This window comes from Dama dama, chromosome X, assembly GCF_033118175.1.
Source record: "Dama dama isolate Ldn47 chromosome X, ASM3311817v1, whole genome shotgun sequence".
NCBI classification, from domain to species: Eukaryota; Metazoa; Chordata; class Mammalia; order Artiodactyla; family Cervidae; genus Dama; species Dama dama.
This window is the reverse complement of record NC_083714.1, coordinates 60,127,883-60,199,971: the sequence shown is the minus strand read 5'-3', so window position 1 is coordinate 60,199,971 and position 72,089 is coordinate 60,127,883. Positions and strand designations below refer to the sequence as shown.

The following is a 72,089-nucleotide window of genomic DNA, read 5'->3' as shown; positions in this document are numbered from 1 at the left end:
TTTATTATTTATTTCCTTTCTTCTACTTGTTTTGGGTTTGCATTCTCTTTTTGAAATTTCCCTAGGTAGGAAATACGGTTATTAATTTGATACACTTTTTTCTTTTTTAGTGATTTTTTTTTTATTGGAGGATAATTGCTTTATAATATTGTGTCAGTTTCTGCAATACATCAGCATTTTATTGCTATAAATTTGCATTTCATCTCTGCTTTAGCTGTGGCTGACATATTTTATATGCTGCATTTTAATTTTTTTTAAAAATTTTTTATTATTATTATTATTTTTTTTTTCCAGTGGGTTTTGTCATACATTGATATGAATCAGCCATGGATTTACATGTATTCCCAATCCCGATCCCCCCTCCCACCTCCCTCTCCACCCGATTCCTCTGGGTCTTCCCAGTGCACCAGGCCGGAGCACTTGTCTCGTGCATCCCTCCTGGGCTGGTGATCTGTTTCACCATAGATAGTATACATGCTGTTCTTTTGAAATATCCCACCCTCACATTCTCCCACAAAGTTCAAAAGTCTGTTCTGTATTTCTGTGTCTCTTTTTCTGTTCGCTGCATTTTAATTTTTATTTAGTTATGCTTTTATTTCCTTTTGAACTTCTTACTTGATCCATAGACTATATAGATGTATTTTTGCTTACACTTAAAGGTTCAGGAGTTTTCCCAATGTCTTTCTGTTGTTGATTTCTGCTTTGATTCTATTATGGTCAGAGAACATACTGTGTAGAGCTAAAATTCTTTTAAAAATTTTAGGATTTGTTTTATAGTCAAGGATATGATCTGTCATGGCAAATGTTCCACTGACACTTGAAAAATAATGTTTTCTGTTGTTATTAGGTGGAGCGTTGTTTAAATGTCAATTATATCCTATCAATGTTGTACTCTTTTGTTCTTGTATATCTTTGCTTATTTTCTGTGCAATATTTCTACTAGTTTCTGAGAGCAGAGTATTGAAGTATCAAAGTGTAATTGTGTATTCATTTATTTGTACTTTCAGCTATATCAGTTTTTGCTTCATGTATTGTAACAGTCTGCTGTTTGGTGTATATCTATTAAAGATTGGCATATATTCCAAGTGGATTCATCCTTTTATCATAATGTAGTATCCCTCTTTGGCTCTACTAATTTTCTTTGCTCCAAAGTCTACTACAGCTAATATTAATATAATCATTCTTGGTTTTGTCAGTTAGCGATTGTATGGTATATTATTTCCATCTCATTACATTCAACATATCTATGTAATTGTAGTTGAAGTGAGTTTCTTGTTGACAGCATTTTATTGGCTCATGAGGTTTTGCTTATTTGTTTTTGTTTGTTTAAATATTAAAATCCCCTTTATTTTGATACTTCCATTTACAAAACAAGCATATATTGGAATGTGTATATTGGAAGTCTATGTCAAGTTATAGAAAATTCAACTCAGCCAATTTTTTCCCAGTTTTATTGAGATATAATTGACATACAACACTGTATAAGTTTAAGGTACAGACCATCATGAGTTACATACATCATGAAATGATTACCACAATAAGTTTAGTTAACATCCATCATCTCACATAAATAAAAAAAATGTTTTTCTTGTGATGAGAACTCTATGATATTTATTATTTTCTTATATAACATACAGCACTGTTAATTATGGGCTTCCCTAGTAGCTCAGAGGTTAAAGCGTCTGCCTGCAATGCCGGAGACCTGGGTTCAATCCCTGGGTCGGGAAGGTCCCCTGGAGAAGGAAATGGCAACCTACTCCAGTATACTTGCCTGGAGAAGCCCATGGATGGAGGATCCTGGTGGGCTACAGTCCACGGTGTCACAAAGAGTCGGACACGACTGAGCGACTTTACTTCACTCACTGTTAATTATAGTAATCATCTTGTATATTACATTCCCAGGACTTATTTGTTTTATAACTGCAAGTTATTTTATAACTTTTGACCATTTTCAACCAAATCCCCTATACCCACCTACTCCCTTATCTGTTAACCACAATTATGGTCTCTTTTTTCTGTGAGCTTGATTTTTTTTTTTTAATTTCATATATCAGGGAAATAATACAGTAAATGTCTTTCTGTATCTGACTTGACATAATGGCCTCAAGATCTGATCATATTGTTGGAAATGGTAGGATTTCCTTCTTTTTTAAATATGGCTAAGTAATACACCATTATATAAATATCACAACTTCTTTATTCATTCATCCATTGATGGATTTTTATGCTATTTCCATGTCTTGGCTGTTGTAAATACTGCTGCTATGAACTTGGGGGTGCAGAAATGTTTTTGTTTCCTTCAGATATATCCCAGAAGTGGAATTGCTTGATCATATCGTAGTTCTATTTTTAATTTTTTAGAAGCCTCCATATTCTGCTCTTTTTCATAGTGTTTATACCATTTACAATCCCACCAGCAGTGCACTAGGGCTCCCTTTTCTCTACATCAGCTGCCTGCTAGCCCCTCCATCACCTGGCTGAAGAATCACAGTGCTGCCTGCTTCTTCCAAGTGGGGCATGGATTAGCCTCCTGGCCAGCCCCACTGAAACTACCGGGTAGGGAAATTAGAGTGCAGATGATTCCATGGAGTGCGTGTATAGGATGGATAATCTACTTTCTGCTCACCCCCATTGAAACTGGGAAAGAAGGGTGGTTTTATTGTTGATGTTTCACTGGAGTAGGGTTGAGTATTATCAAAAAGTTTTTCTGTTTTTAAGCCACTCATCCAGAATCTGGCCAAGGGGAATAGACTTTCATTGGAACTTTTATTTATTTACTTTGTCTATGCTTATTGGTGTTTACAAGTTGGAGGATTCTGCAATGCACTGTCTGGGTCATATGGAAAGCAATAAGGAAACCAAAGTACTTTACTTGCTGTGTTCTTTAAATCCCAACTCCCTACCCAATCTATCTTCTTGTTTCCAGTTTTCAGAGTTTTCTTTGCTTGTTTGCTATGTTATTTCTTAGGTTTTTTTTAGTTGTAGGTATAGAGGGGAATGATCATCCTCACTAAATCTCTAAAAATGCATGTGCAAAAATGATATAAAATCAATATGTGCTTATCACTTTTGCTAACTTTAAAAGTAATCTTAATACCCTGATTTAAAGTATGCAAGAAAAAGGTACACTGTTTGCAGTATTATACACTGCTACAATGATTTTGGAATAAGAATCTTTAAAAATTTAAAAGCACCTCTCACAGCTATCGCTATTATAATAATTTTAATTTCATTACAATTGAAGTATTTATATATTCTTTTTGATTCTACTCTTTAAACTTGTTTAAAGAGAAAAAATTAAGATATGTATATCTAATGGTTGATTCATTTCCATACATGAAATGTACTGAATTCTATGTATGGAACAGACTTTTGGACTCTGTGGGAGAAGGCGAGGGTGGGATGTTTTGAGAGAACAGCATCGAAACATGTATATTATTTAGGGTGAAACAGATCACCAGCCCAAGTTGGATGCATGAGACAAGTGCTGGGGCCTGGTGCACTGGGAAGACCCAGAGGGATCGGGTAGAGAGGAAGGTGGGAGGGGGGATCGGGATGGGGAATACATGTAAATCCATGGCTGATTCATGTCAATGTATAACAAAAACCACTACAATATTGTAAAGTAATTAGCCTCCAACTAATAAAGATAAATAAAAAAAAAGAAATGTACTGAATTTAAAATCAGCAGTTTTATTTTTCTGACTTTTTTCCCCATTGTTTTTCATTTTTTGCAGTTGAGGCATACTTTTCACAAATTAAAATAACAAATATTAATTTTGCAACTCAATGTCATTTTATAAATATAAACACTCCTATAATCATGACACAGTTCAAAATACAGAATACTCTTCCCATTGTAGAAAGGTCTCTTGTGCCTTTTCTTTTCTTCCCCAAACGTTAAACTTTTTATTTTATATTGGGGTATAGCCTATTAACAATGTTTTGTTAGTTTCGGGTGAACAGTGAAGGGACTCAGCCATACACATACATGTATCCATTCTTTCCTAAACTCCTCTCCCATCCAGGCTGCCACGTAATATTGATCTTGTGCCCTTTTCTAAGCAGTAACCAGACTTCTTAAGCCAATAGTTTTTCTGACCTGTATCAATGTGGATTAGTTTTATTCTGATCTTGAGTTTCATATAAATGAATCATATAGCATGTGTCATTTTGTGTATGATCTTTTTCAATAAACACATATGTTAGATTCATCTATATTGAATTTATTGATAATTCCTTCTTTTTTATTATTGCATGGTATCTCATTGTGTAAATTTCACATATACCTGAAGAGAATTCAGGGAGTGACTTCATCAAGACAGCAACATAGGTCATTCCCAACTCAGTCCCCCTTACAAGAGGATCATTAAGAAACTATCCATAGATAAGACTGCTTTAGTGACTAGGCCAAAGCCTTTGACTGTGTGGATCACAACAAACTGGAAAATTCTTAAAGAGATGAGAATACCAGACCATCTTACCTGCCTCCTGAGAAATCTGTATGCAGTTCAAGAAGAAACAGTTAGAACTGGATATAGAATAACAGACTGGTTCCAAATTGGAAAAGGAATACATTGAGGCTCTATATTGCCACCCTGCTTATTTAACTTATATGCAGAGTACATAGTGTAAATTGCCCAGCTGGATGAATCACAAGCAGGAGTCAAGAATGCGGGGAGAAATATCAATAACCTCAGATATGCAGATGGCACTATCCATATGGCAGAAAGCAAAGAGGAACTAAAGAGCCTCTTGAAAGTGGAAGAGGAGAGTGAAAAAGCTGGCCTAAAACTCAACATTCATAAAACGAAGATCATGGCATTCAGTCCCACCACTTCATGGCAAATAGACAGAGAACAATGGAAACAGTGAAAGACTTTATTTTCTTGGGCTCCAAAGTCACTGTGGGCCAGTGATTGCAGCCATGAAATTAAAAGATGCTTGGAAGAAAAGCTATGACCAATCTAAACAGCATATTAAAAATCAGAGACATTACTTTGCTAACAAAGGTCTTTATAGTCAAATCTATGGTTTTTCAGTAGTCATGTTCAGATGTGAGAGCTGGACAATAAAAAAGGTTGAGCGCCGAAGAATTGACACCTTTGAAATGTGGTGCTGGAGAAGACTCCTGAGAGTCCTTTGGACTGCAAGGAAATCAAACCAGTCAATCCTAAAGGGAATCAACCCTGAATATTCATTGGAAGGACTGATGCTGAAGCTGAAGCTTCAATACTTTGGCCACCTGATGAGAAGAGCTGACTCATTGGAAAGGACCCTGGTGCTGGGAAAGATTGAAGGTGGAAGGAGAAGGGGACAACAGAAGATGAGATGGTTGGATGGCATCACCGACTCAATGGACCTGAGTTTGAGCAAATTCTGGGAGATAGTGAGGGACAGGGTAGCCTGTCCTGTAGCCTGGTGTGCTACAGTCCATGGGGTTGCAAAGAGTCATACATGACTGAGCAACTGAACAACAGCAAAAAACGGAAGTAAAATAAGAAGTAAACAGCAGCACAGTTGATAGTTGGGATCTTTGGTATCTCACTCTCAAAAACAGGTAGAGAATCAGTGAGGAAACAGTGAATTTGAACATGATAAATCAAATGAATCTAACAGATATACAGAACGTTCCATTCAATAGTAACAGAATATACATTCTTTTCAATCACACATGGAACATTGTTCTAGGATAGGCATACACTAGGTGAAAAACAAGCCTGACCATATTTAAGAAGTTAGAAACCATGTCAAGTGCCTTTCCTGACTAAAACTGGAAAATAACAATAAGAAGAAAGTTGAAAATTTACAAATAACTGACAAAATTCAACATCTATTCAGGAGAAATCTTTTAATCAAAATTGATATAGAGGTTACATACTTTCAACAGAATAAAGGCCATTTATGACAAACCCACAGCTAGCATCACACTCAATGGTGAAAATCTGAAAGCTTTTCCTCTAAAATTAAAAACAAGGATGCCCACTCTCACCACTGCTATTTAACACAGTATAGGAAACCCTAACTACAGAAATCAGACAGGAAAAAAAAGACATCCAAATTTGAGGGAAGGGAATTCCCAAAGAAAGAAAACAAAAGGGTAAGATCAAAATTGGACTATATGTTTTCCCATAAGGCATTTTTTGATTTTGAAAGTAGCAGCTGATGTTTTAGAACTGAGCAGGTCTTTCAACAACATCTTGGGTTTTGAGGAACAAAAACTGGATTTTTCTCTGATACTGAGAAAAAGTCCTTTGCATGCTGGAGGATTTCAGTTAGGAATTAAAAAGAGCTAAGAATAAAAGTAAACTGGAAATTGATCAGCTCTCCCAAACACTGAATCTCAGCACTGAGTCACCTGTCTGAATTAAGGTCCTCTGCCTTAACAGACATAAGTGCCTTGATGCAAAGGACTAAGGGATGTGTATTGCAATCTCAGAATGAGAGTGGATACAGAATTAATGAAAGAAATATTGTAAATAATATAGCTAGGAATTTTTAAAATATTGAAAGTCATCAAAATATACATTCAAGAAATGCCACAAACATCAGAGGGAATGCAAATAGCATCACAATTAACCATATTATGGTGAAAGTACCGAAAATCAAATGCAAAGGAAAAATAACACACATCAGTCATTTAAATAGGTTAAGTGATTAATATTTTAAAAAAACTGGAATATTGAAAGGATAAAAATGGGAAGGAAACATTGAGATAACATAGAGGAAGTAACAGTGAGAAGAAATTACCATCATTTGATACAGGTTGAAAATTGGGGAAGAGGTTGGGACTATTCAGATATGTTTGAGAACCTCTGTTTCTAGAACTCAAAAGTCACAGGACCCTCTAGTCACAGGTGTCTGTCATCTTAAATGACAGAACAAGAGGTCTATAGGGCACAGTTGGAATGTCAGTCTCTTTTGGCAGAAGCAACCAGCTTCTCCCACACAAGAGGATATATCAGATGGCACTTATCTCGAATTACATTCTCCCCCTCAAAAAATACAAAAGCTCATATTAATGGCAAACAATCAATAGGCCTGTTGCTGATGGAAGTATTCTTCCATCTAGAGTAAATATGCTTCTAAATATTTTTTCTTACAGGATATATGGGCATAACCCTGGTGTCATAGAAAGCAGTATGCCATTATAAAGTTCTGATTATTGCTAGGTTTCTATGGAAACTGGAAAATACAAATTTCTGACCAGAGGTACCCCCTTAGACTAGACATCAGCCATTTATCCTCATCTTAATCCAACTAATGAATTAGTACATAAAATATTAAAGGTAATATAAACAACCCTCAAAAAAGGCATTGAGGGAAAACATCTTTTCAGATAGTGAGTTATAGAAGACAAAAAGGAAGAGGTTTATCTTTTCCAGCAAACAAAGACATAGGTTACAGTTACTTTTAAGGGCTGCCATAACTGATACATAAAGTGGAACAGATCTCAAAGACCACAAAGCCCCAAATTCAATCCCAACATTCAGTTGCTGTTGATTGATCCCGAGACTCAAATGGAGAGATGGAGAGAATGGAGGCATGCCTGAGATATATCTGATGACCTTCCCTAAAGACCTTGGGTTTGAGTCACTTGCCAAGGGGCCATAGGCCCTTAATCTCAATCCCTAGGCAAACATACACATTAAAATCTGCAAAGATTTGATCATTAAGGATTCCAGATATATCCTGGTAAGGCTTCCCTACTGGCTCAGATGGTAAAGAATCTGCCTGCAATGCAGGAGACCTAGGTTTGATCCCTGGGTCGAGAAGATCCCCTGGAGAAAGGAATGGCTACCAACTTCAGTATTCATGCCTGGAGAATTTCATGGACAGAGGAGCCTGGTGGGCTACAGTCCATGGGGTTGCAAAGAGTCAGACACGACTGAGCGACTACACTTTCACTTTCATACAGCATATAATTTCAGTGCATAACTGTACTTAATAACTGGACCTTCAGGCATAAATTACTTCATCCAAAGCAACATAAAAACTAAAATATGATGGGTCACAACATTAATGTATACATGGGTCACAGTTCAGTTCAGTCGCTCAGTCGTGTCCGACTCTTTGAGACCCCGTGAACTGCAGCACGCCAGGCCTCCCTGTCCATCACCAACTCCCGGGGTCCACCCAAACCCATGTCCATTGAGTCGGTGATGTCATCCAACCATCTCATCCTCTGCCGTTCCCTTCTCCCCCTGCCCTCAATCTTTCATCAGGGTCTTTTCAAATGAGTCAGCTCTTCGCATCAGGTGACCAAAGTATTGGAGTTTCAGCTTGACATGGGTCACAAGATTAACATATAATTTCTGCAGTGCATTCACAAACAGTGGCTTAAAATACTTTTCAATGATCACACATTCCCCCCAAAGCTAGAAATGAATGGATGGATGAAGCAAAAGTGAAAAAGTTAGAACCTCAGATGGAGAAGACTCAGGTTAGAAACGAGACCCTAAATAATATATCTAAGTTTCTTAATAGAGATCCATATAAAGAGTGAAAATTGGGAGCCTGGTGGGCTACAGTCCATGGGGTCATAAAAGAGTTGGACATGACTTAGGCACTAAATAACAACAACAAAATGTATAAGGATGGTTGGAGTTAAGGAACTTTTTATAATCCTATGATGAAACAAGCAGACAAAAAAGTAAGCAGCTTGGCAGAGACTTCACAACATCATCATCAAAGTATACAAGGAAAGACAGTCATACAAATTCATGTTATTCCAGTTAGAGAGACAGAATTGTAATATGGTCTTGATTGATCTGGGGAGATTAATAATAAAATTGCTTTTAACTTTTATTAATATATTAATAATAAAAAGCCCTGTCTGTTTAGGCCTCAATAGTCTAAACAAGATGAAGCTATCTCATACCTCTGGGACTCAAAAAAGAGGAACCATTTAGGACAAGATTATACATGTAGCCAAACCAGATTGTTTTCATTTCTCTCAGAGAGAAAAGGTAAATAAAGAGAGCCATCTTCAGAAATAAAATACTGAGAAAATAAATAGAAATGTGATTCCACATTTTAAACCTGTTTTGTGTGGCCTACTAGACCATTAGCAGTATGTGAGGAAATGGTCACTCTCAGGCATGTGCCCAGAGTCACACAGATGGGAAGCAGAGGAGCCTTTATTGCACTCAGGTCTGTGTCCTCCATGGCAGAAAATTTTACTCTCACCACCACTCTTGCTCACATCCTATTGAGGAATCAGGCTTTGTTTTAGCAACCAGGGTGATGCTCATACACAGAATGATGAAACTGGTGTTTATAATACCAGCATGTTTTATTTAATTCTATGCCCTTAGTGGAAGGTTTTGGAAAATTCTGGCTGTTTTCAGTAGACTTTATCCTTATTTTTTCACCCTCCTTCACACTCTCATACTTTCATACTGTCATTGTCATACTCACATATTCAATCCTAGACTTTTATTTCCAAACTTTCACATTCTTAAACTTTCACATTTCACTCACAGACATTTACATACTATTTATCTACCTATCCACTATCTAGTTATTTATTTTGTCTTAATATCACTCACCTATTTCTGTCATCCTCTCATTCCCTTGCACTCTGGTGATCACTTGTTTGTCCTCGGTATCTATTACTCTCTGTTTTATTAGGTTTATTCATTTATTTGGTGTTTTTGATTCCACATATAGGTGAAGTCATACAGTATTTGCCTTTCTCTGTTGAACTTATTTCACTTAGCATAGTAACCTCTGTGTCCATCATGTTTCAAATGGAAGATTTCATTTCCTATGGCTGTATAATACTCCATTGAATATGCACGCCACAACTTCTTTATCCATTCATCCTGATGCTGGGAAAGATTGAGGGCAGGAGGAGAAGGGGACAACAGAGGATGAGATGGTTGGATGGCGTCACCGACTCAATGGACATGGGTTTGGGTGGACTGTGGGAGTTGGTGATGGACAGGGAGGCCTGGCATGCTGCGGTTCATGGGGTCACAAAGAGTCAGACAGGACTGAGCTACTGAACTGAACTAAACTGAACTGAATGGTGGGCATCTAGGTTTCTTTCATATCGTGATTATTGTAAATAATGCTGTGATGAACATAGGGGTACATATCTTTTCTAATTAGTGTTTTTGTTCTCTTTGGATAAATACCCTGCAGTAGTATGTAATGGCTTCCCCACTGGGGAAGTGGTATGCAATGGCTTCTGCTCAGCGGGTAAATAATTTGCCTGCAATGCAGGAGATACAGGTTCAATCCCTGAGTCAGGAAGATACCCTGGAGAAGGGAATGGCTATCCACTCCAGTATTCTTGCTTGGAGAATTCCATGGACAGAGAAGCCAGGTGGGCTGCAGTCCATGGGGTCACAGAGCTGGACACAACTAAGCGACTAAACACACACATACACACAGTGTTATGTAATATCCTTTTTTGTCTCTTTTGTGATAGTTTTTGCTTTAAATTCTACTTTGTTTAATATGTGTTATTATCCTGGCTTTCTTTTTTATTCCATTTATATGGAACACCTTTTTCTATTTCTTCACTTTAAGTTTGTGTGTGTGTCTAAATCTGCCATGATGCTTGATGTTGTCTCAGAGGTCTCTTAAATGACCCTCGTTTTTTAAAAATTCTTTTTTTTTCTGTTCAGCTTGAATGATTTCCACTACTCTTTCAGTTCACCAATTTATTCCTCTGTATCACCTAATATATTGTTAACTCCTTCTATTGATAGTATATTTTAAATTTCAGTTACTTGATTTTTAAGCTCTATTTGGTTCTTTTTTATATATTCTAACTCTTTGTTAAACTTCTCACTGTGTTCATTCAGTCTTCTCCAAGGTTTATTGAGCATTTTAATGATTATTACCTTAAACTCTTTTGGGCAGATTGCTTATCTCCACTTTGTATAGCTCTTCTTCTGGGGTTTTATCTTGTTTTGTTGCTTCAAAAATGTTCCTTTGTCACTTCATTTTGCCTGATTCTTTGTTTTCATTTCTATGTATGTATGTATGAGGTAGGTCAGGCATGCTTCCTGATATTGGAGAAAGGAACTACAGTAGATGTTCTATGGGTTCCAAAAGCACACTTCCCTCTGTTCACCAGCGCTATATGCTCTAGAGGTACTTCCTATCTCCCTATGTGCACTACATGGACCCTTATTCTGTAGTGAGACCAACTACTGTGGGTGTTCTGCTAAGTGTGGCTAGTCCCCAGCCTCATTGGTTGTCAAGTCCTGCCTGATGTGGAAGCTGCTAGCCACTGGTGGGCAGGGCTGGGTCTTGAGGTAGCTAGCCTCAGAGCCCTGGGGAATCCCAGGGGAGTGCCAGCCCACGGATGGGTGGATTAAGGTTCTGGGGTGGATGGATGTGAAGCCCGGGGGTCCCTAAGATGATATCAGCCTGTGGGTAGGTGGGGCTGGGTCTGAACCCAGCTGGCGGCAGGGACCCTGGGATCTTGAGGTGGCTGGAGTGTTAGGGAGAAACTGCAGCTGCTGCTGCCTTCTGATGGGTGGAACTATGTCCTCGCATGGCTAACATCTTGGCCTGATGAGTCCCAGAATTGGGGTTGACTGGCTGGCAGGCATGGCTGGAACCAGGTGCCAATAAGCTAGAGGGAGGATTACAAAATGTCTTCATAGTAGAATAGTTGAAGTGAAAGTTTTAGTCACTCAGTTGTGTCCAACTCTTTGCAACCCCATGGACTGTTGCCAGCCAGGCTCCTCTGATTCTTTACCGTCTGAGCCACTAGGAAGCCCTCACAGTAGAATAAGCTTCCCCAAATAGCTGCTACCAGTGTCTGTGTCTACAGGTGAGTCCCAGTTGCCTTCTGACTCTGTAGAAGGCTCTCCAAGATCAGCAAGTTGCTTCGATCTAGGCTCCTTTCACATTACTACATCTTCCCTTGGTCTTAGGGTGTGTTAGTTAGGTTTTGTGTGCACCCTTTAAGAGCTGAGTCTCTGTTTCCTACAGTCCTCTGTGCTTAGTTGCTCAGTCATGTCTGACTCTTTGCAACCCCATGGACTGTAGCCAGCCAGGCTTCTCTGTCCATGGGGATTCTCCATACTGGAGTGGGTTGCCATGACCTCCTCCAGGGTATCTTCCCAACCCAGGGATCGAACCCAGGTCTCCTGCATTGCAGGTGGATTCTTTACTGTCTGAGCCACCAGGGAAGCCCTCTGGACCCAATGAAAGCAAGCCACACTGACTTTCGAAGCCAAACATTCTGGGAGATCATCTTCCTGGTATAGGACACCGAGCTGGGGAGCCCGATTTGGCACTCAGACCTCTCCTTGGGGAGAACCTCTGCAGTTGTGATTATCTTGCTGTTTGCCAGACCTTTACCCAGGGGTGTGGGTATTAGCTACACTGCGACTCTAACGCTCCTACTTATCTCACGGTTCCTACTTTGTATCTTCGGATGTGAAAGATTTTTTTTTTCCAAAGTAATATGTGACTTCATCTTCCATCTCACATGCTGTTTGAGAATATTGCTATATCCCGTTGAGAACTAGGGTCTATGTCCCTAGACTTTTTAACTGGGCAGGTTTGGAGGGAATGTTTCATTTAATAGATTTGTTGAAGGTGATACTATTTGACTTCCAAGGACAGATCATGAAATTCAATGCAACTTTCATATGGTATTCTGTAACACTTGTCTTTGAATTTTTGAGCTGCCATATGTCTAACTATCCTAAGGCCACTATGCTCTAAGGAAGCCAATACATCTAGGGAGTTCATATGCATGCATATGTTCTAACTGGCAATCCTAGTTTTTGTGTCCTTTCAAACCAGGCATCTTATGTATGAGTGAATGTACCTTCATATTACTGCATTCCCCAGCTAATGAAAGACTCCTCGATTTCAGGTTTATCCAGCTGAGGCCCACGGTATAATGGAGCAGAGAAAAATCTTTTCTGATATGCCATTTAAGAATTCTTGATCTATAAAACATGATGACTAAACAAAATTTTTGTACCATACCACTATTTTAGAGATAATTTGTTATGCATAATAGCCAGAACAGATATCAGATGTAGTTTCAGAGAAACTGCTTTAAGGATGGGTCGCCTGAATTAGTTCTCTGATCTGATTATATTTCAAGACATTAATAACTTTTTCCATTGGCAAAGGGCACAGTGACAGTTTACGGTATACAGCAGCAGTACAGTTTCCTATGTCATCACCTGTAGACACCTTTGGCCACCTTATGTGAAGAACTGACTCATTTGAAAAGACCATGATGCTGGGAAAGATTGAAGGCAGGAGAAGAAGGGGACGACAGAGGATGACACGTTTGGATGGCATCACCAACTCAATGGACATGAGTTTGAGTAAACTTCGGGAGTTGGTGATGGAGAGGGAGGCCTGGCGTGCTGCAGTCCATGGGGTCGCAAAGAGTCAGACACAACTGAACAACTGAACTGAGACACCTTGAAGCAAATGCATATACATGGCAAGAGTTTGAGTGACTGAAAAACACTTGCAGCCATAAAACACTTTATTGAAAATAAGGATTATAATGATGTTGACTGTTTCCTTTTACATGTTTCAGGGAACTTAAGAAAGAAAATGATGAGTTCAGGGTTTTAAATTCCCAGATCAAGTTCCCGGTAGGGAAGCAAATCACATCTCTGACTGCTCTAAACAATATTCGTTATCTCATGTAGTCATAAGACTGAGATTTCTGAAAAGCAAAACTAAAGTATAATCTTGTGAGGGACTGAAGTACAGTGAAAATTTATTTTCCAGCCTCATGAATTCTTTTATGTTAAAGTAAGAACGTTGATGCAAAAGTAAATGAACAATGAAAATTTAGATAGGGACATTCAGAAAGAACATGATGAAACTGAAATCCTTGAAACCATAAATTCTGCCAATCTACCTTTACTATTAGTAGCAGCCTTTACACGTGTGTGAAAACATCAATCTTTCCTAGTATTAAAAACCTATAATGGCCTAACCTGAGGAAACTGACCTGCAAGAGACTATAGATTCTCATCAAGATCTACCCACACCATGTATCATTGTTTTTATTTTTATTTTCCTGTCTTTATGAAGATACAATTGCCATATAATATTATGTAAGTTTAAGGTATACAATGTGTCATGACAAAATGATCCCTACCACAGTGTTAGCTAGCACCTCCGTCATATTACATAATTACCATTGCTTTTGGATCTATAACCAGACTTGTATTTTTTTGTTTGTTTTTATTGTTTTTTGGCTGTACCGGGTCTTAGTTGCAGCATGTGGGATCTTTAGTTGTGGCATGTGGCATGAGGACTCTAGGCTTCCCTTGTGGCTCAGCTGGTAAAGAATCTGCCTGCAATGTGGGAGACCTTTCAACCCCTGGGTTGGGAAGATCCCCTGGAGAAGGGAAAGGCTACTCACTCCAGTATTCTTGCCTAGAGAATTCCAAGGACTGTATAGTCCATGGAGTCGCAAAGAGTCGGACACGACTGAGTGACTTGACTAATACTAATAATGACTAAAAAAATTATATGAGGACTCTAGTTTCCTGACCAGAAACTGAACCTGGCCCCCCTGCATTGGGAGTGCATAGTCTTAAGCACTGGACCACCAAGTATTCTTGCGTGGAGAATCCCAGGGATGGAGGAGCTTGGTGAGCTGCCGTCTATGGGGTCACACAGAATCGGACACAACTGAAGCGACTTAGCAGCAACAACAGCAGCACCACGGAAGTCCCCTAGACCCATATACTAATGTATATGTATGCAATTTAGTGGAGAAGGCAGTGGCAACCCACTCCAGTACTCTTGCCTGGAAAATCCCATGGATGGAGGAGCCTGGTGGGCTGCAGTCCATGGCGTCGTGAAGAGTCAGACACGACTGAGTGACTCCACTTTCACTTTTCACTTTCATGCATTGGAGGAGGAAATGGCAACCCACTCCAATGTTCTTGCCTGGAGAATCCCAGGGACGGGGGAGCCTGGTGGGTTGCCGTCTATGGGGTCACACAGAGTTGGACACGACCAAAGCAAATTAGCAGCAGCAGCATGGAATCTAGAAAAATGGTACTGATGAACCTATTTGCAGGGCAGGAATGGAGACGAGAACATGGAGAGCAGACTCATGGATGTGGTGGGGGAAGGAGAGGGTGGGATGAATTGGGGAAATGGTATTGACATGTATGCACTGCCACATTTAGAATAAATAGCTGGTTAGAAGCTGCTGTGTAGTCCAAGGAGCCCAGCCTGGCACTCTGTGGCAGCTTGGAGGGGTGGGGTGGGGGGTGAGGAGGGGATCAAGAGGGAGGGGATATACACATGCTATGACTGATTTGCATTGTTGTATGGCATGAAGCCAATGCAACGTTGAGGGGCAATTGTCCTCCAATTAAAATAAAATTTAAAAACCTTAAGGCTGCCAACTTGAAAATATTTCCTCTCCTATGTTAGCCAAAAGCACATTTGGTTTTAACTGAAGTAAAGATTGTGGAGACAGGAGAAATAATAATCTGTGCTATAAAAATAAAGTTTATTCTCTATTAAAAGAGAAAAAAAAAACTATAACCAGACTCAAGCCCTAGAAGCCTTCCCTGGTGGCTCAGACAGTAAAAAATCTGCCTGAAGTGCAGGGGACCTGGGTTTGATCCCTAGGTCAGGAAGATCCCCTAGAGAATGAAATAGCTACCCGCTCCAGTATTCTTGCCTGTGGAAGTCCATGGACAGAGGACCCTGGTGGGCTACAGTCCATGGGGTCACAAAGAGTCAGACAGGACTGAGTGACTAACACTTTCATTTTCAAATCCTAGCAGCTTTCAGAGCATGAGAAAAAAGTATAGCCTTCAAGGAGGTGTTATACACATCAGAAGAGTTGTATGGTTTTGTCCACTTACATTAATGAAATTTGGGGTAAAAGTGTGAAAATAGATTCTGAAGTTTTTGGATCAGGATGTTAAAAGATATGTTAGATTGGCCTAAATTTATTGATATAGTCTCACTAGGTAGAGATTCCATATTTAATACAACAGTTTGAATGGAGAGAGTGACTATAACAATTTGCTGTTGGTTGGAATGAATATGGACCCAAAGGTACTCTACAGGAAGTGAAGTCAAAATGCCAGCACTTCCTTAGAACACTGGAGATGAAGGTATCTAAATGTTTAGAGAGTTTGAAAGGATAGAGCAAATTTATCACTTAAAACCTACTCTCAACACCGCACTGTGACATCCAGAAAAGTCCAGGAGACTCTGTCTTTAACGAAGCTGTCAGAAACATTCATGAGGGGAGCCCCAGCATCACTGAAGACTCTGTGATATATAACCTTTGTAGGCCATAAATGATTGGGAACTGCTGCCTTCAAATTAAACTTCCTGCATTGAAGGGGGACATTGTATTCCTGGTTTGGAAGGAGCCAAGTGGTGACATGTATTTGCCAGAGACAAGATGGGTATGGTTACTATAATAGGTTAAGTAGAAATAAGAATTTTCTCACTCAAAATGAGCTTTAGTGTTGACAAGTTGATTGATTGTGGTGTCTCTAGAACTAAATTAGATTAGCAGCTTACTAAGTTGTACTTCATCTGTATAAATTAGACAGCTCTATATCTAATGAATAGAATTCTGACTTCAATGACTATGGTAAAAATTCACAGGTCCTCTTGAACTCAACTCCCATACTTGAGCCACTTCAAAAATTCAATGCCCTGTGAACAAAGAGGAGGCCAGATCTTCTTTAAAAGGGACTCTGCTACCCAGTCAAATGAAATATTGTAAATCTACATTTGAAAAAAGTGAAAGTGAGAGTTGCTCAGTTGTGTCAGACTCTGCGAGTCCCTGGACTGTAGCCCACCAAGCTCCTCTGTCCATGGAATTCTCCAGGCAAGAATATTAGACTGGGTGGCCACTTCCTTCTCCAGGATATCTTCCCAACCCAGGGATAGAACCCGGGTCTCTCACATTGTAGGCAGATTCCTCAACATCTGAGCCACCAGGCAAGCCCATAATCACTGGACCATCAGGGAAGTCTTCCCTAAAGGGACTTGTCTCCATTTATCAGGGTAACTGCATTGAATAAAGAGGTAAATAATCATATTTTTTTTCAAAGATTACTAGACACTGACTCTAAAGTAATCCTAATTCCCAGAGACTCAAAAATGCCACTGTGGAGTTTTGACTCAAGTGAGTAACACATCTCCTGCTATGCTGTTGTTATCCCCAGTACAGAATGTATAAGTGAAATTGACATACTCAGAAACTGAAAGAATCCCCATGCTGGTTTCCTGATCCATAGAATATGGACTATTACTGCAGGGAAGGCCAAGTGAAAGGCACTAAAACTGTCTCTACCTACCAATATAGAAAACCAAAAGCAATGTTGTATTCCTGAGGGAAACTTGAGATTAGCTCCACCATCTAGGAGTTTAAATATTCATGGAGTGAAGATTCTCATCACATGCCCATTCAACATTCTTATTTGGCCTGTACAGGAGAAAGATGGATTTTCAAGAATAACTGGATTATTATAAAAGCAGTCAAATGATGAACTCAATTGTAGATACTATTTAAGATGTCATTTCTTTGCTGCAGAAAAGCAACATATCCCCTGGCATCTGGTGTGAAGTATTTTCTCCTCTGTATTTGGAAATAAAGACCATATGCAGCAGTTTGATTATAGCTGTCAGGGCCAGCAAGTTACCTTCACCAGGCTGTATCAATTCTCTAGACTTGTGTCAAAAATTAATCCTTGGGGATCTTGATCATCTCTCCATACTATGGGAAATTACACCATCCCATTACATGGATGTGTGTGTTCAGTAGTGTCCAAATCTTTGCGGCCCCAAGGCCTGTAGGCCACCAATCTCCTCTGTCCATAGAATTTTCCAGGCAAGAATACTGGAGTAGGGTGCCATTTCTGACTTCAGGGGAATCTTTCTGACTCAGGAATGGAACCTGGATCTTCTGCATTGCAGGCAGATTCTTTACCACTGAGCCACCTGGGAAGCCCATGCTAATTGAACTGGATGAGCAGGTTATAACAGCAATCCTAGACACCTGGTTGAGATGAATGTATTCCAGAGAATGGGAAATGAACCCCATAAGAATTCAGGGACTGGCTTCCTTGGTGAATTTTCTAGGGGGTTAGTGGTCTACAGAACACTGAAATATTCTATCAAGAGGAAGGACACGTTGATGCATCTCGCCCCTACTAATGAGCTTATTTTGGTTTTGAAGGTATCGTATATCTTACTTGGGAGCACTATTAATAATTCTACCCATTTACTGAGTACACTAAAAGGCTATCATGTTTGAGTAGGGTCCAGAATGAGGAAAAGCTTTGCAGTATACCCAGGCTGCCATGCAAGGTGCTCTTCCACTTGGTCAGTACAGTCAAGCAGATCTAGTGGAATTTGCTGTGACTTCGGCATGTCAGGATGCTGTGTGGAGCACTTTTCATTCTTTTATAAGTGATGAAAGTGAAAGTCTCCCAGTCATGTCTGACTTTGCAACTGTATAGTCCATGGAATTCTCCAGGCCAGAATATTAGAGTGGGTAGACTTTCTCTTCTCCAGGGGATCTTCCCAACTCAGGGATTGAACCCAGGTCTTCCACATTGCAGGCAGACTCTTTACCAACTGAGCCACAAGGGAAGCCCAAGAATACTGGAGTGGGTAGCCTATCCCTTCTCCAGCGGATCTTCCTGACCCAGGAATCGAACCCGGGTCTCCTGCATTGCAGGCAGATTCTTTACCAACTGCACTATCAGGGAAGCCCAAACTGGCAGTTTGCTTATATTTCCTTCAAATGTCCATAACAAATAGTTTATGTGGGTTGATACCCTTCCCCAAGATAATTGTAACATGCTAGCTGCTATTCCTCTTACCCCTTTGTTTTTTTTCTCAGAGGGGACCAAGATAAAGTTATTCTCACTCTGACAATTCCTGCATTAATATTTTATTTTCCAAAATGAATAGTATAACTTTTGCAGAAAGAAGAGGTTAAGAATTTCGAAATTCACGGAGGCACATTTTGACAAGTTTCCAGGCTCTTTGTAGCTTTCTTGGTATTTTGCTCTGTGAAAAACTACACTACAAAAATAGAAAATATTCAGGGAGTGAACACTCTCAACTATCTTGTAGCTCATTGCAATCTATCAGTAACAGAGAGAAATCAAATAGGATATTGACAGGTCAGAATGGAAGGTTGTCAGAGAAGCAAAATATTCTTAAGAAGGATTGTTCTGTATGACCCTAAATGGACTTCATATAGGTATGTATGAACAAGCTGATGACTGTAGCCTCAAGGTGACTATTTGGTTCTGACTAAGAGGATTTGTGCATGGAATATGTTTGAAGAAAGTGAGATATGAATGGGAGAGATGGTGTATGTGGTTGGGTGTGGGAATGGGGGTGGGCAAGATGGTTGGTGGTTATACTTTAGCCTTGCCCAGGGACCAGATCCATAGATCCATCCAGCACTGTGAATGATGGACTATCCAGCTGCAGAGGCTATTTCCAAAGCAAGGTCAACACTGTTACTGTGCCTAGGTAACAAAGCCTGACAGGGAGTGAGGATGGCAAATGGGTAACAGATCAAATATTTAAACTGGACCACCTGCAACATATGAAATATGTTAGGCTTAGGTCAAGAGTTTAGTTGGGGGGGGTCTATATTCTATGGGGGCTTCCAAGGTGGCATAGTGGTAAAGAATCTGCCTACCTTGCAGGAGATGTGGGTTCAATCCCTGGGTCAGAAAGATCCCCTGGAGAAGGAAGTGGCAACCCACTCCAGTATTCTTGTCTGGGATATCCCAAGAACAGAGGAGCCTGGCGGGCTACAGTTCATGGGGCCACAAAGAGCCAGACATGACTAAGCAACTGAGTACACATACACACACACACACACAAACACACACACATACATATGCCACATGTGAAAGGCATGTAAAATATGTAAAAGGTTTAAATCAACTAATAGAGTGTTAAATAAAATATCTTCACATTAACCTGAATGGTTACATTTGCATTTGAATAGTTGGTCTATTTTGATGTTTTTCCTTATATAATTGATTGAAGAAATTTAAAAACAAACTTGTCAGAAATAGAGGTGTAGACATAGAAAACAATCAGGAAGGTTACCAGGAAGTGGGGGAGGGATAAATGGGAGATTGAGATTGACATATACACACAACTCCACTAGTTATAAAATATAATTAATAAGAACCTACTGTACAGCATAGGGTACTCTACTCAATATTCTGTAATGACCTATACAAGAAAAGAATCTAAAAAAATGTGGATACATGTATATGCATATCTGATTCACTTTGCTGAACAGCAGAGACTAACACTACATTGTGAATCAACTATACTCCAACTAAAAATTAAAAAAAACCACAAATCTGTCAGTAACAGGCATATATCAGGAATGGTTTGGTGATACTCAAGATCACACATCTAGATACCTGTCTCCAGGGCTGCCCTGTGCTAAATCCAGTGTATTAACTTTCTATTGTTACATAACAAATTGCCACACAAAAGATCTCTCATCTATAGTCATGTATATCTTCACCTTTCTATATTCCATTGGTTAGAAGGAAGTCATTAGTCCTGTCAAAGTCCAGGACAAGGGATTACACAAGAGTGTGAACACCAGAAGGTGGGGATTATTGGGGGCCAGCTTTTAGTCTGTCCACCATACTTGGACTCCTCTAAGTTCTTTGCCAGTGATGTGGGAAGAATGAATCCACCACCCTAGACCCATGATCCTCTTCCCAGGCCCCAGTCTCTCCTCTACCCCTTCTCTACACTCACTGAGTGCCCTTCCTCACCTCAAGAGGCTTCACTTGCATATTTGTAGATAATGTAACTAACTTGTCCTCTGTTCCCTGCCTATAGCCCTTATTTCTAAGCTACCTCTCAGTCCTGGGGGTATATATTTTGGCCGTGATCTGAAGTCTCAGAAGCACAGGCCCTCTGAAGAGGACTATGTAGGCCTCTTGGGGCTTAGGACTTAGGTCTACATGAGGAGCAAATTCAGGGCCCCTGATACACGGAGCATGGTTTGAGGTTGAGAGGCAAATTTCCTGAGTATGCACATACGCTTAACCACACACATGGGATTCTTGGCTGTTTGCAGAGTTGAAGCCCACCATGTTGCCCTCCCCAATTAAACTTTATTCACTCTCCACTAGATGTAGCCACTATCCTAAATAAGTTGTTTATAATTCTCATGACTTATTGTCTGCTACATATGTGTGCATAATTCTTATGCATTCTTTGATTACATGTATGTTTGTGTATGTGTGTGAGTCGCTCAGTTGTGTCTGACTCTTTGAGACCTCATGGACTGTAGCTCCTCTGTCCATGGGCTCCTCTGTCCATGGGATTCTCCAGGCAAGAATACTGGAGTTGGTGGCCATTCCCTTTTCCAGGTGATCTTGCCCACCCAGGGATCGAACTTGGATCTCTCCTGCATTGCAGGCAGATTCTTTACCACCTCAGCCACAAGGGAAGCCCATATGTGTATTCACCCGTGATCAATTTATGGTGATTGTTTTGAATGTCTCTAGATCTTGTATACAAGGCATCTTAACATTTGTATACTTCTGAGACTGGAATTTTCCCTTATCCATTTTTTTCACTGCTACTACCCAGTCTTTGAACCTGATCTTTCCTTGTGTCTGCAGCCCTGAGAATTCTAGTCTCTTTCCCAGTTCATCCTTTATCGTCCTATTCAATTTACTTGAAACAGTCTCAAGTCAGTGAAGTAAGACTGGTCATAACATAGATAAAGCCTAAACCAGTGTTTTTCGAACTTTAGTGTGCTTCAGAATCACCTAAAGGGCTTGTAAAACTCTGGTTGCTGGACTACCTTCAAATTTCCAATTCAATATGTCTGGAATGGGGCCAAAGAATTTGTATTTCTAACAAGTTCCCAAATGATGCTGATGCTACTATACTACATCAGCCCACTAACAGCCCAGTACTATCTGGTCTTAAAATAAGCTAAGTCATTTATCAGGTTCTTTCAATAAAATACAGTAGGGCCTGGACCTGTATCCCTCTTTACATAAGTTGCTTTTAACTTGATGTTTCAATTGGCCATGTGTGTGTGTGTGTGTGTGAGCTCAGTCATGCTCAACTCTTTGCTTCTCCATGGACTGTAGCCCGCCAGTCTCCTCTGTGGAATTTTCCAGGCAAGAATACTGGAGTGGGTTGCCATTTCCTTCTCCATGAATGTTCCTGACTCAGAAATTGAACCCGTGTCTCTCCTGTCTCCTGCATTGGTAGGCGGGTTCTTTACCACTAGTGCCATCTAGAAAGCCCATTTCTTAGAGGACACAATAAAAGAACTTAAAACACGGTTGCCAGAATAGAAAGATACAAAGATAGATTTGAATCAGGGTTATTTATATAAAAAATCTTGAAGCTTATTCATTTTTAAAAAGCCTTTTACTTTCAACTTGAACAAATTCTGTCAGACATATCAGAGAAAACAGAAAAATTAGATATCAGCGATGTTACTCTTTGGGTGAAGAATTTTGGAACAAATCAGCCTTGATAAATTTCCCATGGACTACTAAAAATCAGAAAATCTCAAATCTGTGATGAATAAATCCACTGTTTCTCTTTCATCCAAGTCTTTCTATGCCTTCAAACTGTAGGAAGAAATAAAAGAACAACTGAACACAATTAAAATGCACCAGTGACTTTATAAATCTAATAATAGTCAATCCTGTATATATTTGTTGTCTCAACAAGAGAAAACACAACTTTCCTCTTGTAAACCAGACCCTTGGGTATCAGGGTGTTTGTCCATCAACTGAACATGTGTTCATTCAACTGATCACACCAATCTCACCTTTGACTTGTCAAATGCTAAAAAAATTTTTTTTGGCTGGTGAGGTGGGGGAAAGGAGGACATCAGTCACAGATATAAATATGTCATTCCACCTTAAAATAGTGTGCTCTTTCCATAAACCATAATCTTTTAATCTCCCAGACCCTCATAGTCCATATCTATAAAAGGAGAAAGAAAAAAAAGAAGGAAGAAAAATGATAGAAGAGATGTAAGTTAAATTAATAATTCAATGATAAGCAAAATCTTAATATAACTAATTTTCTTTTGCCTGACACATGAAATACAAACGTTTAAATAAACACTTAGGTATAAGTCATTAAATGAGATCTTACTTGAAATTCTTATCTTTTTGCAATTTTTAGGTACTCACATTATCAAAGGCATTGTGTCCTTGTTAGTATAAGAGAAAGTACTTAGTGGCCACCAAATGACAAAGTCCCATCTCTAATGCATATTCCGGTCACTTTTGCTACTTAGTTCTGGCAACTGTGTTCTAAAAAATACGGTCTCAGTTACCAGGTCTAATAAATTCCTCAGCTATGTTAAGTCTTATCATTACAGCTCAAAGAATGTGTACCTATGAAAGATGTATAATTCAAAATATGCTGCATTCTATACTACCTAGTGAATATTCAAATTATTAACCCTAAAACTGATTTATAAAAATAATTTTTAAACAATTTATTATTGTTTCTTGATAAGAAAATTTAAGAATATAACATGTGTATGGCAGAAATGGTTGGATCACACTCAACCTGGACTCTCCCAGGCTGCACTCTATTGGATTTGGATCCTTTCCAGGTTCTTTTTCTGGTTCTTCATTTTCATCTTTTTTCCCTCCCTGCCTTCAAGTTCTTGGACCTCTTCATTAGAGTTTTCATATTGATAATTACTAGCTTCTTTCATGAAGAATAATATGGACTTTGGGACCAGATTTCATGGAAAAAATAACCCAATTTACAATCAGTAGTGATACAATCACATCAAGCATTCTACTCTCAGGAGGAGAGAAGTAGGTGAAGAAAAACTAACTAGGCACCTTCCTAGTGGTTGGTGTGACACCTCCAGGGCCCTCACATTTCTGCAGCTTCAGGGTTTTCATGGTGAGGTCTTTACCATCTTTCCAGTAGATCTCACACCCTGTGCTGCTGATTATTTCTGGCCCTTTGGAGAAGAAGGGATCAGAATCATCTGGGTCTGACCGCATTTGGTATGTGTTCATCAGAACTTTGTTGAAAAAGTATTCGTTTGACTTAAAGAGGAATTCTTAGGGTGAAGCTCATTGGTTTCCAGACCCCTGAGAACTTTACTTTTACATCTTTCAGGTGTTCTGGTACAAGTTCATCATTTCCCTGGGTCATGCTGCGGAAAATCTTTAACGGCCATCAACCAAAAGCAAGGGATGGCTTTTGTTTGCCCCTTCCTTTCAGGCTCTCTTTCCATCTCCTCCCAAGCTCCTTCTGGAACAGGTACTTGCCACTGACATTCACCTTCTGTGGGCTCATGAATTGCATTGATGATGTCAGCTCTCTTATCAAACAGAGGTTGGTAGAAGACTTTTGGTCGAAACCATAAAGGTCTTCATATAATTGGGATTCCACTTGTGCAAATTGTGCCAGGAGGTTTTTGAGAGCTTTGACCCTCTGCTTAACTGCTAGAGGCCAGTGCTGAGTGTGGCCTGCCTTTGAGCCCGATGCCCCAACAGGGGCCACAAGGGCCTCAGGAATGGACTGCCTCCTGCGGGTTTCAGTCTCCTCGGTTCATAGGCCCCTCCAGTGCACACAGTACATCTGCATCAGTCAGGGAATTGCCCTCCTGGGCCTTGGGCTTCTCGGGTTCCTCTACCTTCTAGCATGCTGTCCCATCTGCAAGTTCCTCGGGCATTTAGGGGGCAGTTCCCTCTATCAGGTACTTACTTACCCCTCCCACCCTAGTTCTCTGCTCCCTCTGCTGGACCCTTGCCCTACTGAGGTATGGGTCCCTCTCCCGGATCCTCAAGCTCTTGAGAGCCACACTTGACCATTATGCGGTCTGAATGAGAGTGAACCAAGACGTGGTTATTATAATGATACTGCATAGAAGGGAATGGACCAGATCCTGGAACAGGGATCAAAACCCTGCCATGGGTAACTCATGGGCCCCTACGATGCTTTCTGTGCCCTCCTCCTGTACCTCATCATCATGGTCTTTCTCCTCGTATTCATCTTTCTCCATGCCGTCATAGTCCAGCTCCTCTTTCTCCTCCTCCTCTTCACCCTCCTCCAGGTCCTCCTCTTGCTCTGCTGAGGGGATGTGCCTGTTCTCCTGGATTGCGGGCTGAGTGGCCTGCTGCCTAGCACCCTCCTCCAGAACAGCTCTGGCGACTGCCTGTGAAGCCAGAAAGGCAGCAGTCTCTGCGACCCCATCTGACTCTTCGGCAAGGGGAATCACAGGGATGCCAGTGAGTCCAGGATCACGGTCCTCTCCACCATCAACTACATTCTGGCTACTATGAGCTGGGTCTTGCTCCTGCGTGGTTGACATGGCGGGAAGAACCCACTTGTCCCTGCTTGGACCCAAATTGTGATCAAGTGCAGAAAGGACTGTGGTGAAGATGGCGGCCACCAACGTGACTGCCACTGACTGGACGCCGTTGGCAGCAGGGGCTACAGGGAGGTGGTGAGGTGACAGAGAAGTCGGTTGAGCAGGTAACAGAAGTATAAAAAGGTGCCTGAGGGGGCTCCACGACAGGTAGAGCTCACAGAGACTGGGGCCAAGGTGGCGGCGGACAAGTTATGAAAGAATCAGAGGGGCGGGTGATGGGAGCTGAACCTTGAAGGGTCAACAAAGGAGTGCTTTCGTCATCAGCGAGCCCTAAGCTCATTTGCTGAGAAGTGAGGATTGACATACCTGGTGTCCAGTGAGTGATCAAGGTCCCTAGGTTCTGGGTTACTCGGAATCTCCTTTGTCTTTGAGACGTTAAAGCCCTTGTTTGGCCTTTAGGCCCACACAAGTCCACAAGTCCTGTTAATTTCATAATTGTCAGCAAAACTGTAGTATTCCAATATGACTGCACTCTGTAGCACAAGAACTGTAATCCCCTCTCCCCATTTCATCAAAGGCCAGCTCATGTCAGTAGGGACAGAGTCATTAAAAACTGTATAGCTCAGATCTCAGCAGTGGCAATAACTTCCAAGAAGAGAGAGAGAAAAGATTTTAGACTTCCTAACATTATTAAAATTCCTTAATAATAAAGAACATATAAAGTTAAAATGGCATCAATCAGGACAAAGGATTGCAGAAATGTTAGAAACAGGAGCTGGAAGTTTAATAACTGCTGCCAAAAACACACCAAGCCTCTAAAGAATGAATACAGAAAAGAAAATGCTTATTTAAGGCAACCATAAAAGACTTTAAAAGGGCAACCTTCCTAGGATGATCTGAGTAAACTAAGGCTTTCTGCTGCATTCAGACCCACTAAACCAAGAAACCATGTGTAAAAAGCAAATTTTTAAAAAGATAGGTCACTTTTTTGTATTTATTCTGAAAATTAAAGCATTTTGTGACTGAAAAATAGAGAGCCATAGGAAATGAATATGAAATATCACATACCAGAAAAATAATACTGATAAATCCCTTTCATTATTTCAACCAAATTTCAATGAATTAAAAAAAATCTAATGTATTTTTTGTTGAAGTAATATTAGTTCATAACATATATATAAGTTTAAAGTGTATGACATGGAATTTCCACTTCTGAATACACAGTAACATGCTCAGCACCAAAAATTTACCTTCCATTTATCACCATATTGAAACAGAGCAGGAGCCTATCAGGCCTTCCTAGGCCAGAACTCCCCACACTCCCCACCGCCCCCTCACCATACACACGTGCGCACACACACACCCATGTCCTCTGCCTGCTTTTTGTCTATAGAAATCCTTTAGTCAAAGAATAAATTTAATCAGAGAAGTGAGAAAAAGTGGAAGTAAAGGAAAGCAGTCAAGCCAGACTGAGTAATAATAGTCAATAAACAAAGCCAAGGACCTTTATTCCTCTTCAAAATCTATAGATAATATCCTGAGACATCTCCTTTGAACTGTTTTGTAGATACTGAATGCCCCACCAGGTGAAAGGAGTTAACTGCATGATGTCCAGACTGTAGCCATGACATAAGCTGCCACAATTCTGAGAACTGGCCTCAAGAAAATGGGACAAACCAACTCTGGAACTGAAGATTAACTGTACTTAGAACAACCAAGATGATATTGATAAACCACTGCATGATCAACTTCAAGATGACTGTCAGAGCCGACTGGGCTATTTCTACGTGTCCCCCTCCCTCTCACTATACACCTTGAAACTCCCTCTCAAAAGCTACTGCCTACAGATTGTCAGGGGGGAGTTGGCCTTTGGACATGAGTCTGCCTTCTCCCCCAGCTGCAGACTGGAATAAAGCAAACTTCCTTTCCACCAACCTTACCTCTTGAGTATTGGCTTTTGAGAAGTGAGCAGCAAACCTGAGTTTTGGTAACAGTGTAGTTGATCCTCTTTACCCATTTTCTCCTCCCCCTCAGCGGTTACCCTCTGGTGACCACTACTCTGCTCTCTGTATCTAGGTGTTTGCTTTTGGTTTGTTTCTTTATTTATTATGTTTGTTTGTTTGGTTTTTAAAATCCAGTAATGAGTGAAACTGTATGATACATGTCTTTCTCTTTTTAATGGCTAGTGTATATATATATATATATACACACACACACACACACACACACACACACACACACACACACGCAATATATATACACACACACACACGCACTGCATCTTCTTTATCCATTCATCTATTGATTGTCACCACTAAGGTTGTTTCCATATCTTTGCTATTGTAAATAATGTTGCCATGAACAAAGGGCTACATATATCTTTTCAAATTAGTGTTTTCATATTTTTTTGTATGAATACTCAGAAGAGGGATAGCTGGATCATATGGTAGTTAATTTTGTCTCTGGTCTCACCTCAAGAAGGGAGCATGGCATTGTCAAAAAAAAAGTTGATTTAACTTTGAAGGGAATGTAGCAAGGTAACTAACCAGACACAGAGAAAATCAATGTCCCAGAGCACCTAATTGGCTTGCCAAAGGTCATGAAAATTAGTGGCAGAGTCAAGTCTCCACCCAAGGTTTCCTGATGTCTAATCGGCATTAAAAGAAGAGATTACTTCTTGTCTTACATTTAGATCTTTAATCCATTTTGAGTTTATTTTTGTGTATGGTGTTAGAAAGTGTTCTAGTTTCATTCTTTTACAAGTGGTTGACCAGTTTTCCCAGCACCACTTGTTAAAGAGGTTGTCTTTTTTCCATTGTATATCCTTGCCTCCTTTGTCAAAGATAAGGTGTCCATAGGTATGTGGATTTATCTCTGGGCTTTCTATTCTGTTCCATTGATCTATATTTCTGTCTTTGTGCCAGTACCATACTGTCTTGATGACTGTGGCTTTGTAGTAGAGTCTGAAGTCAGGCAGGTTGATTCCTCCAGCTCCATTCTTCTTTCTCAAGATTACTTTGGCTATTCGAGGTTTTTGTATTTCCATACAAATTGTGAAATTCTTTGGTCTAGTTCTGTGAAAAATACCGTTGGTAGCTTGATAGGGATTGCATTGAATCTATAGACTGCTTTGGGTAGAATAGCCATCCTAGAGGAGAACATAGGCAAAACACTCTCCGACATAAATCAAAGCAAGATCCTCTATGACCCACCTCCCAGAATATTGGAAATAAAAGCAAAACTAAACAAATGGGACCTAATGAAACTTAAAAGCTTTTGCACTACAAAGGAAACTATAAGTAAGGTGAAAAGACAGCCCTCAGATTGGGAGAAAATAATAGCAAATGAAGAAACAGACAAAAGATTAATCTCAAAAATATACAAGCAACTCCTGAAGCTCAATTCCAGAAAAATAAATGACCCAATCAAAAAATGGGCCAAAGAACTAAACAGACATTTCTCCAAAGAAGACATACAGATGGCTAACAAACACATGAAAAGATGCTCAACATCACTCATTATTAGAGAAATGCAAATCAAAACCACAATGAGGTACCATTACACGCCAGTCAGGATGGCTGCTATCCAAAAGTCTACAAGCAATAAATGCTGGAGAGGGTGTGGAGAAAAGGGAACCCTCTTACACTGTTGGTGGGAATGCAAACTAGTACAGCCGCTATGGAAAACAGTGTGGAGATTTCTTAAAAAACTGGAAATAGAACTGCCATATGACCCAGCAATCCCACTTCTGGGCATACACACTGAGGAAACCAGATCTGAAAGAGACACGTGCACCCCAATGTTCATCGCAGCACTGTTTATAATAGCCAGGACATGGAAGCAACCTAGATGCCCATCAGCAGATGAATGGATAAGGAAGCTGTGGTACATATACACCATGGAATATTACTCAGCCATGAAAAAGAATTCATTTGAACCAGTCCTAATGAGATGGATGAAGCTGGAGCCCATTATACAGAGTGAAGTAAGCCAGAAAGATAAAGAACATTACAGCATACTGACACATGTATATGGAATTTAGAAAGGTGATAACGATAACTCTATATGCAGAACAGAAAAAGAGACACAGAAATACAGAACAGACTTTTGAACTTTGTGGGAGAATGTGAGGGTGGGATATTTCAAAAGAACAGCATGTATACTATCTATGGTGAAACAGATCACCAGCCCAGGTGGGATGCACGAGACAAGTGCTCCGGCCTGGTGCACTGGGAAGACCCAGAGGAATCGGGTGGAGAGGGAGGTGGGAGGGGGGATCGGGATTGGGAATACATGTAAATCCATGGCTGATTCATATCAATGTATGACAAAACCCACTGGAAAAAATAATAATAATAATATAAAAAAAAAAAGAAAAGAAAAAAAAAAAAAAGAAGAGATTACTTCTTTTCTATCCAGCTTGGGGGGCAACATGACATCTGAAAGTTAATTAGCCACAGAGAAGGTCAATGGCCCCAAGTAAGGGAATCGGAAGACCAAACTAAGCTGTCTCCACCACTATTCCTCCACCTTTGACCAGAAGCATTGACAGGGACTGAGAAATAAGTGCCACAATCCCCCAAAATGAGAAGCTCAAAGTCTTTTCTGGGAGAAAAGGCCAAATGTGAAGTGGATCTATAACTAAACTATCATTACATGTAACACATTTACTGCCATCTATGTAGTAACTTGCCGCCAAAAGATGGCCTTTTCATCATAGGGGACTGGAATGCAAAAGAAGAAAGTCAAGAGATACCTGGAGTAACAGGCAAATTTGCCCTTGGAGTACAAAATGAAGCAGGGCAAAGGTTAACAGAGTTTTTCCAAGAGAACACACTGGTCATAGCAAACACCCTCTTCAAACAACACAAGAGAAGACTCTACACATGGATATCACCAGATGGTCCATACTGAAATTAGATTGATTATATTCTTTGCAACCAAAGACCAAGAAGCTCTATACAGTCAGGGAAGAAAAAAGAAAAAAAAACCCAGGAGCTGATTGTGGCTCAGATCATGAACCCTTTATTGTAAAATTCAGACTTAAATTGAAGAAAGTAGAGGAAACCACTAGGCCATTCAGGTATGACCTAAATCAAATCCCTAATGATTATACCATGGAAATGACAAATAGATTCAAGGGATTAGATCTGATAGAGTGCCTGAAGAACTATGGATGGAGGTTTATGACATTGTACACAGGCAGTGATCAACACTATCCCCAAGAAAAAGAAAGGCAAAAAGGCAAAATGGTTGTCTGAGGAGGCCTTAGAAAGAGTTGAGAAAAGAAGAGAAGCTAAACAAAAGGAAAGATATACCCATTTGAATGTTGAGCTCCAAAAAATAGCAAGGAGAGATAAGAAAGACTTCCTCAGTGATCAATGCGAAGAAATAGAGGAAAGCAATAGAGTGGGAAAGACTAGAGATCTCTTCAAGAAAATTAGAGACACCAAGGGAACATTTCATTCAAAGATGGGCACAATGAAGGACAGAAATGGTATGGACCTAACAGAAACAGACAATATTAAGAATAGGTGGCAAGAATACACAGAAGAACTATACAAAAAAGATCTTCATAACCCAGATAACCACGATGGTGTGATCACTCACTTACAGCCAGACAGCCTGGAATGTGAAGTCAAGTGGGCCTTAGGAAGCATCACTATGAACAAAGCTAGTGGAGGTGATGGAATTCCAGTTGAGCTATTTCAAATCCTGAAAGATGATGCTGTGAAAGTGCTGTACTCAACATGCCAGCAAATTGGGAAAACTCAGCAGTGGCCACAGGACTGGAAAAGGCTAGTTTTCAGTCCAATTCCAAAGAAAGGCAATGCCAAAGAATGTTCAAACTACCGCACAATTGTACTCATCTCACATGCTAGCAACGTAATGCTCAAAATTCTCCAAGCCAGGTTTCAACAGTACATGAACTGTGAACTTCCAGATGTTCAAGCTGGTTTTAGAAAAGCCAGAGGAATCAGAGATCAAATTGCCAACAGCTGTTGTATCATTGAAAAAGCAAGAGGGGTCCAGAAAAACACCTACTTCTGCTTTATTGACTATGCCAAAGCCTTTGAGTGTGTGGATCACAACAAACTGTGGAAAAATTCTTCAAGAGATGGGAATACCATTTGCCCCCTGACAAATATGTATGCAGGTCAGGAAGGAACAGTTAGAACCAGACATGGAACAGAGGACTGGTTCCAAATTGGGAAAGGAGTATGACAAGGCTGTATATATACATATATTATATATATGTAATATATATATTACATTATATATTATATATATATCATTACATATACATGTAATGATAAGCATCTCTCCCTGCTTATTTAACTTCTATGCAGAATACATCATGCAAAATGCCAGGCTGGATGAAGCACAAGCTTCAAGATTGCAGGGAGAGATATCAATAACATTAGATACACAGATGGCATCACCCTTATGGCAGAAAGTGAAGAAGAACTAAAGAGCCTCATGATGAAAGTGAAAGAGGAGAGTGAAAACCTGGCTTAAAACTCAACATTCAAAAACAAAGATCATGGCATCTGGTCTCATCACTTCATGGCAAATAGATGGGGAAACAATGGAAACAGTGAGATACTATTTTGGGGGTCTCCAAAATCACTGCAGATGGTGACTCAAGCCATGAAATTAAGATGCTTGATCCTTGGAAGAAAAGCTATGACCAACCTAGACAGCATATTAAAAAGCAGAGACATTACTTTGCTGACAAAGGTCCATCTAGTCAAAGCTATGGTTTTTCCAGTAGTTATGTATGGGTGTGAGAGTTGGACTATAAAGAAAGCTGACTAATAAAAATAAATGAAAAATAAATAAATAAAAGCTGAGCGCTGAGGAAATGATGCTTTTGAACTCTGCTGTTGGAGAAGACTCTTGACAGTCCCTTGGACTGAAAGGAGATCCAACCAGTACATCCTAAAGGAAATCAGTCCTGAATATTCATTGGAAGGACTGATGCTGAAGCTGTAACTCCAATACTTTGGCCACCTGATGTGAAGAACTAACTCATTCAAAAAGACCCTGATGCTGGGAAAGATTGAAGGCGAGAGGAGAAGGGGATGACAGAGGATGCGATGGTTGGGTGATATCACTGACTCGATGGACATGAGTTAGAGTAAGCTCAGGGAGTCAGTGATGGACAGTGAAGCCTGGGGTGCTGCAGTCCATGGGGTTGCAAAGAGTCAGACATGACTGAGTGACTGAACTTAACGGAACTGAACAAACTATGTAGCTGAAAGCGTCCGAAGAGGACACATTGGGTGGGCTTTTCTCAAGAAAGGAAGAGGAAGGACGTAAGGTATACACCAAAAGAAAGGCATCAGACACCTGACTTGAAAGGACAGTTTTCACTTTGCCCCTTCAAAATGCTCTTGTCCTCTCAGAGTGTCCTTGACTTTTTCTCTCAGGAAGAAGAGAAATACAATGGAATTTGACTCACACTATTGTAAAAACTGGTAAAACAATTTTGATTCAGCCATTATTGTCACATCTGGTGCTGATTCTCAACTCACAGGACACAAGGCCAGGAAGGAAGAATGAATATGAACTCAAGAAATGTAGGGAAAAATTGAAACACACACAAAAAATGGAACCTGCATCTTCCTTTCTTTCATTGGACCCTATGTCAGGATTTGTCTATTATCAACCCTAAAAATTTGCTGGAGAAATGTAACTCTTGTTATAAAGTCCCTCTTGAACTTGGCCCAGAAATTAGAGAAGCTAGAGGAATATGACCCTGAATGCTTGAGCTGTGAGCCTGGCCACTGCCATTGTCAACAAGGGGAAGCAGCAGTGTGTGATCTACAACATGGTGCCTGACTACATCATTCTTCCAAGAGTAAAACATGGCTACTGTTTCATCTCAGATTTTCGTTTTATGGTGATCAACCCTAACTTGCAACATGCAAAGTAAATAATTATGGGAAATGCAGTTTGGCTTGGCCAAGTTGACACATTTTAGTGCTTTCACAGTCCAGCCTTTGTCAACTTGGCATCCGTACACACTTCAACTAAAGAAAAGAGCAAAGCCATGCTTCAGCCTATCATGATGCAACTCTCCCATGTAAAAAATCAGAACATGCTAACTCCCTTCATAAAAGAAGCTACAATTCCCTTCATCCATCTTGGGTGAGATGCTCATTTTTCTTCTCAGACCACTTTGAAGTCTGGTAACTTGTACACTGAAATAAAAATTAACCATTATTAGCACATGATATATATTAATAAATAGGAAAGAATAAGGGAAAAGGAAGGTGGAAGAAAAATAGCTAATAAAAGACAGATATATTGATATCAAAATAAGCAAAAATACTCATGACTATTACAGCCCTGGAGTTTTCTGGAAAACTGGAAAACTCTGGTGGTCATAACTGGTGTTTTCACCAATCTTCTTCTACTACCCATTTCATATTCTCATTGCTGTAAGCAAGTCCCTTAGCTGGGTTGATTTCCTTGCCTGGTGGAATGACCTAATTTTTCCTTTCTAGAGGGTCTGGACTATTAGCAGTTCTGTTTGTATAGACTGTTATAGTTTTCCATTGATTTTGTTCACAGGACATAGGAATGTTACTGAACCAAACTTGGATCTGCTTGCCTGTATGCAATAAAGCCAATTTACTGACACCAGGTTGTGGTGAAGGACAGTGCAGCATTTATTGCTGAGCACCAAATAAAGAGTCCAGGTAGCTAGTGCTCAAAAGGTACAAAATCCCCAATGGCTTTCAAGGAAAGGTTTTTAAAGACAGGGTGAAGGAGTGGGGTGGTGGGTTGTTGGGTATGTGATCAGCTTGTGGGCATTCTTCTGATTGATCTCTAGTGAGATAATTGGGAGTGCACATCATCAATCTTCTGATTCCAACCATTCTGAGGTCTATGTGCTTGTGGGCAGTGGCAGTTAACTTCTTCCACCTGGTTGTGATGGGGTTTCAGTATCTGTAAAACAGCTCAAAAGACTTGGCTCAGAATATTATCTATAGCCCTTGAAGAGGAACTAAATGTCCTTCACTTCGTTTAATGGTTGAAGTACTATTATTTTGTCTTGCTTGACTGGAACTCAGGGAAGGCATAGGAGGCCTTCTCTACAGATAAGAGATTAGCAAAGGACCTGGGGATGTCTTCCTAGGAAGGCCCCATAGGGTCCTGCTCAGGTATAGCAGTACTGAGAGGCATCCCCGGGAAACTCCTGCATTACAAATCCCCATTTTGTGTAGCAATGCCATTTCCTCTTGATGGTCAGGATCTACCACCTCAACCAGTGCTCAAACCCTTCTTTTCTCCTATTCATGCAGTGGCACCAAGGTAGCCAGATGGCAATCTCAACTACAAGTTCAGTGGAACCATTGTTGTATCCCCTCAGTGGAAGTATTCATTCATTTGAACCAGGAGAGCCTAGTTCATAGGGACAGGATGCAAGAACTATGCCAGTGAATTAGTAGGGGAGTAATGAGAGGATTCACACGTATTTTCACTCCTTGATTCCCCAACCTGTGAATCCAGACTATGGGAGAAACTGCATCACATTTTGGATGCTGATTTAGAGCATATACCATATCACAAAGGACATTGTCCTACTCTATAAAGTGTTGTCATCTAGCTGGTTCTGAAACTGAGTCATCAAAAGGCCTTTTCCCTTGCTATTAGACCGGCTATTTCAAAGTGATGAGAAATATGGTCAAGACCACTGAGTTTCATGAGTATCAACCTATCACCATATTTAGTTTGGTTTGAAATTAGTTTTTTGGTCAGAAACAAAAAATCAGACATGACTGAACTGAACTGAACTGAACCGATGTTATGTAGGATATTATGATGGTAGCTATGGCAGTCTATGTCCACAGACGATAGTTTTGGCAAAAGCACTGTGGACAAGGAAGACAAAGCCACATAAAGTCAATGTCTATTCCTGTGAGGACAAAACAATACCCTTTCTATAATGTATGTGGTCCAATGTAAACAAGGTAAAACCAAATAACTTGCTAGTTAACCTGAGGTGCAACGCCTTATTTGAATCTCAGTGTTGGTATCTGCTGTACTTGTGGTCACATCGAACTTGAATAGAGGTCCATGTTTCTGAGCCCATGCATAAACTTTATATTATTTGATATAGCCACTTTCTTTATGATCTCATCTGGCAAGGACAGGAATATCTGGGAAAAGTGACTGATTGACATCCACAGTTTGCATCATCTTATCCTCCTAATTATTAAATTTACATTCTGTTAATATTGCTCTTTGGTAAGGATTCATATGGGACAGAAATATCATCATGCTCCATGATCCTTTGCAGAGAGTTACATACATACCCCTTCCTCAGACCTCCTTATTACCTGTTTTGCATTCATGTCCTTACCATGTTCCCAGGCAAAACATTAACCATTGTCCATTAATTAGGGTAGATGTATATTTCTTTTCATGTTTCATTTCAGGGAAAGTAAGCAATTGGGTACAGTGCTTGAAGTCTTGGCTCCTGAGATTTCCCTTCATCACTATCCTTTTATCAGCAACTTCTTTTCTGATCTTGAACTCTAGAACAAACTGATGCTTGACCTTGGGTCACCAAACACTCATGTAATCAGAAATAACCCTGATGAATTGAGTGTTGCTTAACCCATTAAACCATAAAGTTGGAGGTGAACAATAGCACTTTATCAACAAATGATAGTGGTATAGCTGGGAAGTGGAAGATTTGCCTTGAGCAAGTCCTGAAGGGGCAAGCAATTTACACAAATGTGGTAAAAATGGGAAGCATATCCCCAGTTTCTGACACAGAACTCCTAAAACCCTAGGAATTTTCTGAGTCACAGCGGTGATAGAAACTTCTTTTGTTATTCGTAGCAAGCCACTTTAAACCACACCTGAGTTTATGCTAATGAGATGACTCTTGGCTAGACCCTAGATAGCTTCAGGATTGGGGCTTGTCACCAGAAACACCAAACCATTATTAGAGGTTTGGAACTTTCAGGCTCATGTACTAATCTCTAGGGAGGGGAGAGGGGTTGGAGATTGATTTTAATCACCAATGGCCAATGACTTTATCAATGGTGTCCACATAATTAAATCTCCATGTGTGCATGCGTGCAAAGTCACCTCAGTCATGTCCTACTCTTTGCGATCCTATGGACTGTAACCTGCCAGGTTCCTCGGTCCATGGGATTCTCCAGACAAGAATACTGGAGTAGGTTGCCATGCCCTCTTCCAGGTGATCTTCTTGACTCAGGGATCAAATCCACTTCTCTTATGTCTCCATGAAAAATCCCTAAATGACAGGATATGGAAAGCCTCTAGGTTTCCCAGCATCAAAATACTGGGAAGGGCATAGAAGCTCCATTAAACTACTCCATATCTTAGCTTACGCATTTTTTCTACTTCACTGTTCCTGAGTTGCATCATTTATAGTAAACCAGTAAATGTTTAAATGCTATCTTGATTTCCCACCTATTCGGGTCTTCAGAAAAATGTAAGACGATATGGAAGGCCCTTGCAATGTCTACTACATAGATCAAAGTGTCAATGCTATAAAAGAAGGATACATAACTGAAGGAAGAAGGTAGATAGCATGATCAGACATATGGCATAAGGGCCTTTGGGGAAGGGGCAGAATTGGTGTGTTGATGGCCTAGACTACTCACTTGAGATGTGTAATCCAAGCTGGCATTATTTGCTCCATCTTGTCAGCTGCTTGAGCCTATCCTTTAAATTTTCTAATTACTTCGGTGGTTTGTGGGTGATATGAAGCATGAGATTGCTTTACATACCCCATGATTGGGTCCACTGATGTGTACTTGGGTCACAAATCTGAAGCCATTATTAGATGGATAGTGTTCAGGAAACCTGAACAGGAAACTAAAGTGGTTTTGTAGGTCTAGGATAATGTGGCCAACTCAGTGAAATATCTATAAATGGCTAGGCCAAACCCCAGAGAAAGTCTCTGCAGCAGTCAGGAGGATACAGTGAACCTCTCCAGATGTGACCAGAGGCTCAATGTGATTAACCTGCTAAGGATGTCCTGGCCCATGGCTTGGAGAATCTGTCCTTAGGCAATGCTTTTAGTGTTGGCTAGGCTTTGGCAGGTGCAACAGCTTTTCTGTGCTGTTTCAGCATTTTCAAATGGCAGTGGCATCCAGGAGGCAAGCTATCGTAAATCTACCTGCTTTAGGGTAGAAGGCACTTCATTCTCAGGATTTAGCTAACAAGTATAGTCTGCTAGTTGATTATGCTTTCCCTCACCATTATTAGAGGCCTTTCTAGTGAGCATCTGTATGGGTAACACAAAGTTTATTAGAAGCAGAACTAATTTTTATTTAAATGTTTCTACCCCACAAGAAGCCTTATTTTATATACCAGTCTGAGGCTTGATAGTGGCCTGATCAAATTTCTACACCATTAGCTATAACCTGAGTCACATAAATTTATGGTTTTCCATATGTCCCACTAAAATGACGCTAACTGTAGCAATTCCTATCAGGGCATGAGGGCAAAAGCTAGCAGAGATGCACATAGACAATAGGTCAATACCAATAACACATTCATTTATGGGTACCATAAAAACAGATTTGTAGAAGCTTTAAGGGATCCTGTCATTGTCAAACTTAAGCAAGGGTCTTAATGATGGTGGCTTTAGGCTCCAAATCAGAGGGTATTATCTACTTTTCCCTCACCTTGGTGCCTGTAATTGTGTGGAGAACAGTCATCTCTGAAATGATACTTAGAAAGCCAAAGAGTTTAATTTTTCACCTCTCTACTAAATGTTAACTTTTGCGTAGGAATTCTAATCCCCCTGGTAACAGAGGGCCATTGGCTTGACCCGAGTGTTATTTGTATTTGAAAGCTGAGAGGTCAGATTCTGGTTCAAGATAGCTATACAGGAAGATTCTGAACTTATCCTCTCACATGGACACAATGAGTCTGTAGCTACATATGGAACAATTTCCTCTGGGAAAAAACCTAAAGGCTGGCTAAGTAATGACTATACATCAAGCAAGCAAGAAAGAAACCACATAAAAGTGGGTAGAAGAGACTGGGATACAATCTTGCCATAAAAGTCACCCCTCACATATGTGCAAACATGGTGACCCATAACTGGCATGGGACTCAAAACCTGGAGCTTCTCCCTGAGTGGCAAATGATTTGAACACCACATTGGGCACCCAAACTTTTAAGATGTGCACCTAAGTGGTGAACCCCAAAACATCCAGCTTTAAAAACCAACAGAAATATGATGGAGCTAGAGACTCATATCCATGAGACCTACAAGACTGTAGCAATGTGATAAATGGATCTAAAAGGGCTTGAGTGCTTGTACTCACTACCCTAGGGCTTAGCTCAGAGGTAGGCAGTTGCATTCAAAGGCTAAGTGAAAGAGGTTTGTGTGTACTGAAGTATTGGCCTGAGGGTCAGTTATCTTATTTAACTCACATATCTAAGAGTCTGCTGGAATACTCACTGGAAACAAGGACTGTAGGGAGCCATCTTTGTACTCTCCCTCTGCCTTACAGAGGAGCCTGATGGGCTACAGTTCACAGGGTCACAAAGAGCTGGACACGACTGAGTGACTAATACTTCCACTTTCTGCCTTACCTTAGACAGCAGGTACCATTTTTAAATTTTTTTTTCTATTTCTGGTGGGAACCATCGTTATGCTTCCTCTCTACCTCATTACAACTGGTGGACAACAGTTTCACACTCTCCCTCTGCCATGTTCTAGAGCACCAGTAACTCAGGAATGGAGTTTTACACAGATTTGCTGTCCCGATTTTTGCAGCTAGAGTATGCCCCTTTATTTCCTGGTTCTTGAGGCCAAGAGAAATTGTGTTCATGGGTACCGTGGGACTGTATCAATCAGAGAGACAGTTTTTAGTTTTTAGCAGTCTACCTCCCATAAGGCTTTGCACAGACAGTAGCTGAAACATACCCTGGTATTTGAAACAGGCTTATTTGCTTATCCAGGAACTTTGGTCTCAGGGGAAAACTTCTGGTTTAACACACATTTAGTGCCCTAAGAAGTAATTTCAGGGAACAGAGGCCAGTGGAAACAATCTTTTCACTCTCCCTCTGCCTCATTACAGCTCAGTGATATCTCCCAGGAAGGATCTTATATTGTTGCCTGGTGCCCAGATTCTTGCAACTGCCATGAGGGAACACCTGAACACAGCTGGGCTCTGGGTCCCACAGGATTTTAACCAACAGAAAAATAGTCCTTAGATAGTTAGCATCTCCAGGGCACAACAAGAAGCAGCAGAGCCAGGAGCTCAGTCTCTGTGAAAGAAGCCTGTTAGCTAATTATCACAGATGCAGACTGAGGGGCAAGCTTCTAACTAAGTACATATCTGAGGCATGACTGTAATCCTTTGCACAGATCTCAAAGAATGGGTGCTATCTTTACACTCTCCCTCTGCCACGCTCAGGAGCAACACTATCTCCCAGAGGGGCACTCTTATGCATGTCTGGGGCCCTGGTTTTTGTGGCCAGGGAAAATTGTGTTCCTGGGTCCCATGGGAGAGTGGCAATCAGAGAGACATTTCTTTATAAGCTAGTCCCCCAGAAGACTGCAGAAACAATGGACTGAAATGCACCTCCAGTCTTTCTGTGAAAGAAGCTTCCTTGCTTGTTCTGGAGCACTGGCCTGAGATGTAAGCTTCAGTTTTGACTCATACCTAGGAGTTTATGGAGCTTCTCTCAGGGAATGTGGGACAGTGGATGCCATCTTTGTGTTCTCCCTCTGCCTTGCTAAAGCTTGCCAGTATCTCCCAGAAAAGAGCTTAAACTTATCTGGAGACCCAATTTCTGAGACTGCTGCCCAGGGGACCCCTCAAAATTGCCTGGCTTTGGTGGCCAGAAGACTGTATTCTTTAAATTTTGCTGCCTGAGGGTCTAGATTCCAATCAGCCTGAATCTAGGTCCCAAAAGAGATCCTACCTATTGGGACACTGACAGGTCTCAGCACAGCCTCAACTATTTGGAGCTATTAAAATTATAATAGTTTGCTTGGACAATCACAAATGTTTGAGAGAGAACCAAGATCTAGGGAAGGGTTGAATGACAAGGTTTATCCCCTACCTAAGGCCACTACTCAAGGCTGAGAGAGGTACCTGGTTCATCTAATGAATAGAAGTCAACACAGAGGATCAAGCAAAATGAAGAAACAGAGGAATATGTTCCTAATTTTTTAAAAAAGATAAAGACTCAGAAAAAATCTTAATGAAATAAAGGTAAGTAATTTAAACCTGATAAAGAGTTGAAAGTAATGGTAAAGAAAATGTAAAGATGTTCATCAAAGTCAGGAGGATGGATGAACAGAGTGTGAACTTCAACAAAGAAATGGAAATATAAGAACTACCAAATAGAAGAAGAAATCAAAGAAAAAAATTACTAATACCTTGACACAAACAAAATTGGAAATGCGATGAATTGAAATGAAATTTAGGGGATGCAGAAAAACCAGTTCTAAGAGAGAAGCAATAAATGCCTACTTCAAGAAACAATAAAATGTCAAATAAACAACCTAACTTAATTTTTTAATTGGAGGATAGTTGCTTTACAATGTTGTGTTAGTTTCTGCTGTACAGCAAAGTGGATAAGTTATACTGTTGATGGACATTCAGGTTGTTTCCATGTTCTGGCTAACAACCTAACATTAAACTTAAAGGAACTACAAATAAAGAATAAATATGCCCAAAGTTAGTAGAAGGAGAAGAATTACAAAAATCAAGCAAAAATAAATTAAATAGAGACTAAAAAGAAAATAGAGAAGATCAATGAAAATAAGAGTTGGTTCTTTGGAAAAATAAACAAAATTGACAAACCCCTAGCTAGATTCACCAAGAAAAGAAGAGAAAAAGGCTCAGGTAAATAAAATCAGAAAGGAAAGAGGGGATATTACAATTGCTACTACAGAAATACAAAAGATCATATGGTCTTACTATACATCAACAAATCTGACAGCCTAGAAGATACGGATAAATTCCTAGAAACATACAACCTACCAAAGATTGAAATAGAAAATCTGGACATATTGCTAATAAAGGGATTGAATTAGTAATAATAATAATAATGATGATGATAATAATAATAATAAAAACACTTCTCAACAAATAAAACTCCAGGTTGCACTGATAAATTCTTCCAAACATTAAAAAAACAGAATTAATAATAATTCTTCTCAAACTCCTAAAATATAGAAGAGGAGGGAATTCTTCCAAACTCATTTCAGAAGGTCAGCATTACTCTGATATAACTACACAAGGACATTAAAAGTAAAGAAAATTATAGGCTGAAATCTCTGATGAACATAGAGGTAAAAGTCCTCAATAAAATATTAGCAAACCAAATTCAACAATAAAGACATTAAAAAGATAACATACCATTATTAAGTGGGATTTATTCCAGGGATGCAAGGGTGGTTCAACATCTGAAAATCAATCAATGCAATATATCATATTAACAAAATGAATGATAAAAATTACCTCAATAGATGATCATCTCAATAGATGCAGAAATCATTTGACAAAATTAACACCATTTATGGCAAAAAAATCTCAACAAATAGAATATAGAGGGAATGTACCTCAACATAATAAAGGGCATATGACAATCCCACAGCTAATATCATACTCAATGATGAAGAGCTGAAAACTTTTCCTCCAAGAGCAAGTATAAGACAAGGATACTCATTTTCACCACTTTTATTCAACATAGTATTATAAGTCCTAGCTAGAGCAATTAAGCAAGAAAAAGAAATAAAAGACATCCAAATTGGAAAGGAGGAAGGAAAACCCTCACTATTTGCACATGACAAGATGTGTTTATATATATATAAAACAAAAGACTCCATTAAGAAACTGTTAGAACTAATACAAGAATTTAGTAAATTTGCAGGATACAGAATCAATATACAAAAATATGTTGTGCTTCTATTTACTAATGACAAGTTATCAGAAAGAGAAATTAAGAGCAAATCCATTTACACTTGCACCAAAAAGAATAAAATACCTAGGAATAAATTTAACTAAAAAGATGAAAGACCTGTATAATGAAAACTACAAGATATTGGTCAAATAAACTGTACAAGACACAAATAAATGAAAAACTATACCATGTACATGGATTAGAAAAATTAATATTGTTAATATGTCCACACTACCCAAAATAATCTACCAAAATTCCAATGGCATTTTTCATAGAAATAGAACAAACAATCCTAAAATGTGTAAAGAAGTGTAAAAGACTTCAAACAGCCAAAGTAATCTTAAGAAAGAAGAAGCAAGGTGAAGGCATCATGTTCCCAGATTTCAAAGTATATTATAAGGCTGTATAAATCAAAACTGCATGGTACTGACACATAGATCACTAGGATAGTATACAGCACTCAGAAATAAACCCATACATAAATGGTCAATTAATCTACAACAAAGGAGCCAAGACTACACAATAGGGAAAAGACAATCACTTAAATAAATAGTATTGGGAAAACTGTATGGTTACATGCCAAAAGAATGAAACCAGATGATTATCTTACACCATACAAAAATATTAACTCAAATCATATTAAAGTCTTACACTTAAGATGGGCGACCATAAACTTGAAGAAACATAGATGGCAAACTACTTCATATAGATCTTGGTAATAATGTTTTGAATCCAACATAAAAAGAAAATGCAAAAAAAAGCAAACAAACAAAGCCAAGTGAGACTATGTAAAATTAAAAAGCTTCTGCACAGCAAAGGAAGCCATTCACAAAGTGAAAAGACAACCTAATGAATGAGAGAAAATATTTGCAAATCATATATTCAAGGGTTACTATCTAAAATATTGATATATAAATAACTCTTGCAACTCAAGAACAAAACATTGTGATTAAAAAATGGGCAGAAGGTCTGAATAGATATTTTTCCAAAGAAGACATACAGGTAGTCAACATGTACATGAAAAAGTGCTCAGCATCACTAATCATCAGAGAAATACAAATCAAAATCATAACGAGATGCCACCTCACATACACTGGTAGAACGACTATTATCAAAAAGAAAACAACGTGTTGGTGAGTACATAGAGAAAAGGGAATGCTTGTGACTTGTTGCTGGGAGTAAAATAGTTATAGCCACTATGTAAAATAGTATAAAGTTTCCTCAAAATGAAAAATGAAACTACAATGTTATCTAGCAATTCCACTTCTGGGTATTTATTTGAAGAAAACAAAAACACTAATTCAAAAAGATACATGTGGCCATGTTCACAGCAGCTCTATTCACAATATACATTAGCCCCAGTATGGAAAAATCTACATGTTCATTAATGAATGAATGGACAAAAAAATATGGCATATGTAGTATAACTCAGCCATAGGAAAGAATGAAATCTTGCATTTGATGAAAACTGATGATCCTTGAGGGTATTAAGCTAAGTGAAAAAAGTCAGATAGAAAAATACAAACAGAATGACCATCATCAAAAAGTCTATAAACAATAAATCCTGGAGAGGGTATGGAGAAAAGGGTATCCTCCTACACCGTTGGTGGGAATGTAAATTGGTATAGTCACTATGTATAGCAGTATGGAGCTTCCTTAAAAAACTAAAAATACCACATGACCCAGCAATCCCACTCGTGGGCATATATCTGAAGAAGACCATAATTCGAAAAGATACATGCACCCTAATGTTAATTGCACCACTGTTTACAGTAAGCAAGTCATGGAAGCAACCTAAATGTCCATCGACAGAGGGGTGGATAAAGAACATGTGGTACATGTATACAATGGAATATTATGCAGTTATAAAAAGAATGAAATAATACCATTTGCAGCAACATGGTGGACCTAGAGATTATCATGCTAAGTGAAGTCAGTTAGAGAAAAAAAAGTATCATATGATATCACCTGTATGTGGAATAAGAAAAAAACAAAGCAGAAACAGAATCACAGACTTAGAAAACAAATTTATGGTTACCAAAGAGGAAAGGTGGGGAGGAAAGATAAGTTAGGAGTTTGAGATTAACATATACACACTACTATATATGAAATAGAAAACCAACAATGGGTAAAAGGGATCAAAAAATATAAATTTAAGTTTTAAAATATAAAAAATATAAATTTAAGTTTTAAAATAAATAAGTCATGGGGACATACAGCATAAATATAGTCATGGTGACTATAGTTAATACTCTATTTCATATTTTAAAGTTGATAAGAAAGTAAATGCTATCACAAGGAAAAAAAAATTGTAACTACCTAAGGTGATAAATGTTAACTAGACATTGTGGTGATCATTTTACAAGGTATATGAACATCAAATCATTATATTTTACACGGGAAACTAATACAATGCTATATACCACTTAGACCTCAATTAAAAGAAAAACTATTTCTTTTGATGATATTAAGCTGCATGAGCTGTTTGTAAACTTTGGAGACTAATCCCTTGTTGGCCACATCATTTACAATTATTTTCTTTTCTTCTATGGGTTGCCTTTTGTTTTGTTTATGGTTTCCTTTGCTATGTAAAAGCTTTTGAGTTTAATCGGGTCCTATTGTTTAGTTTTGCTTTTAATTTCCATTATCCTGGGAGACAGACTGTAAAAGATATTGCTGTGATTTATGTCAGAGAATGTTCTGCCTGTGTTTTCCTCTATGAGTTTTATAGTATCCGGTCTCATATTTAGGTCTTTAATCCATTTGAAGTTATTTTTGTGAATGACGTTAAAGTTCTAATTTCACTTTTTTTTTTGCATGTAGCTGTCCAGTTTTCCCAGCACCATTTATTGAAGAGACTGTCTTTCCTCCATTGTATAACCTTGCCTCTTTTGTCCTAGATTAATTGATCATAGGCATTTGGGTTTATTTCTGGGCTTTCTATCCTGTTCCATTGATCTATATATTTATTTTTGTGCTAGTACCATACTGTTATAATCATAAGACTGTAGCTTTGTATTACAGCTTGAAGTCAGGGAGCCTGATTCCTCCAACTCTGCTTTTCTTTCTGAAGGTTGTTTTGGCTATTTGGGGTCTTCTGTGTTTCTATACGAATAGTAAATGATTTTTTTTGTTTGTTTGTTTAAGTTCTGTGGAAAATGCCATTGGTAAATTGATGGCAATTGCATTAAATCTGCAGATTGCCTGGCATAGTAAAGTGATTTTCACAATATTGATTCTTTGAATCCAAGACCATGGTATATCTTTCCATCTGTTTGTTTTGTTTTGATTTCTTTCATCAGCATCTTATAGTTTTTTGAGTACAGATCTTTTATTTCCTTAGGTGGGCTTATTCCTAGGTGTGTTATTATTTTCAATGAAAGGGTAAATGGAATTGATTCCTGAATTTCTCTTTCTGATCTTTCATCGTTAGTGTATAGAAATACAATAGATTTCTGTGTATTAATTTGTAAGCTACAACTAAACCAAATTCATTGACAAGCTGTAGTGGTTTTCTTAGGATTTTTGTAGTGATATTCTCCTTAGGATTTTCTTAGTATCATATCATCTGCAAACAGTGACAGTTTTCCAGTTTGGATTCCTTTTATTTTTCTTCTCTGACTGCCACTGTTCAGTTCAGTTCAGTTCAGTTCAGTTCACTTGCTCAGTCATGTCTGACTCTTTGTGACCCCATGAACCGCAGCATGCCAGGCCTCCCTGTCCATCACCAACTCCTGGAGTCCACCCAAACCCATTGAGTTGGTGATGCCATCCAACCATTTCATCTTCTGTCGTCCCCTTCTCCTCCTGCACTCAATCTTTCCCAGCATCAGGGTCTTTTCAAATGAGTCAGCTCTTTGCATCAGGTGGCCAAAGTATTGGAGTTTCATCGTCAACATCAGTCCTTCCAATGAACACTCAGGACTGATCTCCTTTAGGATGGACTGGTTGGATCTCCTTGCAGTCCAAGGGACTCTCAAGAGTCTTCTCCAACACCACAGTTCAAAAACATCAATTCTTCGGTGCTCAGCTTTCTTCACCATCCAACTGTCACATCCATACATGACCACTGGAAAAACCATAGCCTTGACCAGACGGACCTTTGTTGGCAAAGTAATGTCTCTGCTTTTTAATATGCTGTCTAGGTTGGTCATAACTTTCTTTCCAAGGAGTAAGCATCTTTTAATTTCATGACTGCAATCACCATCTGCAGTGATTTTGGAGCCCCCAAAAATAAAGTCTGACACTGTTTCTCCACTTATTTGCCATGAAGTGATGGGACCAGATGCCATGATCTTAGTTTTCTGAATGTTGAGCTTTAAGCCAACTTTTTCACTCCCCTCTTTCACTTTCATCAAGAGGCTCTTTAGTTCTTCTTCACTTTCTGCCATAAGGGTGGTGTCATCTGCATATCTGAGGTTATTGCTATTTCTCCTGGCAATCTTGATTCCAGCTTGTGCTTCCTCCAGCCCAGCGTTTCTCATGATGTACTCTGCATATAAGTTAAATAAGCAGGATGACAATATATAGCCTTGACGTACTCCTTTTCCTATTTGGAACCAGTCTGTTGTTCCATGTCCAGTTAGAAGTTCCAAAACTATGTTGAATAAACCACCCAATGGAAAAAAGTGCAGAAGACCTAAATAGCCATTTTTCCAAAGAAGATATACAGATGGCCAAGAGGCACATAAAAAGATGTTCAACATTGCTAACTATTAGAGAAATACAAATCAAAACTTGCAATGAGATATCACCTCACACCAGTCAGAATGGCTATCAAAAAATTCACAAACATTAAATGCTGGAAAGGGTGTGGAGAGAATGGAACCCTCCTACACTATTGGTAGGGATGTAAACTGGTGCAGCCACTCTGGACAACAGTGTGCAGGTTCCTTAAGAAACTAAAATTAGAGCTATCACATGATCCTGCAATTCTACTCCTAGGCATATATCCAGAGAAAAACACAATCTGAAAATATACATGCATTATGATGTTCATAGCAGCACTATTTACAAGAGTCAAGACATGGAAGCAATCTAAATGTCCATCAACAGAAGAATGAATAAAGAAGAAGTGGTATATATATATATATATATATATATATACACAAGGGAATATTACTCAGCAACTGAAAAGAATTAAATGATCATGGACGGACCTAGCCACTGACATAATGAGTGAAGTAAGTCTGACAGAGAAAATATGATAACACTTATTAGAAAAATCTAAAAAATGACATAAACTAACTTATTTACAAAAGGAAACAGACTCACAGACTTTGATAACAAATTTATGATTATCAGGGTGGGAGGCAGGGAGGAGGGATAGTTAGGGTGTTTGGGATTGACATGTTGTTGCTGCTGTTTAGTTGCTAAGTCATGTCCAACTCTTTTGTGACCCCTTGGCCTGCAGCTTGCCAGACTGCTCTGGCCATGGGATTTCCCAGGCAAGAATACTGGAGTGAGTTGTCATTTCCTTCCCCAGGGGATCTTCCTGACCCAGGGATCAAATCCATGTCTCCTGCATTGGCAGGTGGATTCTTTATGACTGAACCACCTGGGAAATCTGGGATGGACATGTACACACTACTGTATTTAAAATGGATAACCAACAAGGACCTACTATGTAGTACCGGGAACACATCTCAATTTTATGTAACAGCCTAAATGGGAACATAATTTTAAAAAGAATAGATACATATATATGGATAGTTGAGTCACTTTTTATGCACCTGAAACTGACACATTGTTAATCAGTGATACTCCAATATAAAAGAATAAGTCTAAAAAAATAGATAAATGCAGTCAAAAAGTATTTGTTTTAAAGAAGAAAAGAAAAAAATAACTGATAGGTTAGACAAAAAGCTTCTGGACATTTCCCTCTATTCCCAGACTCACAGAGAGGGGTGGACCTGCATCAGTCACAGCGGCTGACAATATAGAGACCCCAGCAAGGCTACTTCCCTGGATTTGGCCACAAGTTCTCTGAAGCAGGAGAGGGAGAAGGAGCAGAGAGCGGGTGAGGCTACTGACTGGGGTGGACAGCTGCTTCCTGGCTGGGACTCTTAGGGGCGTGCAGGGTGGGCCTGTCCAAGCAGAGCCCAGTCTTTCTGGGAGCGGCGGGTGGAGGGGGTGCAACCAGAAGGTCACAGCTGCTGTTGCTGCTGCTGTTTGCATTCTGTTACCCTGGCGACGGCTGCCATAAAGACACTATGAAGGACAAGGTTTGTAGTAAAGCACCCTACACTGTGCCACTCTCTTTTTATTAACTTTAGTCAGATTACCTCTGGTGAGATCTAATTAAGTTTCTAAGGTGTCTTTGGGGCTGTTGAACAAAGCAATCTTGAAGGGTACTACACTTTTTTTTTCTCTCTTGAAGTTTCAACAACTTGCTGACACCAGGGTGTTTATTGGCACCAGGGACATATTGTTCAAGTTACTCAGCTTGTGTGATGACTCCCACTCCCGTATCATTGCTGGAGAGCCCTAAACAGTGGTTAGGATATTGCTTCCCTACCTTTCTTTGACCCTCTCTGTTGGGTCACTTATCTGACCAGCCAGGTGAGATCTGCTGGGGGATGATCTGGTGATGGTCAGGCACTAAAGAGGACCAGAAATTGCCCTCAGAATGGAAAAGTTTATATAAAAATATGCTAACATCCTCATAAGAATGCCTCATGGCTTCCTCTGGCATTCCCAAAGATCCATATGCATGACTAGCAAAGTGCCCCATGGGACATTTAGACTCTTGCAAATAATCCACTAGAAACCTTCTAATATGCCCTGCAGACTCTGTTAATAACTCCCAAAGGTACTGTGTGGGATCTTCAGGCTTTTTGAGTTCCAGGAGAGCATTGTGGTTAATTGACTTCTTGGCTCTCTAAGTTTGTCAGAAGCTCAGCTTAGCTGGAGAGAAAGCTGATCTGCCAGATGTCAGAGTAGCTGCTTAAGACAACATGTCAAAGTAAAAGTAACACTCAAGCCTCACTTAAATCACTTACTGCAATAAGAAAAGCAAAAGGCTAAACGGGGGAAAGTGCTGACCCCACTCTTTTCTGTTTTGCCCATGGACCAGTACCAGCATGAGATCAGATGGATGAACATAGATAAGGAGGTTGTCTCACTGTAGAGAGTGCTGAACAAAATGCTCCTGAGGTTTTAAGGTCTGAGGCACCTAGGCTAGGAATGCAGCTATGTGTGAGAGCATGGCCAGCTAGGGGGAGGCTGACTGCTTGACAGCAACACCCTCCTGAGACTTCAATCTCTTAGGGAGTTAGAATAGGAAAAAGGAGTTCAGAATGGCGGCAGCTAAAAGACAAGGAAGGGAAAAACCCTTAAAAATAGAACAAAGGAAGGTCTGAGGACCGGAGTGAGTATCTCAGGTAAAACAAACAGCACTCCTGGCTAGTCCAATTTACATAGGGCAGGCCCAGGGGGAGGAGAAAAAACATATAAAAAGAGGAGCCAAAATTGGGCTGCGGGCCTCTCTCTTCTCTTCACATCTTTTGGGTTGGCATGCCTGCAAACCTCGAGGATGTATTTTCCTGTCAGTTCAGTTCAGTCGCTCAGTCGTGTCCGACTCTTTGCAACCCCATGAACCGCAGCATACCAGGCCTCCCAGTCCATCACCAACTCCCGGAGCTTCCTCAAACTCATGTCCATTGAGTCAGTGATGCCATCCAACCATCTCATCCTCTGTCATCCCCTTCTCCTCCTGCCTTCAACCTTTCTTTTACTTTCTAAATAAAACTGAGCTGTAACACAGAGCTGTAACACTGGTCCATTCGAGGGCTGTAACACTGGTCCATTGCTTCAAATTTTTGTTGCAACGAGACAGAACGGAGGAAATTACACACTCCCCTAACAAATCTGTTGGCTGTACAACACGTCTGGTGTAGGGAGAGAAGTTTTCACCTTCAAAGTGTGCAGGTTAAACCCTTTGTGATTGCCTATGGCCTGAAAATCACATGTAAGTTTTTAAACCAAGAGTCAGACGCCTCTTTTTCATTATAAACTTTTACTGATAATTTTTGTAGTGGTTGGCCTAGTGGTCTACATCTTAACTTTTTCTTCCTTCCTTTCTTTCTTTCTTTCTTTTTTTCCTGGCCACGAGGCATGCAGGATCTTAGTTCCCCAATCAGGGATTGAACCTGTACCTCCTGTAGTGGAAATGTGAAGTCTTAACGACTGGACCTCTAGGAAAGCTCTTCCATCTTAACTTTTCAATATCAACTTCAGATTTTTATATTATTAGTAACTTAATTCCAGTTAGATATAGAAACATGATTTTCATATAGCTTTATTCCCTTTACTCTATTTTATGGTATTATTGCAGGTAAGAGAAACCCAAGAAAGAAGGTAGGTGTTGCAAGAGGGCATCAGAGGGCAGACACACTGAAATCATAATCACAGAAAACTAGCCAATCTGATCACACGGACCACAGTCTTGTCTAACTCAATGAAACTAAGCCATGGCATGTGGGGCCACCCAAGATGGATGGGTCATGGTGGAGAGGTCTGATGGAATGTGGTCTACTGGAGAAGGGAATGGCAAACCACTTTGGTATTCTTGCCTTGAGATCCCCATGAACAGTATGAGAAGGCAAAATGATAGGATACTGAAAGAGGAACTCCCCAGGTCGGTAGGTGCCCAAGATGCTACTGGAGAAGAGTGGAGAAGTAACTTCAGAAAGAATGAAGTGTTGGAGGCAAAGCAAAAAAAAAAAAAAAAACCCAGTTGTGGATGTGACTGGTGATAGAAGCAAGGTCCGATTCTGTAAAAGAGCAGTATTGCATAGGAACCTGGAATGTTAGGTCCATGAATCAAGGAAATTGGAAGTGGTCAAACAGGAGATGGCAAGAGTGAACATCAACATTCTAGGAATCAGCAAACTAAAATGGACTGGAATGGGTGAATTTAACTCAGATGACCATTATATCTACTACTGTGGGCAGGAATCCCTTAGAAGAAATGGAGTAGCCATCATGGTCAACAAAAGAGTCTGAAATGCAGTACCTGGATGCAATCTCAAAACGACAGGCAAACCATTTCCAAGGCAAACCATTCACTATCACAGTAATCCAAGCCTATGCCCCAAACAGTAATGCTGAAGAAGCTGAAGTTGAATGGTTCTATGAAGACCTACAAGACCTTTTAGAACTAACACACAAAAAGGATGTCCTTTTCATTATAGGGGACTGGAATGCAAAAGTAGGAAGTCAAGAAACACCTGGAGTAACAGAAAATTTGGCCTTGGAGTATGGAATGAAGCAGGGCAAAGGCTAATAGAGTTTTGCCAAGAAAATGCACTGGTCATAAGAAACACTCTCTTCCAATAACACAAGAGAAGACTCTACACATGGACATCACCAAATGGTCAACACTGAAATCAGATTGACTATATTCTTTGCAGCCAAAGATGGAGAAGCTCTATACAGTCAGCAAAAACAAGACTGGGAGCTGACTGTGGCTCAGATCATGAACTCCTTATTGCCAAATTCAGACTGAAATTGAAGAAAGTAGGGAAAACCACTAGACCATTCAGGTATGACCTAAATCAAATCCCTTATGACTATACAGTGGAAGTGAGAAATAGATTTAAGGGGCTAGATCTGATAGACAGAGTGCCTGCAGAACTATGGATGGAGGTTCGTGACATTGTACAGGAGACAGGGATCAAGACCATCCCCATGGAAAAGAAATCCAAAAAAGCAAAATGGCTGTCTGAGGAGGCCTTAAAAATAGCTGTGAAAAGACGAGAAGCAAAAAGCAAAGGAGAAAAGGAAAGATATTCCCATTTGAATGCAGAGTTCCAAAGAATAGCCAGGAGAGATAAGAAAGCCATCCTCAGTGATCAATGCAAAGAAACAGAGAAAAACAACAGAATGGAAAGACTAGAGATCTCTTCAAGAAAATTAGAGATACCAAGGGAACATTTCATGCAAAGATGGGTTTGATAAAGGACAGAAATGGTATGGACCTGAAAGAAGCAGAAGAGGTGGAAAGAATACAGAGAAGAACTGTACAAAAAAATCTTCATGACCCAGATAATCACGATTGTGTGATCACTCACCTAGAGCCAGACATCCTGGAATGTGAAGTCAAGTGGGCCTTAGAAAGCATCACTATGAACAAAGCTAGTGGAGGTGATGGAATTCCAGTTGAGCTATTTCAAATCCTGAAAGATGATGCTGTGAAAGTGCTGCACTCAATATGCCAGCAAATTTGGAAAACTCAGCAGTGGCCACAGGACTGGAAAAGGTCAGTTTTCATTCCAATCCCTAAGAAAGGCAATCCCAAAGAATCCTCAAACTACCGCACAATTGCACTCATCTCACACGCTAGTAAACTAATGCTCAAAATTCTCCAAGCCAGGCTTCAGCAATACATGAACTGTGAACTTCTAGATGCTCAAACTGGTTTTAGAAAAAGCAGAAAAACCAGAGATCAAATTGCCAACATCTGCTGGATCATCGAAAAAGCAAGAGAGTTCCAGAAAAACATCTATTTCTGCTTTATTGACTATGCCAAAGCCTTTGACTGTGTGGATCACAATAAACTGTGGAAAATTCTGAAAGAAATGGGAATACCAGACCACCTGACCTGCATCTTGTGAAACCTATATGCAGGTCAGGAAGCAACAGTTAGAACTGGACATGGAATAGCAGACTGGTTCCAATAGGAAAAGGAGTACGTCAAGGCTGTATATGGTCACCCTGCTTATTTAACTTATATGCAGAGTACATCATGAGAAACACTGTGCTGGAAGAAGCACAAGCTGGAATCAAGATTGCCGGGAGAAATATCAATAACATCAGATATGCAAATGACACCACCCTTATGGCAGAAAGTGAAGAGGAACTAAAAAGCCTCTTGATGAAAGTGAAAGAGGAGAGTGAAAACGTTGGCTTAAAGCTCAACAGTCAGAAAACAAAGATCATGGCATCTGGTCCCAACACTTCATGGCAAATAAGTGGGGAAACAGTGGAAACAGTGTCAGACTTTATTTTTTTGGGCTCCAAAATCACTGCAGATGATGATTGCAGCCATGAAATTAAAAGATACTTACTCCTTGGAAGGAAAGTTATGACCAACCTAGACAGCATATTAAAAAGCAGAGACATTACTTTGCTAACAAAGGTCTGTCTTGTCAAGGCTATGGTTTTTCCAGTGGTCAAGTATGGATGTGACAGTTGGACTGTTAAGAAAGCCGAGCACCGAATAATTGATGCTTTTGAACTGTGGTGTTGGAGAAGACTCTTGAGAGTCCCTTGGACTGCAAGGAGATCCACCCAGTCCATCTTAAAGGAGATCAGTCCTGGGTGTTCATTGCAAGCACTGATGCTGAAGTGGAAACTCCAATACTTTGGCCACCTGTTGTGAAGAGCTGAGTCATTAGAAAAGACCCTGATGCTGAGGGGGGTTGGGGACAGTAGGAGAAGGGGATGACGGAGGATGAGATAGCTGGATGACATCACTGACTCGATGGACATGAGTTTGAGTAGACTCTGGGAGTTGGTGATGGACAGGGAGGACTGGCGTGCTGCGATTCATGGGGTTGCAAAGAGTCGAACACGACTGAGCGACTGAACCGAACTGAACTGATTGTCAGTTCTAATCTTATTAATTTAAGATGTATGTTGTGGGAGTGAGTCTGGCAAAAGTATATAAGGCCTTGCTAAGACTTGTGAGGGGGGCACACTCTGTCCCCCTTCCAATGTCTATGTCAGAAGCTTTCTCTATCTTTTTTCACTGTAATAAAAACCTCTGCCACACAAAAAAGCTCTGAGTGATTAAGCCTGGTCCCTGATCCCAAAGTTAAATCTTCTTCAGAGATCATGAATCTGATATTGTTCACTATAATCTATCAGTTTCCTTCACTGTGTAAAATCTTTTTATTTTTATATAGTACTGTTTAGTTACTTTTGCTTTTGTTTCCTTTACCTGAGGAAACGAATCCAAAAAAAATTGTCATTATAACTGATGTCAAAGTACATATTGCCTATGTTTTTTTTCTAGGAGTTTTATGGTTTCAGGTTTTACATTTATGTTTTTAAACAACTTTGAGCTCACTCATTGGCATGTGGCTGTTCAGTTTTCAAAACACCATTTATTAGAGACACTGTGTTCTCCCCACTGTATATTCTTGGCTCCTCTGTCATAAACTAATTGGACATATAAAAATAGGCTTATTTCTGGGCTGTCTGTTCTGTTCCATTGATACCTATATGTCTGTTTTTGTGCCAGTGCCATATAGTTTTGATTATTATAACTTCATAGTATAGTTTGAAACCATGGAGTGTGATATCTCCAGCATTGTTCTTCTTTCTCAAGATTGCTTCGACTACTCAGGGTCTTTTGTGGTTTGTACAAATGTAGAATTATTTGTTCCATTTCTGTGAAAAATGATATTGAAATCTTAATGAAAGCATGACACTTTGAAATTGATTTTCTGGTCTAGTGGGGTAAAGGCAGCTGAAAACCCAATTTGTATTCTATAGAGAGAATATGAAAATAAATGACAAAGTAATTAAATGGTCCTCTGAATTATAAGAGAGACATATTTTTGGATTTAGTTGAGTTTATTGATATGGCTGCACTTTCTAGAGATTCTGTATTCAATGTGGTAGTTTCAGCAGCTTTATACAAGACTGAAACGATTGTTTTAAATGTAAGTTTTAAAGAAGATCTTGCACGTTAACAGTCAGTCAGGCAATTTCATCTTAGGGAGAATGTATTTCCAGAATGCAGAACTGAACAATAGTCAGGAATGAGAGGGAGGTGGAGGACAGAACTGTGGAGACTTGGGGTAGGGGAAGAGAATCAAGATAATAGATGAAGAGGAAGCGAATTAACAGTTTCTGGATCTCTCCTACGTGCCAAGTACAATATAGGAGCTTCCAGACAGCATCTCTAAATTTTACTTAATACTTCTGATAACCACATAATATGGGGATTGTTATCATTCCACTATAAACGTAGTAGTGAAAGTAGTGAAAGTCACTTAATTGTATCCGACTCTTTGTTAACCCATGTTCTTCAGTGGGTTCTTCAGAACCCATGAACTTCAGTCCATGGAATTCTCCAGGCCAGAATACTGGAGTGGGTAGCCTATCCCTTCTCCAGTTGGTCTTCCCAACCCAGGAATCGAACCGCGGTCTCGGGCATTGCAGGCGGATTCTTTACCAACTGAGCTATCAGGGAAGCCCATATCATTTCACTATAGAGGAGAGGAAACTGAGGTTCAGAGATGTTAAGTTACTTTCCCCAAATTACACAACGCTTACATAGCAAAGCCATGACAGGAACACAGGACTCCAGAAGGCAGAATAGGGGAGTCTGTGGGGGTGGGGGAGGGTTGCCCTTCTCACGTGTCAGCAGATCCTGAAGTTCCTGCCTGCTAGCAAAGCTCAGCTGAGTCACAGAAAATAAGCCGTGCTATTGCCTGACTAGGACGCTAGAGGGCGCAACTTTGGAAATTTTCTTTCCAGACAGTCTCGTCGGAAGCAAATACCTATAACTGAGTAGATTATATGTTGTATACCAGGAGTGGGTATGGACTGACCTCAGTGTTGGGAGCTCTGAGCTTTCCATTCCTTGTGGCAGGACAAATGCACCCGTGGGTGAGGTGTACCGTCTTCTGTTCAGTTTGCGCAGTGGGTGTCAGGTAGTTAGAAAGATCCCTTGGGTTCAGAACTGATAGTTGGCAGTCTTTTTTGAAATCCCAGTGCTAAGTGTGGTCATCTCCACACAGTAGGAGCTCTATCGATGTTTGCTTAAGAAGAAACAATGTCACCGTACTATCACCCTCTGTCTAGTCACTGCCTTGTCAAAATCCCCCAGTGGCTTTCTGATGCCCTTTAGGTAAAGTTTGCACTATTTAACTTGGCTTTCAAGTCCCACCATAGACTGTGATCTAAGCTTATCTCAAACTAACTCCCATTCCCCCAACAATCACCCCAATCTTAACATATACACATCCTTAATATAGTCCTGAAGCAGCCAGTGTCTGAAATTAGATGCTTCACATCACACCCTGCACATGCTAAATACTCTGGAGTTGCTGCTGCTGCTACTATGACTACTGCTAATACTACTTCTACCACTAGATCTAGAAATTGACAGAGGTAAGGTTGAACTCAGGTCTCCTGAGCGAGTCCAGTGCTCTTAGCTCCCTCTGCTTCTTTGCAGCACACATTTCAGTAACATAGTGAATATTGGACAATGAAACCTTTGATTCCACTCTCCTTGGCTCCTTCTGCATCCTTTTTAAGGTCCTGTGGCCCAAGGGATGGAACAGGAGATTTTAGTGACCAGAGGACAGGACTGATTTCCCCCTGAGTAGACGTAGATGTGTCCAGCATCGGAAATCTGGAACTGGAAGCTACTTTTGATACCATCTCCTCCAAGCCAATGTGTAAATAATTTCTACAGCACCCATTAAAGAGGTTCACCCAGTCTCTGCCTGTGTGTACCTTTCCTTTAAAAGGCTGCCGATCCCAGCCGTGATAAAGAAAACAGTCTGTCCTGCTGCCTCTTGGCAATTTTGCCTCTGGTACTCATTCTGCCTGCTGAAAAGACACAAACCCAGACCCTACCAGCTCTGACCATCCTTTTCCTCTCTTATAGCTGAAAGATGTGACAGCAAAGCAATCATTCAAAGTTCCATCCTTATCATTTTTCACTTTGCTCTTTTTGGCCTTGGTTTTGTACATCAGCTTTGAAACTATCATCCCAGGGCTAATGCCTGGTGTTAATGAGTAACTAAGAACACTCTACTTTTGCAATAGAGGAGGGCACATTATAAAAATGGAAAGATTTTGCTTTTTGAGATATGCAAGTGGCTTCTTGGGCATGTGCTGTAAGTACTTTTTTCCTCTTTTGGAACTTTGAGCATTTCTGTCAGCAAGTCAGGATTCCAAATAATCATGAGCTTCAGATTGTTAATTCTAGAGGCCAAGGTCTAAGTGTGATCACCTGATAATTGACCCCCTACTAGCCTCTGTGACTTTCTCAGAAAAAGGACTTTGATGACAACATGGAGATTGGACAGAGGGGTAGAAGCAGGGGTGTTGGATTGGGAGAGATTGAAGGCTATGTGACTGGCTAGGAGATGGTGAAATAGTTTAGGCTTCCCAGGTGGCATAGTGGTAGTTTAGTCCATAAACTGAGGCAGTGGCAGTAGAAAGGGAGAGAAAGGAACAGTTTTGAGAGGTATTTAGAAGGTACCACTCATAGGGCATCATAACTCATTATATGTGGGGGATGAGAATGAAGAAACCCCGAAGATGACTCCCAGGTTTCTGGCACAGGAACCTCAGTAGATAGTGATATGGAATGAAGATGAAGGAGCAGCCTTGAGGGTCAAGGAGACGATCCATGTGTTTACATTAGGAAACAGATTTCCAAATTGAAACTGAGGTATGTGTGGAACATTCTAGTGGATACATGCAGTAGACAGCTGGACAAATTACTGAGAATATAGAAGAACACTGTAATACAGTATGTAGTTTTGTGCTATGGCAGTTTAGTTCCTGGAAGTGGATATAAGATCACGCAGGAAGAAAATAGAGGACTATTTCTTTCTTCATATCACTCCTGTCCATGGTCATTGGATTCCACAGCTGACTCCCTTACTCTGCTGTCTTGTACTCTTTCAGGCTCAGAGAATCTTACATCATATTTTCTGATTGCTGCTCTGATAATTAAAAATATAGCATGAATGAATATAAGAATAATAGTGTTTAGATGCCTTGCAACTTAGAAATTACTTTGTATTATACTGATGGTGACAGAGATCTGAAATGCAAAAAGTTACACTTTCATTTTCCTGTTATTTAGAAATATTCCTATACTTTCCATATGTTGCATGAATGTATTAATTTCAGCTCATGATCATGTACATGGCTCCATAAACTACCACCCTTCCATTCCAACTAAACATACTTTTCTTGTGAAAATTATTTCCCCCCTTTTTTTCTGGCCACACAGCATGGCATGTAGGATATTAGTTCCCTTGTCAGTGATCGAATCTGTGCCCCTCACAGTGGAAGGATGGAGTTCTAACCACTGAACCACGATGGCAATCCCTCCTTTAGTCTTTTATTCAAAGAAAAATACAAGCTTTCTCTCATCTCACCTTTCATAGATTTTATCTTAAGAAAAATGTCAAAATAAAAAAATATCTAAAATTCTTATATATTAATATAAAAAAACAATGTAAGCAGAAGAGTGCTAATATTATCTAAAGATTCTTTTCACTCCAAAAGGTTGCCTCTAGTTCAAATAAAAAGTACTTCAATTTCCATAAATTCAGTTTACTCCCAGAATTTTCATATGTCACTATTACATCTGAATGAAATCCTTGCCACTATTTCTGTGGCCCCAAGAACCTATTTTCTGCTCCTATTAGATGTGTCATTAGTTTTTCAGGGGAGAAAAGCCTCGCCATTAAATATTTTCTACTGTTTTACTAATCACGATGCATGATTATTACATGTTTCTGATTCAGAGTTTTCATCCAGCTAAGATTCCCCAATGGTTTTCTCACCTCATCTCTTATAGATTACCTTCCTTCCAAAATGCCACTGCTCTTCTCTCTGGTTCTCTTGATACTTGGGCTTCATTGTGCACCACCTAACAGCTGTGAAGGCAAAATAACGTCCTGCCTTTCCCCCCAACAAAATGCCACTCTCTATAAGATGTCATCTATCAATGCTGACTTTGCATTCAACCTGTACCGGAGGTTCACTGTGGAGACTCCAGATCAGAACATCTTCTTTTCCCCTGTGAGCATCTCTGCAGGATTGGCCATGCTCTCCCTTGGGGCCTGCTCCAGCACCCAAACTCAAATCCTGGAAAGTTTGGGGTTCAACCTTACAGACACCCCAATGGCAGAGATCCAGCAGGGCTTCCAACACCTGATCTGTTCACTGAATTTTCCAAAGAAGGAGCTGGAATTACAGATGGGAAATGCCCTTTTCATTGGGAAGGAGCTGAAACCACTGGCAAAGTTCTTGGATGATGTCAAGAACCTCTATGAGACTGAAGTCTTTTCTACCGACTTCTCCAATGTTTCTGCAGCCCAGCAGGAGATCAATAGTCATGTGAAGAGGCAAACCAAAGGGAAAATTGTGGACCTCATCCAAGACCTCAAACCAAACACCATCATGGTCCTGGTGAACTATCTTTGCTTTAAAGGTAAGGTTCTAAGATGTCAATTTCTAGTTCAATGTTCCAGTAATTTGATGGGGCACTGGAGGGAGCTCATGGTGTCTTCTCACTGGCATTAGTGGGTGTCTCTCATACCACAGAGACCTGTTCCACTGGATATAGTTGTGTGTAATTTTGAATATTCCCAGAGGGACACATAGCTCTGTGGATGAAACCAGGAAATCTCTAGGGAGACGGAACACTCAGAGAGATGGGGAGTTACAATGGTTTGAACACCTTGCTCACATCTAGCTAAAGGATCATGGTTTCCAAAAGATTTGGTGAGGTGAGACAAGCTTGCACTTGGCAGTAAGCAGAATTAGTTTAAAACCTTATTGTGATCCTCACCTGCTATTCATTCTTGGGCATGTTACATAAAGACTTCTATCATGTACTATGTACCCACTATATACTAAGTTCCATGCTACATGTGTATTTGACACACATTGTCTCATCTAATCTTCACAGTTAATGAATTTCAGAGCTGGTATTCCCACCCAGGTTTGTCTGATTCTAAAACTGGTTCTTGTAACAACAAGAATCATGTGACTCTTTTCTGAAGGTGCTGTGCCCAAATGATTTCTCCTGGTTCTACAGCACATGTCAGCCATGTTTGGTGGAAGAGTGAACGATTCTTGGCCACAAATCACACACTTGTAGACGGATAAAACGGCAGAACAGATCTGTTGTCTCATTTCATCCTGTGTGTTGGATGTGCTTATACCTTTTTACGGAAGAGGAAACTGTGGCTCTGATGGGTTTAGTGTAAGTATAGTGATTTTGAACACAGACGGAACATCTGTTGAACATGGAGTCCAATAGCCCTGGGTGTGACTCCTGGCTCTGCCACCAGCTACCTGGGAGACCATGTAAAATCACTATCTCTCCCTGATCCTCAGTTACTCATTTTTAAAACTGATTGACAGAAGTTACCTACCTCTGTGGTGGTATTCATTACTAGATTAGATGACTGATGGAGAGGTTCACATTGGCACTAATACAGGTTTAAAACAAACTGTCTCCTCTTTGTATTTTAAGCCCAGTGGGCAAATCCCTTTGATCCATCCAAGACAGAAGAGGGTTCCAGCTTCTTAGTGGACAAGACCACAACAGTGCAAGTGCCCATGATGCACCAGATGGAACAATACTATCACCTGGTGGATACTGAGCTGAACTGCACAGTGCTGCAAATGGACTACAGCAAGAATGCTCTGGCACTCTTTGTCCTTCCCAAGGAGGGTCAGATGGAGTGGGTGGAAGGGGCCATGTCATCTAAAACACTGAAGAAGTGGAACCGCTTACTGCGGAAGGGGTAAACATCTTAGATGATGTGAAAAGTGGAGGGTGGGCATAAGACTAAGTCCAGAAGAAATCCAGAGGCAGGAGAAACACTCTGAACCACTTAAGAGCTGTGTGATGACCCCTAAAGTATAGTGAGGAGATCCTCTTTGCCAATCCCTTTGCTGGGTACTTTACATACATTATTTCATCTAAACTCATCAATAAACCTGCAAAGGAGATAATATTATAAGAATTTTTCAAATGAAGAAGTTGGGACTAGAAAAATGAAATGAACTATGCAAAGTCAGCCAGCTAGTAAAAATGATGCTTTCCCAGAGTCCACCTGGAGCTTGGGGGATGGGTAAGATATTGATAGATGTTCCACACTGGGCTAGAAGTGTTAGATGGAAATCCATGAAATTCTCCTGGTACTACCAATTGACATTCATGCCATTGACATCACAACCTTTGTGAATATCCCTAGAGATGTTTGTTTTTTATTATAAGTGGGTAACATCTTCCAGCTTCCATTACCGCAGTCCCAAATGGGCTGAACCAGAGAGCATTCCTTCTAGGATAACTTCTGAGGCTTTGGTATCATGTGTTGACCTGCATAGTAGTGGTTATCAATACCTAGGGAAGCAACAGAGTCCAAGACCATACCAAGGAGACAGAAAGGGAGGGAATCATGAGCTTGGTGTTCTAATAGCCATATGTTCCCTCTTCCTTTCCCGACAGGTGGGTTGACTTATTTGTTCCAAAGTTTTCCATTTCTGCCACATATGACCTTGGAGACATCCTTCTGAAGATGGGCATCCAGGATGCTTTTGCTGACAATGCTGATTTTTCTGGACTCACAAAAGACAATGGTCTTAAAATTTCCAATGTAAGTTGATAGAGTCCTTTAATATATGAGATATAAGGGCCATTGACAAGCAGTTAATTCAGATCTTTCATTTTATCAGTGATGATTCTGAAGCCTATAGAGGCAGAATAATTCTTCCTAGGCCACATTTACTCCAGGATCATTCTCATTACCCCCAAAACAAGTCATTGTAACATTTACTTCCATCCTCGACTTTCATGTTCTAAAGTGATTCTGATGGAAGAACATAATCATCAGAATTGACTCTGATGGGATACAGTTCTTGAGGAGGTGGTAGGGGCAGGAGAAAGCTTAATAAATAACTTCTAGTCAAAAGCCATGAATAAAAGGTGGTCCCTTGACAGCAAGTTCTAAAATCAGCATAGATTCATTAACTACACTTAGACTAGTGTCTTTCATATTCAAGCACCATCAACACGGTATAGTAAAGGGGTAGCCCCATCCTTCCTTCTACTTCCCTACTTCTAAACTGTTTCAAAGTCATTTCCTGTTTCTTCAGGGCATCAGCAGTGTTTGTTCTCCCCCAACAGGTTGCCCACAAGGCTATGTTTTACATTGGTGAAAAGGGAACTGAAGCCGTTCCTGAAGTCAGATTCCTGAATCAGCCTGAGACAACTCTTCTTCTTCCTATCATCCAATTTGATAGATCTTTCCTGTTGTTAATATTGGAGAAAAACACTAGGAGTATTCTCTTTCTAGGGAAGGTTGTGGACCCAACGGAAGTGTAGTTGGGAAAGAGGCTATTGGCTAATTTCATGTGCTTATTGCAATGAGAAATAAATAAATAGTATAGCCTGATGCGATCGATATAGGCTTGGACATGATTTCCTTTGTGCAGGGGTGGAGGCTGGACCCTAGACGAACTACACTGGGTGTGAAAGAGGCCACTCTTGTGTTCAGATAGTCAATGAGTGGCTCAGTATCCAAAGCCCAGGAAGGCCCCATGTCAATGTGTTCTTCTTTGTCAGAACATCCACTCCCATCCCAATTAGTTAGCTCCAAGGAATTTTACTGGGCTGACAAATGCCCTGTCTTCTGCCCTCTTGGCAAATAGTTGAAATGAAGGTCAGGTCCTCATACCCCATGATTCCAAGAAAAAGTACAGTGAATATTAAGCAGCATAAATGCAGTGGATTATATGTGAACTTCTCAACCTCCTTCTTCCCACCTAATCAAAATTGTTCTCTGTGTTCTTGCCAGAACTGCCACTGGTGGCTTGTAAAAAGATGTTTTCACTACAGGGCTGAGCCACCGACTGAGAGCTACTGGTAGGGATGTAGCTTTTTTGACCTGACAAGCATGGTACAAAAAAGCAAGAGAGACAAAGATGAACTTCACTGTACAAGCCCATCTTGCCCCTAAAAAAATGTTTTCTTATTGTTAATTTATAAGCTGGGAGAGAAGAAGGAAAGTGATTCATTCATATTATAACTCACAGCCCTTCCTTTTCTGTATTCTAATCAGACCCCTTTCCAAAAGTTGTACCCCTGTCCCACTTGCTAAAGTATAAATATCCTGGTTAGTTTTATTGAAGTTTTATACCTCCCTGTTCTCAGGTGCTTCAGCAACTTCCCCTTGTCTGTTCATGTTCTACCCTCATCTACTAAACTAAACTTCATCTCAGACAATATGTATTCAAAGCCCCAGTATTAGAATTCAGTACAACAAATAGTACTGTGACTGTCAATGATGTACTATCTGAAATTCTAGCTCCAAGGTGCAATTCTTCAGTGGCAGGGAAATAATAACAAGTGCATAAGTGCTTTCGCAAATATTGCGCTTTCAGGTTGAAATAAATATATATGTTTAGAAAAGTATATAGCCCATAAACATTCTAGTGTTTTATTAGACTATTTGGATGAAGGTTTGCTTACTCCTGGTATAGCTTACATTTTGGTTTTGTGGATAATAAGTTGGAAGTCCAGACAGGAAAGGTGATTTATAGGACAGAAAAATCATTGCTAAAATGCAGTTTGGTTTCACTGAGGTTACATTACAATTCTGGCTTTGCTGCTTGGACAAAGTACTTTGTGATCTTGGACAAGGTACTTAAACCCTTCACTTTGTTTTCCTCATCTTTAAAATGGGAACACTAATGATATCCATGTCATCAGGATTTTGTGAACCTTCCTGCTATAATGCATGTAATGTTCTCATCACAGAGCCAAACATCTGATAAGGAAAGTGTTAGCTGCTCAGTCGTGTCCGACTGTTTGTGACTTCATGGACTGTAGCCTGCCAGGCTCCTCTGTGCATGGAATTCTCCAGGCAAGAATACTGGAGTGGGTTGCCATGCCCTCCTCCAGGGGATCTTCCTGACCTAGTGACTGAATCCACGTCTCTTAGATCTCCTGCACTGGCAGGTGGGTTCTTTATCACTAGCGCCACCTGGGAAGCCCAGATATTTGATAAAAAGCCTTATAAATATTAATTGTTATTCCTGTTGGTCAACATTAGCCAGTAACTTAGGGCCAGAGCCAAGATTATAGTCAGGGTCTCCTGATTTGCAGATATGCTTTCTAGCTCAGGCCCTACCTCCAGAGACCTGAGTAAATGCCATACATTTCCCTCTCTAAACCTGCCCAAATAAGTTCAATCAGAAATTGTTCTGAGAGAAATATCAGTTTCTCCAGTTGTAAGTTGGGAATTATGAAGACACTATCTTTCTAGCAGTTCATGTATCTTATTAGAGAACAAATTTCATTTAATCACTTATTCCTGTATCTGGATCATGAATGATGGTCACTATTTACCTTATAATTCTCAGTTTATTCTAGCAAATCAGGACTAAAATATAAATTCCTTAATTTCATAAATGTTAGCCATAAAATACCTATACCAATATATCATTTATCAGTAAAAGTTCACAGCAGAATTTTTACTAAATTGGGAAAAAAGGCAAATGCTTTATCATTGTTCCTATTAAACATTACCCTGGAGGTCCCAGTGAATACAGCAAGATAAGAAAAATAAATACACATTATTAAAAATGGAGCAGAAAGGAGAAAAACAAATCTCTCTGCATAGAAAAACCCAATAAAAATCTATGGTTAAACTCTTAGAACAAAAGGGAGAAAACTTGCAGGGGGACAAGGTTACAAAAGAGTAGTGGCATAGATTATATGAAGTTAATTAACTCTTTTTTCCTTTCTCCATTGTAATAGAATCATAGACACAAGTCTTCCTTAATATATTACATTTCTTACCCTTTCTTACAATTAAAGGTGCCCCTGAGACTAAGTTCTCATCAATGGAATATGAGTATAGGTGTGGTGTGACGTTTTCTAGTCAGGGTGTTACAATAAGTCAGGTACCTCTTTCATTCTTTTTCCATCTCATTTGAACTGGATTGTGGACTTACTTATGATGTATTAATAGTTTGATTACCAGGAAAATGAAGAGCTCTTTAGCATGGTGCAATATATGTGCCTCTTTTTAGGGTAGTATTTAAATGCCAAAAAATTTAGCATTACAAAGGCCATCAGTAATATTGAAATATAATTATAAAAATAGCACAATTGAAATTACTAATGTGGTAATATGTATGCTTCAACCACAATGTATTAATTAGATCTTATAAGTGGTATAATGAAAACATTATTTCCAAAGTAATAGGAAGTATGTGATATTTCAAGATATCTCCAACAATAATAATGTGCTTTGAAATTATGTGAACTTTGTGACAAAAATCACAGGTACAGTGACCACTACTGTGGTTTGTGACCCACATTTATAAATGAACAAAATGCTAAATTTTGGTTGGAGGCTGGTAAAATTATAGATAATTTTTTTCATAAACAAATGTATAGATTCTCAGAATTTTATCCTTCAACATCCTTGGTGTTTTTCTGGACTCCAGGTTAAAAATTTTGCCTTTGCAATAAAACAGAATGGAAAAGGCCTTAATATCTAAATACCTACATGGAAGAGAGGTGGCCACTGACCTAAAATTCTTATTGCAGATGATTGAGAGACTAGAAATAAATTTCTGTCTTCTTTAAGAATTAGATTTACTGTGAGAATATTTACTAAGCAGCCTGGCTGTATTAGTCTGATCAGACTGCCATAACCACACCACAAACTGATAGGCTTAAACAAGAGAAACTTTTTTTCTCATGGTTTTGAAGGCTAGAGGTCTGTGATCAAGGTGCTGGCAAATCACATTTATGTTGAAATCTTTCTTCCTAGTTGAGGCCTTTGTGCCATGTGCTCTCATGCATTTTTCTCTCATGCATACTTGTGTGTGGGAAGAGCCACTGAGCTCCTAGGTATCTCTTCTTATAAGAACACTAATCTTATTAGAAAAGGTCCCCACTCCGGCCACCTCATTTAGCCTTAATTACTTCCTTAGTCCATATATAGCCACACTGCCGAGACAGGCCTTCATCATATGAATGGGAGGAATACATATATCCTATTCATAACACTAGCCTTATTTCAAGTCATACAGAAGTTGGTAGCACTAGTTGGGATGCTGCAGGTTATATTCTCCAGGAAGGAGGCAGAGTTCATCATTGTTGCTATTGTTCAGTCACTAAGTTGTGTCTGACTCTTTGAGACCCCATGGACTGGAGCACACCAGGTTTTCCTGTCCTTCACTATCTCGCAGTTTGCTCAAATTCATGTCCATTGAGTTGGTGATGCCATCTAACCAGCTCATCCTCTGCCGGCCCCTTCTCTTTTTGCCTTCAGTCTTTCCCAGCATCAGGGTCTTTTCCAATGAGTCAGCTTTTTGCATCAGGTGGCCAAGGTATTGGACCTTCAGCTTCAGCAACAGCAATATTCCAATGAATATTCAGGGTTGATTTCCTTTAGAATCAGCAGGTTTGATCCCCTTGAAGTCCAAGGGACTCTCAAGAGTCTTCTCCAGCACCCCAATTCAAAAGCATCAGTTCTTCAGTGCTCAGCCTTCTTTATAGTCCAATTCTCAGTTCTGTACATGACTACTGGAAAAACCGTAGCTTTGACTATACGGACCTTGGTCGGCAAAGTGATGTCTCTGCTTTTTAATACATTGTTTAGGTTTGCCATAGCTTTCCTTCCAAGGAGCAAGCTTCTTTTAATTTCATGGCTTCAGTCACTGTCTGCAGTGATTTTTGGAGCCCAAGAAAATAAAATCTGTCACTGTTTCCTTTTTTCCCCATCTATTTGCCATGAAGTGATGGGATCAGATGCCATGATCTTAGTTTTTTATGAATGTTGAGTTTTGACATACACAATGTTTATTAGGGAGTGCCTTTGCAACTGATGCAATGAAATGGATGGGCCTTCACACAACCACCTCAATCAGTCATTGGATATGGGCCAGACATCTCTCTACAACTAAGACTATCTTAAAAATGTCTGAAAACGGAAGGCTTTCTACTAACTGGACAACTAGAATCTGAAAAAAGAAGTCCTTTCTTGAAGAGGAATATGTATGGTACACTTCCATGTCCAACACAATCTACTTCTAATGCTGCCAAAATCTACTTTTTCATACTAAGTCCAAGAAGGAGATCCTCCAGAGTCCTCCACTATCTATTCTACATTTCTCCTCTCTTCAGCTGGTCTCTGTACCTCACTTGGTAACATGACTGAGACCCTCATCCCTGACAAGTCTTGAACACTTCTTTGGCCAAGGTTATTGCATATGTCCATTCCCCATCAAAATTGGTCAAAGGAATATCAAAAGACACTATGTGGATTTTTTCTTTAGGGCCAAGCATATTCAGCTTGCTTCTACTGTATAACATTTCTTCCTCCTCCTGATAGAGAGGGTCAACTGCCCTTGTCTAGATGGTGTGATAGTCTGAATCTATTTTTTGGCCACCTGTACAGCATGTGGGATCTTAATTCCCTGACCAGAGATCAAACCTGTGACCCCTGCATTGGAAGGCAGAGCCTTAACCACTTGGCCACCAAGGAAGTCCCCTGAATCCATGTTTTAATGTTTGACTGCTAGCATCTTTTAAGTCTCACCTCTCGCTATTCCTCTTGTGTACCACATCTGGGCAAATTTACAAGAAACCTAGGTCTTCATTCCTTTGGTGCTGATGGGAGGTTCAAATTACATGGGTCCCTGCATGCACAAAAGAATCTCCATACCCTTTTACCATAAAAACCTCAAGCCAGTTTTATTTCTCTGATCTCTGAAGTGATTTTGGGTGAGCAAAAGAATCTGACTCTCTTGAAAAATCCTTACCATGTAAGCAACAAGACTTTCACACTTTGTGTGTGTGTTTGCCAATCTTGACATCTGAAACAAATTTTGAGCAGGGGTCCATTCTGTGTCTGCAGGATGGCCACAACAGATAGTGATTCCTCTTCTTGCTTGTTATACACTGAACAAAAGAATCCTGAAGTGTCCAGGCAATGGAATTCTTGCTGGTTTTCATGGGAGAAGTGCTTTCTGTTTGGAGATCATGGTCAGCAACCCTAGAGAGCCCAGAGTTGTAGGAACAGGAAGAAAAATTTCTGCCTCTGGACTGCCTTTGGCACAAGACTACAACATCAACTCTTCCCTGGATCTCCACTCTGCTAGCATGTCCCCCAGTTTTGAACTTGCCAGCTTCCACAATTATGTGATCCACTTCCATAAAATCAATCAGTGAATCTCATATACATTATATATGTTGCTCATTTCCTGCTGAGGCCTCACTAGAATCAGCTTAATGTCCATCTTTCTAGATTTCATCATACAACTCTTCCAGCCTATACACATTACCCAGCTTCAAAGCCACTAACACATTTTAAAGTATTTGCTATAGCCCCATTTCTCACTAACAAAACATAGTATGCTAAATGTCATCAATTGGGTGTCTTACACAGCAGAAATTAATTTTGTCATAATTTTAGAGGCCAGAAATCCCAGATCAAAGTACAATAGGAATGAATACTAGTAAATATCAGCCTCCTGGCTTATAGATAGCCACCTTCTCACGCTGTCCTGACACAGCTTCTGTGTGTGTGTGTGTGTGTGTGTGTGTGTGTGTGTGTGTGTGTTTGTGTAGAAAGAGAGAGAGAGAGATCTCCTTCTTCTTCTTGTAAAGCCTCAAATTCTGTGTGATTAGGACCTCAACCTTATAGTTCATTTTTTGCTTAATTACAATCTAAAAGCTCTATCTCCATATATAGTCACATGGTGGATTAGGGTTTCAGCATATAAAGTTTGGAGGGATACATTCAGTCCATAGCAGTGATCTTGTGGCATTTAAAATGTTAATTGCTTCTGGATTTTAAATAAGAAGACTTCAGGATGAAAAAGTCTTTAAGAAAAAAAGCTCATTACTATCTACAATAGCCAGAACATGGACGTAACCTAAATGTCTATCAACAGAGGAATGAATAAAGAAAGTGTTATACACACACACACACACACACACACACACACACACACACACACACAATGAAATATTACTCACCCATAATAAAGAATGAAATAATGTTATTTGCAGCAACATGGATGGATCTAGAGATTTTCATACTAAGCAAAGTAAGTCAGAAAGACAAATGCCATACATCACTTATACGTGTTATCTAATGGTATCAATGAACTTATTTTAAAAACAGAAATAGAGTCAGAGATATAGAAAACAAATTTATGTATGGTTACTAGGGGGAAGTGGGTAAGGGGAGGATATATTGGAAGACTGTGATATATATATATATATATATATATATATATACTATTATATATAAAAGGGATAACTCATAAGGACCTACTGTATAGCACAGGGAACCTGTCTGAATACTCTGTAATGACCTATATGGGAAAATGATCTAAAAAATAGTGGATATATGTATATGTATAACTGATTCACTTTGCTATACAGCAGGAGCTAAACATTTTAAATCAGCTATACTCCAACACAAATTTTTTAAAAGGCTCATTTAATCTCCTTAGATAGAAAATGGTAGAATAGAATCTTAAAAGCCCATTCTTCCATAAAAATAACTAATAAACTGACAAATCCTGTCAAAATCAATTTTACCAATCTCTGGAAAGTTATAAATATATACGTACCTAACATTGGAGCATCAAATATATAAGATAGTTATTAGTAGAACTAAAGGGAGATATTGACAATAACACAATGATAGTAGCAGACTTTTACACCTGACTAACATCAATGGATAGATCATCCAGACAGAAATTCAACATAAAAACTTTAACCTTAAATGAAACACTAGAGCAGATGGTCATAATAGGTACATACAGAAAATTCCAAAATGTGCAGGCCCAGATGACTTCACTGTAAAATTTTACCAATTTCTACAAAATAATTAAGATCAATTATTTTTGAACTCTTGGAATAATATAGAAGAAAGAACACTTCCTAACTTATCCTATTAGGCCAATATTACCTTGATACCAAGGCCAAAGACATCACAAAAAAAGAAAACAAATACCAATATCATTTATATAGATGCAAATATTCTCAACAAAACTCTAGTTAGCTGAATCCAGAAAATATAGAAAGTATTACACACTATACCCAAGGGAGATTTAACCCAAAAAAGCAAAGGTGGTTCAACATATAAAATTCAATCAATATAATACTGTATATTAATAGAATGAATAAAAACACAAAATCATCTCAATAATTGAAAGTGTTTGAAAAATTAAATACATTTTCATGATATAAGCAACCAACCAGGTAGGAATAAAAGGAAACTTCCTCAACATAACAAAGGACATTTATTAAGAACCCAGAGCTAATGCCATAGTCAATAGTGAGAAACTGGCAGCATTTCTCCCCAATCAGGAGAAAGACAAGGATGCCTAATTTCACCACTTATATTCAGTATTTTACTGGTATTTACATCCAAAGGGATTAGGTGAGAAAAGGAAATAAATAAATAAATTTCAAAAGAAGAAATAAATTATCTCTATTTGCAGATGAAACCCTAAAGAATCCACAGGATACCACTGGAACTAATAAAGGAGATCAGCCATATAGTAGGATATAAAGCAACATACAAATTCAGGTGTATAGATACACTATATACTAGCAATAAACAATCTGAAAGAAAATTAAGAAAATAATTACATTTACAATGGCATTATAAAAATTAAAATATGTATGAATAAACTTAACTAAGAAAATGCAAGACTTGTACATTGAAACTATACAATGTTGTTGAAAGAAAGTAAAGAATACATAAATTAATAGAAAGTCACCCTGGGTTCATGGTTTAGAAGACTTAATATTAAGCTGGCATTACTCATCCATTATGAATCCACAGATTAAATGTAATTCTAATCAAAATTCAACCACCTTTAGTTGTAGAAATGGAAAAACTGATCCTAAAATTCATAAAGAAGTACAAGGGATCCTGAGTAGCCAAAACATCTTGAAAAAGAACAGAGATTTAAAAATTACACATAAACCTATGCAAAGCTACAGTAATCAAAGTAGTGTGGTACTGGTGTTGATAGACATGTGGGTCAGTGGAATAGTATGTGAGTCTAGAAATGAACCCATACATCTATGGTGACTTGATTTTTGGCAAGAGTCCCAAGACCATTCAATGAGAAATTTGATACATGATGCTGTGACAACTGGATATTTGGATGCAAAAGAAAGAAGTTGGACCCTTACCTCACACTATATGCAAAAATTAACTCCAAATAGAAGTTTTAATTAACTAAAAGAGAAAAATGTCTTTGAAGAAAAACAAACTTACAAAGACTTCCCTTAAACAGATGTCTTTTCACACCAGAGATATCTTCAAGAAAATTAGAGATACCAAGGGAATATTTCATGCAAAAATGGGCACAACATAGGACAGAGATGGTATGGACATAATAGCAGCAGAAGATCTTAAGAAGAGGTGGCAAGGATACACAGAAGAACTATACAAAATAGATCTTCGTGACCCAGATAACCATGATGGTGTGATCACTCACTGAGAGCCAGACATCCTGGAATGGGAAGCCAAGTGGGCCATGGGAAGCATTACTGCCAACAAAGCTAGTGGTGGTGATGGAATTCCAGTTGAGCTATTTCAAATCCTAAAAGGTGGTGCTGTGAAAGTGCTACACTCAATATGCCAGCAAATTGGGAAAACTCAGCAGTGACCACAGGGTTGGAAAAGGTCAGTTTTCATTCCAATCCCAAAGAAAGGAAATGGCAAAGATTGCTCAAACTACCACAAAATTGCACTCATCTGACACGCTAGCAAAGTAATGCTCAAAACTCTCCAATCCAGGCTTCAACAGTACAAGAATGGCAAACTTCCAGATGTTCAAGTTGGATTCAAAAAAGGCAGAGGAACCAGAGATCAAATTGCCAACAGCTGTTGGATCATCAAAAAAGCAAGAGAGTTCCAGAAAAACACCTATTTTTGCTTTATTGACTATGTGACTGTGTGGGTCACAACAAACTGTGGAAAATTCTTCAAGAGATGGGAATACCAGACCACCAAACCTGCCTCCTGACAAATCTGTATGGAGGTCA

General features: G+C 39.6%; 1 protein-coding gene across 1 annotated transcript; it reads left to right on the top strand.

Moving 5' to 3' along the window:
• The first annotated feature begins 58,849 nt into the window (after positions 1-58,849).
• On the top strand, positions 58,850-62,375 carry SERPINA7 (serpin family A member 7). The gene is made up of 4 exons (XM_061137790.1): positions 58,850-59,468; positions 60,519-60,792; positions 61,500-61,647; positions 62,178-62,375. Exons 1-4 carry the CDS (start codon positions 58,850-58,852, stop codon positions 62,373-62,375), a joined length of 1,239 nt encoding a protein of 412 aa, XP_060993773.1.
• Positions 62,376-72,089: the final 9,714 nt, after the last annotated feature.

Coding starts and splice junctions, on each gene's coding strand:
- SERPINA7 (XM_061137790.1), top strand. CDS start 58,850: ATGCCACTGCTCTTCTCTCTGGTTCTCTTGATACTTGGGCTTCATTGT. Junction 60,793..61,499: donor AACCGCTTACTGCGGAAGGG/GTAAACATCTTA, acceptor CTTTCCCGACAG/GTGGGTTGACTTATTTGTTC. Junction 61,648..62,177: donor ATGGTCTTAAAATTTCCAAT/GTAAGTTGATAG, acceptor CTCCCCCAACAG/GTTGCCCACAAGGCTATGTT.